Consider the following 62,357-nt stretch of genomic DNA (forward strand, 5'->3'; position numbering starts at 1 on the left):
AGACGAACTGACATCATATACCCCCAATGGATGCACTGAGAAGGACACAATGTCACCCAAGGTAGTATTCCAACCAAAAATGTTGAGGGCACCTGGGTGACTTATCGACTCAGGTCATGATCCCAAGGTCGTGGGACCAAGCCCCACATTGGGCTCCACACTGTGCACGGAGCCTACTTAAGATTCTCTGTATGTCTGTCTGTCTCTCTCTGTCTTCCCCTCTCCCATGTGCACATTCTCTCCCTCTCTCTCTCTCTCTCTCTCAACAAAACAAAACAAAACAAAGTTTAAACTGGATCTGACCACAAAGAAACAAATGGAGGTATATTTCTAAAACAATTGGCCTGTTCTATTCAAAAATATCAATGTTAGATAGAAGGAAAAAAAACAGCTAGTTTTTTTTACAGTTAGATAGAAGGAAAAAAAAACAGCTAGAAACTGTCAGTTTTAAGGAAACTAAAGAGACATAACTAATCTGGAGCCCAGATTTTTTTTTTTTTTTAAGTCCTCAGGATATTGTTGGGACAATTGGGAAATTTTGAAATGGACTACATATTAGATAATATCGTAACAATGTTAAATTTCCTGAGTTTGATAATGTTTTGAGGTTATGGAGAAATGTCTGCTCTTGGTAAGTACGTGATGAAGTATTTAGGAATGAAGTTGACGTCTGCAAGCAAATCTCAGGATGGTTTAGCAAAAACACATAACCAGTGTGGGGAAGTGTTGACTAGCGAGTATAGATGAAATTGGATTATTCTCGCAACTTTAAACCTGCAGAAAGTTTAAAAATCTTCCAAGATAACCATTTGGGGAAACACTACTTCAGAGTTCCCATGCCCAGCGGGAAAATACTCCAAATGAGAAAAGTGACAATGCCCTGTGTTTCCTCTAGGGGCGCCTGGGTGGCTCAGTCGGTTAAGCATCTGACTTCAACTCAGGTCAGGATCTTGTGGTTCACCAGTGTGAGCCCTGCGTGGAGCTCTGGGCTGACAGCTCAGAGCCTGGAGAGTCCTTCAGATTCTGTGTCTCCCTCTCTCTCCCTCTCTGCCCCTCCCCCGCTCACGCTCTGTCTCTCTGTCAAAAATAAATAAACATTTAAAAAAATTTAAATGTTTCCCCCCAGAGGTAGGGTTGGGGGGTGTGCAACAGGGAATATTTACACAATAGGCGTGCTGGGTGCTGGCGGAGCAGGGGCACTGAAAAATATTTATTTAGAGATAAAGTTGGTATTTGTCATTTTCCTCTAAACACGAGATCTGTCATGGAAATTTTCAGAATTTTGTTAGACTTATTTATTTCTTTTTTTTTTTTTTACAGTTGAATTGTTTGTTGACTTGCTTTTCACTGCACAAGGATCGTCACCATCTTTTTCATGCTTAGAGCATCTTAATGTGCCCACACACCCACCAAGGCAAACAGACTGTGAGCTGGGAGGCAGGGAAACCAGGAAGGCATTCAAGGGGACTGAAAATTTGCAGAGAAGTCCTTTGGAATTGGGGAGCAAGATACGCAGAGAGCCCAAGTCTGGGAGTCCAGGGATAAAGCTAGCTGCAATGAGAATGGAAACTTTATACTCCAGTCTCTCCTGGACTGTTTCACAGTTCATGCATTGTCATTGTTTATTTTCTTTTTGTTCCTCCTTAAATAATATTAGGTAAAGTTTTTTGTTTGCTTAAACCAAATGTGAGCCTCTCTCAGTTATGTTGAGAAGAACCAGGGGATTATGTTCCCACTGGCCCCCTTGGCCAATGTGTTCTGTGGAAAATTGATTTGCCCTTACCCTCCTTCTTTCTTCCCTTCACTCTTCCTGCCTTTTCCCTTCTCTGTTTACCGTGCCACCCCCCCACCCCCCACCCCAAGGTGGTGATGAATGAACTCATCAGTTTGGGCTATGTTAAGGAGACCTGGATTCCAATCAATTAGGACGTGACATGGACAAATCTCAAGATGTATTCTTCCTCTCAACAAATATTCATTAACGCCTACTAGGTGGCAGGCACAATTATACATACTGGGGATACAGTGTAAGTCAAGAAGACGCACAAGGTTTCTGCCCTCCAGCAACCTGCGTTCTAATTCAGGGGAGCAGATAGTAAGAGAAAAGAATAAGAAAATTATATATCACGAAAAGGGTGTTGCAGAATCTAGCTGTGTAGTATATGAACCCAACTATGTGACATTCTGGAAAAAGTCCAGAACCCAACTATGTGACATTCTGGAAAACTATGGAGACTGTAAAAAACTCAGTGACTGCCAAGGGTTCGGGGGGAGAGGACAAATAGGCAGAGCACCGAGGATTTTTAAGGCAATGAAACTATTCTGTATGATATTATATGGGTGCACACAAGTCATCATACACGTCAAAACCCACAGAACGTGCAACACCAAAAGTGAATCCTAGTGGAGACTACAGACTTGGGGTGATAATGATGCATCAAAATCAGACTCCATCAATTTTAATAAATGTACCACTCTGGTGGAGGATTTTTTTTTTAACATTTTATTTTCATGTAATCTCTACACCCAACGTGGGGCCTGAACCCACAACCCCGACCTCGAGAGTCACACGCTCCACCAACTGAGCCAGCCAGGGCCCTGTATATATACATATATGTGTACATATATACATATATGTGTACATATATGTACATATACACACATAGGCACATATATGTACACATATGTACACACACACACACATATACACACACATATAGGCAAATACCCATACCTCCATCGTATAGATGAGAAAACTGAGTCTCAGAGAGAGCTTCCTTTTTCACCCTGTCTAAAGTAGTTGCCTCCGGGTACTTTTTATCACAGGTTCATTTCCCACAACGTACTTTTAAAAAAACAGACTTTATTTTTTAGAGCAGTTTGAGGTCTACGGCAAATCAAGCAAATCAAATGGGAAGTACAGAGAGTCCTCATATACCCCTGTCCTTACAAATCTTAAAAAATATATCCTCCACCAGAGTGGTATGTGTGTGTGCGTGTACCTTTTAAATTACTGTGTATCTTCCCGTTCGATAAGGTATGGAACATCATCTATAATTTATGGGTAAGGCAGCTCTGAAATGGCTCCCAATGATCCCTGCCTTCTGGGATTCAACTCTTGTGTAATCCCCACCCTCCGAGCATGGGCTGGATCTAGTGACTTGCTTCTAAGGAATAAAACGCAACAAGAGTGTTGAAAAGCCGCTTCCAAAATTAGGTTACAGGGGCGCCTGGGTGGCTCGGTTGGTTAAACCACCAACTCTTGATTTTGGCTCAGGTCATAATCTGGTGGCTGGTGGGTTTGAGCCGGGCCCTCGTGGGGCTCTGTGCTGACAGTGCGGAGCCTGCTTGGGATTCCCTCTCTGCCCCTCCCCTGCTCGTGCTCTCTCTCTCTCTCTCTCTCTCAAATAAACAGATAAACTTTTTAAAAAGTTAGGTTACAAAAGACTACGATCTCTCTCTCCCTCAGCAGGAAGCTGCCATGATGTGTGGAAGCCCTATGTAGAGGTGTCCAGTTAACAGTCAGCAAGGACCTGAGATGAGATCTTGCAGGATGCAACCACCAGATACAAGGATGTGTGATCCTTGACTGGATGCTGATTAGGAGATATCAGCTACAAAAGACATTTGAGGGGGCCAACTGGGGAGATTTGAATATTGACTGGAATTAGATAAAATGAAAATTAATGAAATGGAAAGGGAAACTGTTGATTGGAAAAATAGCAGGTTCTGGGGCGCCCGGGTGGCTCAGTCAGTTAAGGGTCTGACTTTGGCTCACAGTTCACGGGTTCGAGCCCCGCGTCCAGCTCTGTGCTGACAGCTCAGAACCTGGAGCCTGCTTTGGATTCTGTGTCTCCCTCTCTCTCTGCCCCACCCCTGTTTGCGCTCTGTCCTCTCTCTCTGTCTCTCAAAAAGGAATAAACGTTAAAAAAAATTTTTTTAATAAAAAGAAAAAAAGCAGGCTCAAAACAGCATGTTCATGAGCACTAGATGGCTCAGTCGGTTAAGCACTGAACTCTTGATTTGGGCTCAGGTCGTGATCCCAGGGTTGTGGGACTGAGCCCCAAGTCGGGCTCTGCACTAATGAGCATGGAGCCTCCTTAAGATTCTCTCTCTCTCTCTCTCCCTCTCTCTCTCTCTCTCTCTCTCTGCCCCTCTCCCTAGCTAACATTCTCTCTCTCGATTTCTAAAATAAACTTAAAAATAGATTCTCTCTCTCTTCCTCTCCCCCTCTCCCCCATTCTCTTCTCTAAAAAAAGTTAAAAATTTAACATTTTTAAAAATAGCATGTTCATTATGATCTCATTTTGCTAAACACACAGACATACTACACTTATTTGTGTGTGTGTATGTGTGTGTGTGTTCCATAAAAAAAGATACAGTCTACGCTGGAATCCAGTAATTCCATCTTTAGGTATATATATATCCAAGAGCAATGAATTAATTCACAGTTTGTGAGATTGAGCCCTACATCGGGCTCTGTGCTGATAATGCAGAGCTTGCTTGGAATTCTCTGTCTCTCTCTCTACCTCCCTCTCTCTCTCTCAAAAATAAACAAACATTTCTTTTTTTAAAAAAAAGAAGAAAAAAACCAGAAAGATTACACCAACCAAAAGTATTAATGGTGGTAATTTCGGGGTGCTGGGAATGCCGTTTGGATTTATTTTGTTTTGTTATTTCTCTGTATTTTTTTTTATTTTCTACATACATAAGTCCTGCTTCTGTAATAATAAAAGGCTATTTTTTAACTGCATTCCAAATACACGATAATATTATTCATGCTGCCTCAGGGGAAAGTCAGGAGGCGTACTTGCTGCATTATTCCTAAAAGAGAGAGGGGTGTGGCCGCACAAATCACAAAGGAATGAAGTACTAATCACTGTGGCATCAGGGTGTGGGGGACTTTTCAGGGGAAGTCCCCAGTGCTGAGCACGTGGGAGGTCGGAGTAGATCCCAGTATCCAGCCCACACGGTGTCATGGAAAGAACCCAGGAGGTAGAGTCTGAAAGATCTGGGCCCCAGTCTGGATCAACCATTGACTGATGGTGGCCTATGGAGAGTCATTTAACCTCAGAAGTGGAAAGGCTAAGAGTTAGTCACAGGACATGAACTAAAACCCAGGCCATGACTCCGTGCAGGTCCTATCTCCTTCATGCTGCTTCCCTGCGCATGATATAGTCTTGCCCCAAAATAACAACTAACTTCTATGTAGCAATTCACGTGTTATGAAATACAGTCGTTCCTGTTGAATTCTCACAGAACCTCTTGTTAAGCAAGCACTGTTCTTTCCCCTTCGTAAGGAAAAGAAAACTCCATTTCTGAGATAGTAAGACTTGCCCACAACTAGTGAGAGACAGAGCTAGGACTTGCCCTCTGATTTGCAGACTCCAAGCCCTGTGTTCTTTGCACCATGCCAGACAGCCTATCCAGGACTCTGACACCCAGCTGCACCTGTCCTCAGCCAGCACGTGCACCCGGCGGTGGCTCTGCATTCTCCGTTCTCAGCAGGATGTCATTTCCCAAGGAGGGAGAGAGGGCTCTGCACATAGCGTCCCTGAATGACCTAATACCCTTACTGGCGCTGACTCCAGGTCAAAGAAGGACCCAGACTCTTTCTGGCTCTGCGTTACCCCGAGGCATATAATGCTCCGATGCTGGGCAGCCACTGGGGTCAAGGGTCTTCCAGTCTCACTTCCCAATCTGGCTCCAGGGTGGCTGCCGGCTTCCTCTGCCCTCCTGATTCATGATGAAAGGCCACAACTCTTTGCCAGCCATCTTCCCTCCTTCCCAGGAGGCTTCTCCCCAAGGTCTGAGTCTATACTTCCTCCTCTCTACCCTGTTCCTCGCCTCTCCATAACACCCCCTTCCCTCGTGTCCCTTGGAGCTGGTGAAGAAGCAGTGAGAAGCAGAGAGAGGCAATGGTGGGCCCAAGGGGCAGAGGCTGTGAGCAGCTCACATTATGCTCTCTTCAATAATTCATTCCCAGGGAGGCTGCAGGCACCATGCCCTCATTCTGGGCCGGAGAGGGCTACCACGCTCAGACCCTTAAACTGAAAGTAATGGGAGTCTGGGGTGGGGCAGAGGGCTGGTGAGAGCCAGTGGAAGGGTACTCCAGCCCACAGCTGGCACCTCTCCCCCAACTCTTTGTCAGAGAAGGGGAGAGGGGCTCCGGCAGAGTGGGGAGGCGCCTGGGTGTCTCGGTCAGTTGAGTGTCCGGCTCTTGATTTACACTCAGGTCATGATCTCACAGTTTGTGAGTTAGAGCCCCGTGACGGGCAACAGTGCAGAGCCTGCTTGGGATTCTCTCGCTTCTTCTCATTCTGTTCCTTCCCAGCTGGTGCGCACACTCTCTCTCCCTCAAAATAAATAACTAAACTTGAAAGAAGAAAGAAAGAAAGAAAGAAAGAAAGAAAGAAAGAAAGAAAGGAAAAGAGGAGCATCAGTTGCTCAGTCAGTTAAGCATCCCACTCCAGCTTAGGTCATGATCTCACAGTTTATGAGTTCGAGCCCTGCATCGGGCTCCCTGCTGTCAGCACAGAGCCTGCTTTGGATCCTCTGTCTCCCTCTCTCTCTGCACCTCCCCTGCTCATGCCCTCTCTCTCTAAAATAAAGAAACATTTAAAGAGAGAGAGAGAGAGAGAGAGAGAGAGAGAGAGGCTCTGATCTGCGCTGAGATCAGGGGTCTGGCAAGAGATAAAGGAACCCAGAAGCTTCAGTGGGCCAGAGGGGCAAAGAGAAAGGATCCAAACTCAGTGCTTCATCCCCACTCATTCCAACTCTACGTCCAGGATTAGCCTGTCCTCCCTTCACTCTGAGCCTTCTTCTTAAGGCCACTTTCAGCCTCTTGTCAATAGCCCCACCTCCTAAAGCCCAAGTCCCCTCTGTCCCAGACTTTTGGAAGCCCTGGGATATTTCTGCTGCCCCTGCTTGGGGAACTCTTTCCCCAAAGAGCTCTGGCCACTCAGGCCAGGAATCTGAGTCAAACATCTCAGAACAGCCTCCCAGGGATTCCCACCCCCACTCATCTCTTTCCAACTCCAGCTTCCCTGGCTAACCTCTGATGTTTACAAAGCTCACAAGCACGTGGGAGTGAGGGAAGGACTTGAACTGGCCCCTTGGGCAGTGCTGTGATTCAGAGTCCTAGAGCATTTAGGACTTGGCAAGAGGAGGAGAGAAAGCCAGTGGAGTCTAGACCAGCCCCCTTTCCCCAGGCCACCCTAGGGATCCTGCTGCTAATACCCCTTCCTCCACCTGGGGCAGCCCTACAGTTCTGCTCATGGCCCAGCCTCCTTCCTCCCTCCAGTTCACCCTGGGGAACTGGAATCACCAATCCATGCAATGCACTCAGGGGGAAACTGAGATCTAAAACTAAAATAAACACGTATCAAGCACCATATGCCCGGCCGAGCCAGACTCTGGGCAGCAAGAGAATGAGAGCCGAGCTTCCCAGCCCTGTCACCTTCCCTCCTTCCCAGGTAGCAAAAGGAACCCCCAAATCCACAGCGCAGTCACACTGCCTGCACCAGGGCTGGCAAGAGTCGGGTCTTTATGCCGCAGCCGAGAGCCCAGTCCCTCCCGAGAGGCTCGGTGTGGGAAGGAAGGCACACTCTTGCTGGGCACTATCAGCAAGAAACTCTTCAGACATATTTATAGCAAATGCTGCGTCAGGGGATGGAGAGTAAAAGTGCCTAGACGCATCAAATATCACCATGGGTTCAGAGGCGGAGCCCAGAAAAAGAAGTCAGAGGTTGCAGCAAAAGGGATTGAGGTTTGATGTTGGAGGAACTTCCCCAGAGGAGTAGGCAGAATTGGCAGTGGGGATTCCCTGTGGCAGCTGCTTCCACGGAGCTTTCTCAGAAGAGAGGGGGAGACCCTTTTAGGTCTCAATAGAACAGATACAAAGGGTGGACGTGGTGGGTTTTGTTCTCCGTCCCCATGACACACAGGTTTTCAAATGTCCGGGCCACGTTATGCCTTGCTGAGAGGAGGCAAGCGGTGATGGAAAGCCAGCTCGAGATCCGTAGGGCAAGCCCCTGGTGCAGAACGCGTCTGCACAAACACTAGCCAAAAGGGTTAGCAGAGGCCCTGCCAAATATCCTGAGGTCCTAACGACCTGGGGGTCTGGGAGGTCACAGAATACTAAGCCAACCCCAGAGAGAAGAAATCAAGGCTGCCTGCAGAGCCCTGAGGGCCTGTGTGCTGGAGCTGAGGACCTGAAGGGCCCCTAAGGCATGGCTCCCAGGAGCGCATGCAGTCTAGAGTTCCCCTCTAGCAAGGTGCCAGATACAGTGAGGTCAGAGCCAGAGATGGGGGACCCAAGGAAGGCAGAGTGGGGAGCAAGAGGGTGTGCATCCTGGACAGGGCCCAAAGAGTGAGAAGCCTGCTAGTCATCTCACACAGAGGGGGTGGGAGAGGACAGTTCTCGGAGCCTGCCGCCTGGGCTCCCAGCTCTAATTCTGAGGTTCCTACCTTCTCTCTGTGACAGAAGGGAGAGGGGTGTGGTCCAGCAGCTTGAGTGAAAGTGAGAAAAAGTGCAGAGTGTGGAGCTGTCCCGCTGCACCTCAGATTCCTCCTGATAGGTTCAGAGAGAAGTCATTGGTATTTCTATTTTAAAATAAGGGGAGGAGAGAGAGGTGGTGTTCTAGGCAGTAGGTTCTGGGAGAGTGGGGGGGGGGGTGAGGAATGGGGAAGCCAGGGACAATTGCTTGCCTTGGCCAGCACCCCCACCCCCCTTCTATGGAAACTTAAGCTGCCCCAAGGCCCAGAGGAGCTAGTCCATTAGCTGTGGTCTGGGGGGGAGTGGCGGGGGGGGGGGGGGGCACACGACTTTCTCCCTTCAGGTCTTATTGCCAAATGGAAAGCAAAGCTCTGCTCATCTATTAAAGCCAAAAAACAAAACCTATAAAACCCACCATGCACATTTTAATAACACGCACACAATCTCTTTATCTCCTCTGAATAGTTGAAGCTGAGTGACTTGGGGGTAGGTGGGTGGTAGGAGATCCTTGGACCCATTGGACTAGACCACAGAGGGAGGGGAGAAGGTGCCCTCGCAAAGCACTTTCCAGGTTAAGTCCAGCCTGAGGAGGAGCTAGGGGTGGAAAGAGGAGAATTGGTTCTCCCCAAATTAGCTCCCTCTGAAATGGGGACAAGTAGAGGGTCAGCTGAACAGAGAGAGAGAGAGAGAGGTCTTCCAAGATCCCCAGGGGATGGGAGGATTGGGGGAGGGGCTCCAGGACCCCCCCCCCCCAGGGGAAGGGATGTAAAAGAAAGGCAGAGAAGGACGGTGGAGCCCCCTTGATCTTAACGGTTCTGCTGAGGGGAAGTTAGGGACTCCTGTCATTCAGCATCAGGGTGGGTCTGTCTCGGAGAAGGGGTCGGCCTCCCCCTCCCCTATAGCTGCAGTCTTTGGTGTGGAGAAGAGTCCAGCCTGGGGGTGTTGGGGGTGTGGAGGGACCAATGAGAGACCGATCCGCTTAGAAGGGTGCAAGAAGAGAGCTGGCTGGGGCTACACCCCTGCTCCCCCCCTACCCCGCCAGAACTTGGGCTTGTCCTGTTTGACGTGCCCGCCGAAGGGGGTGGAGGGGGTACTGACCCGAGCAGCAGTCCCGCGACTCTGTACTCCCAGCTGCCCAGGCCTGGCCGGATAGCTGCTGGGCTCAGCGGGGGCGCCCCTGGAGACCAACATGGAGGTAGGAGCTGGGTAGGGCCCCAGAGAAGCCAAGTGTCTCAAAGGAATCCTACGGGGTGAAGATAGAGTGCAGCCTGGAGTCCCATACTGGGGGGTGGGGGGCGGAGGTGGGACCGCAGTTCTTGGAAAGAGGAGAAGGAGAGGGCTTCGTCCTAGGCTTGGGGGGGGGGGGGGTCTGGCTCTGAGCTGCGCCCCCTCCGCTCGGACCTGGACAGCGCCTCCTGCTGGGAGGGCCGGACGGCAGCCGGTCGACAGACAGGACCCCCCGGCGGGTGCCGCCACCTGGAGGGCGTGTGCGGCCACCCCGCGAGCGAGCCTAGGGGGCGCTGCAGCCGGGCGGGGAGGAGCCGCCTAGCCTAGCCCTGCGCCTTCGCGGGCTGAGTTCCGCGACGCCGGAACCCAGGAGAGAGGAGAGACCTTAGACACTCCGGGGCGCGCTGGAGACCCAGGGTCTGGGCCGGGGACGGGTGGCTGGACGTGGCTTTCCCGGACCCCGGGGTAGGGGGGCGCCTTGCCCCGGGGGCTAGCGAGTCGCACACGAGCATTTCTCCCTTGGATCCTGTCCCCTGCTGAGGTCGGGGTGGACGCCGCCGCCGGGAGCGCCGGCGCCTGGTTTGCGCCGGCGCCTGGTTTCCTACGGCGCACGGAGCAGGGGCCGGGAGGGACTAGAACCTTCCGCCTAGACCTCCGGGGTCCGGGCAGCCCCTTCAGCCTACGGCGGTGGGGGCTCCAGAGTCCCTACCTTTTCTGGGGGGCCGGGTTGAGGAGGAAGGAGGAGGCGGAGAAGGGAGGCGAGAAGTGGGGATGGAAGGACAGTGGGAGGCACCCAGATAAACAGAGAACAGGGACCGTAGAGAGGAGGAAGAAGAGACGGAAATGGAGAGAGCAGGACTGAAAGGTGACTGGAGAGGGAGAGTGACAGAGGCGGCGAGAAAGGAAGGGAGAGGGAGGGAGAGGGAGGGAAGGAGGAGGAAAGGGGGAGGGAACCCCGAGAGAGGGACGCGAGCCGGCAGCGAGCCCGGCGGGCGTGGGGCGAGGCCAGGCGTGCAGGCGGGAGCCAGTGTGCAGAGCAGCGCCCGGGTCCTGCTCCCGCCTCGGAGCCCCTGGCCCGGGGGAGGGGGAAAGACCGCTAGCCCGGTCTATGTCTTTTTCTGACTCCAGTGCAACCTTCCTGCTGAATGAGGTAAACGCGGGCCCCCTCCCCAGTGGGTGGGAGGAGAGCCCCACTCCAAGCTAGGAGGAGGGCCCTCATTTGGGGGAGACTGCAGTGATGGGGAGGGAGGAAGATCGAGGAGGTGAGGCTGAGGGTGGAAGAGGCGGGCAAGAAAGGAGGGAGCAGTCAGAGCTGGCAGCTTCTAAGCACTGGGATTGGGACGAGAGGGGAAGACTGCCTGGGGAGCCAAAAAAGGAGCTAGATGAAAGGACGGAGATAAGAGGGATTCACCAAGCTCCCCTGGTGCCCCTTTCCAGGCTCCCTGAGGGCGGCCTAGCAGCTAGAATGCTGGGGGTTTGGGCTTGGTCCATGTTAAAGACTGCTGAGGAGAAGGACTTCCCAGAGGTACTGGCTCCTGCCTCAGTTTCCCCATCCAATGCAGAGGGATTAGCATCTGCCAGCTTCCTGGTGCACTTACAGGAGAAGCTGGAATGTATTCCAGAGGCTCCCAAGTACTCCCACTCCCAAACTTGGTTATTCAGGCTTCTCCCCGGTGTCCTGCTTCCATACCTTGGGTGCCAGGCAGCTACCAGCCTAACAGCTCTCCCCTACAAGGGAGGAGAGCAGAAATCCTCTTCTCCAATCCTCGAAACCGTTTTTTGTTTGTTTGTTTTGGTTTGGGTTGGGTTGGGGGTTTTTTGCCCTCAGCTCTCCTCTTATGCTCACCCCTGGAAAAGACAAGAGGTTAGGGGCCACGTAGATACTGACAGGCACATGTCTTATTTCAGGACAGGAAGTTGGCATGAGAACTGGAGCAGGCAGGTGTGGGTGAGATAAGAGATGCAAGGGGGCATTGAGTAACAACTCAGAGATAAGGGAAAGAGTGCGGCTCTGAAGCTCCTGTAAGACCCAAGGGATGGGCCCAGGTATGAAAGCTTGAAATCGTCTCCCTGGGGGGGGGGGGGGGTGGTTGGCACGGCAACTCATGCTTCAGAAGCAGACTTGGACACCATTGTCCCAGATGGGGATGAAAACAACAAGGTGTGTGAGGAAGGAGTAACGCTGATGGCAGGTCTGCTGTGTAACTACAATCCCCAGGACCCCCTGGTGGCGGAGAGAGTCACAAAAGGAGAGATCAGGAGAGTAGATCCAGGGATGGGAAGAGAAGCAGATGCCCCAGCAGCTGTCGTCATTGGAATTATCACCCAGGAGAGAGCGCCTTGAGAGTCTTATTCTTTCACACCTCATGGCTCCTTTCTGCCCTTCTGGAAAAAAACAGAAGGAACTGAAGAGGCAGAGAATAAAAGAGGAGGAGACAAGGAGTTCTGAGGAACTAGAAAGAGGGGGCACAGAAGTGAAAAGACAGTGTCTGGGAACTGGCACTACCAGAGAATCCAACGTATAACCAATCCCCAAACGGTGCTGGACTCAGGAGAGAACTGTGAAAGCCGACGGCCTCCCCCAGCAGTGCCTGGCCAGCTTGTAGGGCTCCAACAAAGTTGTCTGCCAAATCCAGCCGCAGGAAGATGCTAAGCAGGGCTGGGCTGCACCACTCACAGGGGCAGACAGACTAAAGGCAGGCTAAAGATAGTCTTAAGACGAGGCCCCTTCTCTCCTTCTTTCTTGTCAATGGAACATGAAAAATTGACATAAATGGGGAAGCCAGTTGGGTTATGTGGACTTCCTCTCTCCCATGCGCAATGCTTCTCCCATAGATCTCGTCAAACTGGGTCAGCTTTGTTTTCTGACTCCCCTGTAGCTCAGGAAGGTAAAGCAACGAACAGATTTCCTGATTCACCCTCTTGGGTGTGAGAAACAGGGACTGGAGAAGGAATGAGCCCAGAAAGGCTCCAAGTGTAACCCTCTTTCTAAATCTCACATCCCCCTCATGGTGGAGTTAGGGCAGGTAGACAATCAAAATTCAAAGGAATAATGTTGCTCAGGAGATGGAAGAAAGGAGGGAGCTCCAATGGGTGGATCTTTGGGGAAGTTTATCCAAGATAAGGGCTGCTGCTCTGTCTCTAACCTCACATCTCAGTTCTCCTTGGAAGGAAACTGGTACAAGCGTGGTACTGTGGCTCCAACCAGGATCCCGGCCACCCCACCCCCATCCTTTCTCTAAGGAGGGAATCTGGCCTTACACTAGTGACTCGGTAGTCTTGCCCTTAACCCTCCCAACCCCAGTGTGGCCGGTATCCCACCTTCTGTTCCAGCCCCGCCAATCCCCGTACCTCCACCCTCCGGTTTCTCTCCCCCTCCCTTTAGGCTCACCTAAAACAGCCCCTCCCTCCCCCAGTTTCCACGGATGCCTTGGCAATGCATGGCACAGTCCTTGGCAAGGAGGCGAGCAAGGGAACCCCCCCCCCCCCCAGTCCTGGCCAGACTAGGATGGAATCTAATCGCGCAACAGGTGTGGGGCGGTCGGACCCAAAACCCCAGTTGCATGGGTTGGCGACGTGGCCCTTTGCTCCAGGGTCCCAGCACGGGGGGCCGGGGAGGGGGGGAGGAGCCCGAGCACCTGCTGGGGTAGGGGCTACTTTCACGCATTGGCTTGAGCTCGCCAAACCCATTCCTCCCCAGTACCACTGCAGAGGTTTCTTTCGGAGTCTCTGGGCCGCCAGGGCCTAGACACGCGGCCCTCTCACCTGGGGCCCCTCCCCCTTCTGCCGCTTGTCCCCAGCCCCCGCCCCGCCTCTCCGATCTCCCCCAGTATCTCCAATTTCCTGTCTCCCCCTTTCCTCTCTCTCTGCCTCGATCCCTCCTTTCTCTGTCTCCGGCCTCTAAGCCACCTGCGCCCTCGGCTTTCACGGCTTGGGTCCCATCTCCGCGCCCCCTCCCCTCCCCCGCTCCAGCCCTTTGTTCCCCGGCGGAGTATTTCCTGGGTTGCTGAGCGTCTCTGTCTCCGCATCTCTCCTCGCCCCGCCTCCTCCCAGCCTAGATCCGCCCCGCCCGCAGTCTCTCCTCCCCTTCCTCCCCGCGGCCCCTCTGCCCCATAGGTGCTTGGGGACCCACCTTCTCCCCGGCTGCGGCCGGCCACCCTCTCCAGGCCCGGTCTCGGGCTCCCCGGGTGGCCGGCGCCCCCCGCCGCCGCCCCCGCCTGCTCCCGGGGAGGGGGTCAGGTGGGCGGGCACTATTGTTGTAGGAGCCGGCGCCAGATTCCTCAGCCGCGCTCGGGGTGGGACCGGCAGGGTTTGGGGGGGTGGGGTGGGGGGAGCGGTGATTTGAGCTCCGAGCAGCTGGTCTTCGCGGCTCGCTCTCTCCTTCGCGCTCTCTCGCTCTCCGCCGCCGCCCGCAGGGCTGCGGGGCTCGGTGGCATCTCTCGGGCGCGGCCCGCTGTCCTCGCCCCTGCCTCCGGGCTGCTCCCGCCCCCGGCGCCGCGCGCTCCCCCCAGCCCGGACTCCCCCATGTATGACGACTCCTACGTGCCCGGGTTTGAGGACTCGGAGGCGGTGAGTGCCCACGGTGAGGGTGGGGGTGGGGAAGTTGGGGTGACTCCTCTTCTCCCTTGGACCCTTCCCCCGTTCATTACTTTGAAAAACGCCTCAGTGGAGGGGCAGGGCCAGTAGGGGGGGCGCTCCTGAAAAGTGGGGAGATGAATTTCCATGCCCAAAGCTCCCCAGGACTCCAGTCCTAGACCAAGGGGTATCGGGTGTGCGCATGGCGGGGGGGTAGTGTGGGGGAAAGGCTCGAGCAGGTGGCCCCGAAGCCCAGGACTAAAGGGTAGAGGGAGGAAGGGCTGGAGACTGAGGGCATAGAGGCTGTAGAGAGGGCACACGCAGTGTCTGGAGTTCCCAAAGGAGGATTGACTGGGTCTGAACACAACAGCTACTGGAGAAGCTGAGGCTTTGGGGGAGGAGGACAATTCAGACCTATGCTTCAAGTAAAGGACAAATTTAGAGAGCCTGGGATAACAGAGAATCAGGTACCAGCCTCAAAAGGATCATAAACTTGAGGACCTCCATTATTCCCTTCTGCTGCCCATCCCTGAGCATTGCCTTATTTCCTCACCCTGCCTGCAGCACAGCTTCTCTCCCAGGCTGGAAACTAGGCACCTGGCACATGGGTGGGCCAGCTGACTGAGCGCCATCCATTCCACGCCTCCTGCTGGGGCGTCCTCAGAGCAGTGGGCTTCCTGAGCTCCTGCTCAGCATGGAGGGCCTAGAGGTGAGGCCAGAGGGGCTGAGGGCCTGGGGATGGAGAGGAAGCTCTTTGCTCAGAGAACCAGGCAACTGATAAATATTTAATTCTCCTCTTTGCTTTTATCTCCTGACCCACTGAGACAAATCAGCTCATTAGGCAGTGATTCCCGGAGCTCAGAGAGCAGGGAGAGTGCCTGGAAAGATGGGGCAAGGATGGGCAGCAGCTTCTCTGTCCCTTCTCCGAAACATGCTGCATGAAGGTCTCCTTAGGAGAGGACCACTAGATGGCTTGGAAGGGGTCCCCGATAGGTGTGGAGGGCAGACCACTCTGGTCAAAGGGGGAGTATTTGGGTTTTCTCCCATCTCTTGCTGCCAGGCCCACGATACATGAGTTCTAGGGCTCAGGATAGGCAGCTCTCAGTCCTTTTCTGGGACTGGGCTCCTGCTGGGCCCAATTCCCCATTGGGCCTCTGGGGCTAATTACATTGCAGCTAGAGCAGATGATTTTCAAGGCTCTGGTGGACACCTCTTTCTGACAGTTGAAGGGACAGCTGGCATGGCCCAGGGTGCCAAGGTGAGCTTGAGAATGAACCTCTCGGAGGGGCTGGAGGGCCCTAGAAGGTTCTTCCCGTCCCTGGCAAGAAGGCAAGGGCTGTTGCAAGGTGAAGACTGACATGTGGATGTGTTGGGGGCAGCCTGCTACCCCCTTGCTGGCTCCCCACCCCTCTCTGGTTCCTGGATCACCCTCCCCCCGCTTCCCTTTCTCTTGCCTGGCTCCTTGCTCTCCCTGAGGCCCCCTCTGAAGCAGTAGGAGGGAGATCAGGCTCTAAATAAATCCACCGGCTCATCTCCCTCCTCTTCTTCCCCCGTGCCAGGCAAGAGTGGAGCTGCAGCCTGCCCACACACTCACCAGGCAAGGGGGGCACCACCAGGGCACTGTGCCAACTCCTGGCAGCTCCAAAGTACTGGGCCTCTGGCTGTTTTGGCATAACAGGGGGTGGGGGAGGCAAGACCCCAGAGCACCCTTGGCAGGGCAGCCCTGGCCTCCCAAGTGATACCAGGGCACGAAGGATGCACCCATCCTTGGGTCCTGCTCTGAGGACTTGAGAATAATGGAGAGGGGGTTCCATCGTGAGCACAACTCCTTAAACATTTAGGGGAAGATCCTATGATTCCCATTCTGAGGTGAGAGGCCAGGTGACCCAGATGTTCCAGGCGGGGACATTAAGATTACTAAATTAGGCCAAGAGCCTGTGGAGCAAAGGTCAGAATCCTCTTCCTGCACAGGCCTGGACATCTAGAAGGCATCTGATACCTACTCATCAAAGTGAGTTGTCATCCCGCCTTGCCTCTTCCCTCCTTTCCCATTGGTCCCTGCTCGCATTAGACAGCTGTCTCCTGTGCCTAAGACCCCTGAAAGGAGGTCCCCCCCCCCGCCCCGCCTCTGTTGACAGCACAAAGGTTCTTCCCGAGGCTCAGCCGCTCTTTCTCCTGCTGCCAAGCCAGCCTTATTTTGTTCTCAAGAGAGATGGGGAACAGCAGGCAGACTCTACTCCTCTATAAAATGAAAGACTTTTTCCCTTTGTGCTCTCTTCATGCCTTCTATCTACCACAGACATTGTGTTTCCTTAGGCTCAAGGCTCCGGGCTGATATCAAGCTGACCAGCCCTCTTGCCGATGCTGGGGCTGGGGCCGAGGGGCAGGGTGGTATGTGAGTTTGTCTTCCCCACTGAGACTCTGGCTTCTGCTGCCTTCTGTAAGTGCTCATGCACAGTGAGCTTGAAGGAATGTTCCTCAGCCTGAGAACATTCTAAAACCTACACACACACACACACACACACACACACACACACACACACGCACGCACACACACTCCCACATGGACCCCTTAGCCAGACTCCTACCTTATCTGTGCCACCTGCACTTCAGAACTGATGGAAATGACGCTTCAAGCCTCTGATCATAAAGAGTGGAGACTGAGACAGAAAACAAAAGATTCCCTTTCCCCTAGTCTGACAGGGAAACCCAGACATCCTGACTTCTATCCTCCTGTCCTAAGGTCCAGCTTCCCTTCCTCATTTGTGCGTCTCCCTCTTGGTGAGCTCTACAACCCTCCAAACGTACCCCCTTCCTATTCGCAGGACTCAGAGACTCTCCCGGCTCAGGTTACTAGAGACCCTGTCCCTACATCCCCAGGGTCCTCCGCTGGGTTGCCTGGCACTGACAGCGCCTTCCTTCAGGGCTGATATCCCCTTGGGGAAGGGCTGGGGAGATACAGGCCAGATGGTGTGGCTGAGCCTCACTGGGGCCCAGGGAGACAGCTTTGTGTTGCCTTCTCAGTCTGTCTTGTTTGCTGCCCACACCTGGCCAGTTGCCCCAGCAGGTGTAAGGGGAAAGAAAGTGGGGGTGGGGAGAGAGGAAGTGACTTCCAGGAGTTGGCAGCACCGTGTCTTCCTCTTCACCCTGGAAGGGTAGGCACCTGGGGAGAGGAGATCGAAGGGGGTAGATGGCTCTGTCCTGACACCCGGGAGAGAGTGCCACGCCAACCAGTGTCTCTTGACTGTCCCCAGCTGACTGTACTGCTGCCACGCATTTTAAAGGGATAAGGCCCAGGATGCTTTGCAGGCTGATGTGAACAAGAGGGCTGGGTCTCCTAGATCCAGAATCATCTCCAATATATCATCTGCAGTACGTCTCCCTTCACTCTGCCCCAGAGGCCAGGGTAGAGGAGAGGAAAGGGAGGAAGGAGGAAAGTGAAGGCTCTGTTCAGAGCCGCAGTATTAATGGGCTTGTGGGGAGGGGCCCCAATCCTAGCACGTATGGATTGGGCTGGCTTTCCTGCAGCCCCAGAGGCACTGGGGCCCTTCTCAGGGAGATGAGAGGGACCACCGGGGTCCAGCACGGACATGGCCAGGCTGGGGTCAGTGGAGCCTCTGCTGTAGGGTTTAGAGGATGCCTGTAGTGCCCAGTGGTCACAACCTCTCCCCCATGCCAGGGTTCAGCCGACTCCTATACCAGCCGCCCATCTCTGGACTCAGACGTCTCCCTGGAGGAGGACCGGGAGAGTGCCCGGCGGGAAGTGGAGAGCCAGGCTCAGCAGCAGCTTGAAAGGGCCAAGGTATCAACTTGGGCTGGCAGGCTAGGCTGGGCTGGGTGGAAACTTGGGCTGGGTCCTAAGTCCCCAGGGGTCAGTGGGCAGGATGCTCATGAGTGTGAAAGAGTGTGTGTGTCATGGGCGTCCCGTTGGGGCCTCCGCCCTCTACTGATGGGGCATTGAAACTAGAAGGGGTGCTGTGAGGCTCCCCTCATTTGCACTGATGGCCAAATTCCCTAGCACAAACCTGTGGCATTTGCTGTGAGGACCAATGTCAGCTACTGTGGCGTACTGGACGAGGAGTGCCCAGTCCAGGGCTCTGGAGTCAACTTTGAGGCCAAAGATTTTCTGCATATTAAAGAGGTGACCAACCCCAACCCCCAAAGAGGAGCCACCTAATCCCCCTGCTCGTGCCCTAGCTCCCCTGCCTCTTACTTCAGTCTTAGTCTATAAACAGGTCCCCAGACTCCTCAGCTCTTACCCAGAACACATACCCATACGCCCCTCATATCTACAACCCAGTCCCCAGGGCCTCCATCCTCCTGAGACCTGGCTTGGGCCTCAGTCTCCATACGTGTAAAGTGAGCAGTTAGATGAGTTGCCTCTTAGGTTACCTGTGACATCGGTGATGCCTTGCACTGAAATCTTGGGTGGCTCAAACCTGGCTGCCCTTCCCTCTGGCACCTTCTCCTGCCCTCCTCCTTTTGTGCTGCCTTCCTCAGACCGCTCTCTGAATGCCTCCTTGGCTCCTTCACATTGAAGAGCCAGGACTGAGGCCCGGGCGCCTCCTCTCACCGCCCCTTCCCCCAGAAGTACAGCAATGACTGGTGGATCGGGAGGCTAGTGAAAGAGGGTGGGGACATTGCCTTCATCCCCAGCCCCCAGCGCCTGGAGAGCATCCGGCTCAAGCAGGAGCAGAAGGCCAGGTGAGAGCAGGGTTTGTGACTCAATAAACGTACCCCCAGACACATGTACTTTACCCGCAGCACGCATTAACACCGCACAAATATTAAAGCCAACACGCATAAATACACCTGTGCGCCTCCCTCGCTAGTTAAGATGTAAGGAAATGTATACGACAGTGAAATAATGTGTAGAAAATGCATCCACACAGAAGCTTATTGACCTCCCTTTCTGCTCTCAGGAGATCTGGGAACCCCTCCAGCCTGAGTGACATTGGCAACCGACGCTCCCCTCCGCCATCTCTAGGTAGCCTCCCCCCAACCCACCCATCTTGGGTAGGTGGGTAACTAAGACACAGGGAGAAAGGGAGCTTGTTCCCAGGTGAGCTGTGTGGGAGGGGGTTGGTGGAGGGACCAAAAGAGCTCGGAGAAACCCAGTGTCTCCCTTGGGGAAGGGAATAAATACCGTGCCCCCAGGGCTTTTCCCCCTTCACCAACTTTAATCTTTTATTTCCTTTTCCAAAAAGCCAAGCAGAAGCAAAAGCAGGTGAGTCAAGGAAGGGACCTGGGCTGGGGGGGCTCATGGCTTATGGCTGTGGGGACAGGTTTCTGGGCAGTCCTTATTGGAAGGGCAAGAGAACAGAGAGGGGAGGGAGCCCAGAACTTCTGGATCTGCCCTGCACCAGTCAGGCATAGGGCAGGCGACAGGGCCATGGCTTTGCCTGACCTTGGGTCCATTCTGCAGGCAGAACACGTTCCCCCATATGATGTGGTGCCCTCCATGCGGCCTGTGGTGTTGGTGGGACCCTCTCTGAAAGGTTATGAGGTGAGAGAAGGCCCCTGACCCCAAAGGGTTGCCTCTACCCAGCCTGCCGTGGGAAGACCACAGGGACAGTGGGAGGGGTGTTCTACCCCCACCAGGTCTGTGTGTGGAGGGGGCGGGCTCCAGGGCCATGCCCAGGGAAGCTGCCCCTGCGCAAGAGGGCCCCAGTCAATCCCATGCCTTTCCCCTCACCCCTGCCACCCAGGTCACGGACATGATGCAGAAGGCTCTGTTCGACTTCCTCAAACATAGATTTGATGGCAGGTAAGTTGTTCTGGCCTCAGGTGGCATGAGAACCAGGGAGAAGATCATTATCTCCTTCCAGGTGCCTGTAGCAAGGTCTTTTCTAAAGAGAAACTCAGTGGGACCTGGGTAAGGAGAAGCCTAAGGCTTGGAATTTAGAGGTGGGCTGTGATTCTCCACCACCACCCCAGGATCTCCATCACCCGCGTCACAGCTGACCTCTCACTGGCAAAGCGATCTGTGCTCAACAATCCTGGCAAGAGGACCATCATTGAGCGTTCCTCCGCCCGCTCCAGCATTGGTGAGAAGTCCCGGTCTCCTGCTTCTCCACCCACTCAAGCCTTAGTGAGACCCTTTCTCCTACCTCTCCCTTCCCCGGCACCTGCAGTCTTGCCCAGCTTCTCTACCCGCCCCAGGACTGGCAAGAACCGCCCCAGTCTCCCCGGTTCTCCGTTTCACTGCTTGCCTGCACCTTGATGAATATACCCTCTCCCTCCGATTCCTTCCCGTCCACCACCGCGGAGCGCTCCCACGGCCCCACAGGACTAAGAAGTAGGTGGAGCCCCGCGGTGAGCGTCATGGCCCACTTGCCCCCTCCCGCAGCGGAAGTACAGAGTGAGATCGAGCGCATATTCGAGCTGGCAAAATCGCTGCAGCTGGTAGTGCTGGATGCCGACACCATCAACCACCCGGCACAGCTGGCCAAGACCTCCTTGGCCCCCATCATCGTTTTTGTCAAAGTATCCTCACCAAAGGTACCTCACCGGCGATGGAGGAGGCCCACGGGGCTGCCCTCCCAGAACGCGGTACACCTCTGCCTGATCCCTGCCCGAGGGCTCCTGAGTTCCCTTTTCCTGCTGCCCCCTTCTGAATCATCCTCACCTGCTGCTGATGCTGTGGCACAAGTGGGGGACATGCCGGGTTCTCTCTAGGCCCAGCCCTGCCCTTCCTCCTCAGGTCCTCCAGCGTCTCATCCGCTCCCGGGGGAAGTCACAGATGAAGCACCTGACTGTACAGATGATGGCATATGACAAGCTGGTTCAGTGCCCACCAGTGAGTGCCTGGGTCAGCTACTCCTGTGCCCACTCTAGCTTTTCCAGGGCGGGGGAGTGAGGGAGACGGGTGGGGGGGGGGGGGGTGCTGCTACCAAGAGGCAGCCAACGTTCCCCCTCTCCCTCTCTTCCCCAGGAGTCATTTGATGTGATTCTGGATGAGAACCAGCTGGAGGATGCGTGTGAGCACCTGGCCGAATACCTAGAGGTTTACTGGAGGGCCACCCACCACCCGGCCCCCGGCCCTGGACTTTTGGGCCCTCCCAGTGCCATCCCCGGACTTCAGGTACCCGTTTGCAGTGGGCACAGGTGCTCAGGCTGAACCCGCCAAAGTACTGCCTGCTCCTGGCCCAGGCGATTGTCCTTGGCCTCCAGCTTGAAGGCCAAAGGATCGGAGAACTCAGCTGTGCTATACAGAGCCAGGGCAGATGGGGGAAGGAACTTCCTGATGAGAGAGGGAATAAATCAGTGAGGTGGGTAATCAGAGGTTACTTTTCTGGGTTCAAAAGAAACACTCTCTTTACCTTAGTCTGTCTTGACAGCAGAGCCTGAATTTTGCAGGAGTCAAAAGCTCCCGTTTTCCATGTCTCACGTGGAAGATGCCTCTCCCTCCCTCCTTGCAACTGTTTCTTGTATCCAGGAACTGAGAGTCGAGGGGGCAGAACGGCCCCCACCCAGTTAGAGGTGGGAGGGAGGCCAAGGCAAGGTCTGCCCTGCCTACTTAGAGCTGTCCTGTTGCCCCCAGAACCAGCAGCTGCTGGGGGAGCGCGGCGAGGAGCACTCGCCGCTGGAGCGGGACAGCTTGATGCCCTCAGATGAGGCCAGCGAGAGCTCCCGCCAAGCCTGGACAGGGTCTTCGCAGCGTAGCTCCCGCCACCTGGAGGAGGACTATGCAGATGCCTACCAGGACCTGTACCAGCCTCACCGCCAACACACCTCGGGGCTGCCTAGTGCTAACGGGCACGACCCCCAAGACCGGCTCCTAGCCCAGGACTCGGAGCACAACCACAATGACCGGAACTGGCAGCGCAACCGGCCCTGGCCCAAGGACAGCTACTGACAGCCTCCTGCCGCCCTACCCTGGCAGGCACAGGCACAGCTGGCTGGGGTGCCCACTCCAGGCAGGTTGGAGTTAGACTGGCGTTAGGCTGGCACTAGGCTCAGCCCCCACAACCCCCTGCCCGGCCCCAGCTCCAGGGCTGCCTGTGGTCCCAAGGTTCTGGGAGAAGCAGGGAGCCAGCCCCCTTACCTCCTGGGCACAGTGACCCCCGTAGGCTCCCATTCCAGGTACTAGCTGCGTGTGCTGCACCCCCGGCACCTTCCTCTCCTGCACAAGAAGCTGCCCCACCGGCAGTGCCCTCAGGCCAGGATCCCCTTAGCAGGGGCCTTCCCACCAGACTCAGGGAAGGGATGCCCCCTCAGAGTGACAAGAGGGTGGGTGTGGGCAGCATGGCATGAGGAAGAAACGAGGCCCCTGACCAGGCCCAGGTCCCGACAGTCAAGGCACTCAGGGGTTGTGCTTGGGGTCCGAGGTCCTCCACTCGCCTCACTGCCACACATTAGAAGTGAGACAATCAGAGCCCGACAGGGTGGCACTCCCGTCCATCAGCTGGAGTGGGGCATCCAGACACAAGGCTGGAGCAGCAGGCAGGCTAGGTCGGGGCCAGAGGCCTCACAGCCGAAGCTCCTGCAGGGAAGGGTTCTCCTCGCCTGTCGGGAAAGCTTCTCAACATGTGACGGGACCAGAGACCAGGAACACGGTCACCCCGAATGGCAGACAGGAGCCAACCTGGACTGGGGGGTTGGGAAGGGAGAGTGTGTATAGCAGAGGACGTATGGAACAGCTACAGGGGCCTCCTCGCCCCGCTCATTTTTTGCTCTTGCCTCCTGGCATTTCTGTTCTTGGCCCTCATGCCTCCTGGGGAACGTGGCCCCGACTTTATTTGCTGATTCATAGCTGCTGCTTGTTAAGTTAGGGTTAGGTGGGGAGAGATAGGACACAGTGGACAGCCCCCAGCGGCCCTGTCTACCCGACTACCCTTGCCTTATGGCTCTAACGTGTGACCTACAGAGCATGTTCCACAAGACCCCCACCTCACTGTCATCTCTAATAAACACCATGCACAGTCCTTCAGACTCCTGTTCTGTGTCTGCCGGCTCAGGTGGCCAGGTTCCTCACGGCGCAGGCCAAGTCTAGAAGAGAGAAGTATCCCGGCCTCCTTTCTCTCACAAAGGACCCGCTGAGTGGGAAGGGCACGAGGACAGAGCTGCGGGAAGGACTGCACTCCCGGGCAGCCCCCTCATGCCCAGGTACCAGGAGGAAAACATTCAGCAGCACAGAAGGGACCTATTCCGGGAGGTGAGGAAGAAAAGGCTTAGTCACAGCCTTACACCATCCCTGCCTCGGGTCGAAAAGACCCAAGAGTATTTGTAATTTGAACTCCAGGCACTTGCCCAGCTCTGCAGCCCCCTCCCCACAGCCTCGCTCCGTGGGCCCCAGCTCATCGCTCTTTGATGCCCCTAGTTCCCGTCTCCACCCCTCTCGTGAGCAGCGGGCTCAGCCACCAGGGACCCACCAGCAAAGCTGCTGAAGACTGAGTGCCATCCAGCCGCTGGCACACCACAACAGGCCACAACTGGGCCCCACCTGCCGGTGTGGCACAACCGCTCTCCATTGTCACCCTTGTGCAAAGCTCCCCAGAGGGCGTGCGGGCAGGCAGGACTACAAGTTAAGGGAGGCTACAGCAGGCAGGCAAGATGCACTCCAACCCTGCGGCCCTTCCATCTCCCCTCAACTGGCCGCCTGTAGATTCAGGCTCTCAGCTGAGGCCCCAGTAGCTTCTCTGGATGCGATTTTCTTTCATCTCCCAAGTCAGCCCACCGCGCCCAATGCTGTCCTCCTATCTCCCGTGGCAGCAGGGAAAACCCAGGAGATGCTTGTAGCTGGAATCAGACACAGCCTTCATCTTCATGTGTTTATTCTCAGAACATACAAACTCATCTTCTCAGAGAATAAAAAACAGAAATTTCACTCAGTGACTTCAAGATGGACACAGCCAGCTCACCCTGTCCCCACAGCTACTAAAAAAATTCCCTGGGTGAGGGATGCCCAGAGTGCACAGCACCCCTTGGCACAGGGGCCGTGCACAGCTCTAAAGGCTCTCAACTTGTTTTATAATCCAAAAGGGCAAACGGCTGTCAAAATGACAGAGTCCAAGGTCCATAATCCTCACAGTGCCAGATCCCCTGGGGTCACCTAGGGCAATGACACTGCTGCAGCTTCTGCAGTCAAGTCCGAGCCGAAGAGGTACCGTCGTGGCGGCCAGGTTTTTGTTCAGTCTGTGAGGCAGTGCCAACCGGCTGCCCCCACGACTGGCAAGAGCTGATGGCCCAGTGCAATCCCAAAGCCCTCCAGAGGGGCAGAGCCAGGCCAGAATCTGCGTCCTTTGTTCTCCCTGCCGCCTATAGCAGTTTCCTCTCCTTCTGCAGCCCCACGCTCGGGCCTTCAGACCTGAGGGTTTGGGCCGAGGAGTCTGATTGTTTCCTAAGGCCCCATAAGAGTGAGGACCTGGAAAGAGACGTAAGGGTCCCGAAGAAAAGGCTTCAAGAACATGCCCTTAAACTGACGGCAAGGGTGCCGTGTCAGGCAAAGATGGTCTCTTCCCGGCGCTTCTTGGTGAGGATGGTGCCTGGCTTGTGCTGGGCATCTGGGTGGTTGGCTAGCTCTGGGGGGCAGGAGGACACCGGGCTCTCCAGGATGGCTTGCTTCAGCTCATAGAACACAGCGGAGTCCTCTTTGGTGAGGAAGGTGATGGCCACACCGCTCTTGCCAGCTCGTCCCGTGCGACCAATGCGGTGGATGTAATCTGGGGAAGGGGAGGAGTGCCACCGAGGGTACCAGGCCTCACTTCTAAAGGCGCCCCCCACCCCAACACACCTCCGAGGGCAGTCAATACCCCGCCGCCCCCCCCACGCGGCCTGACCCCCGCGGCGCCCACAGTGCCCTCTCCACCACTAACGATGGGGATCAACCTGCCACACCCAGACTGAAAGCGGCCCACACCCCGGAGACAGAGCTGTCCTGGGTGCTGGGACAAAACCCATGGGAGATAAAAAGCAGAGCTCTTCCCACCGGGACAAGCAATCCCAGACTTGGAGCTGTGAGGAATGGCAGCAAGAGCCTCCGGCTTCAAGTGGAATGAGACAAGGAGGCCCCCTTTACCTGGATGGAAGCTGCTTCCGCCCGCACTTACCTTCAATGTTTTTGGCCATATCATAGTTGACAACCATAGACACATCTTGAATGTCGATACCACGACCCGCCACATCTGTAGCCACCAAAATATCCTTGGCACCAGCCTTGAGGTTGGACAGTGCAAACTCTCGCTGCTCCTGGCCTTTTCCACCATGCAGCGTGCAAGCATTGTACTGTTGGAACAATGGCAAGGTGAGAAGAGAGCAGTGGGGTCATGGAAAGACACAGAAGGGAGTGGAGACCGTGAGGGAGGGCTGCAGAGCAGCAGGGCAGACGCGGAAGGAGGAGGGGGAGAGAACGAGTGCTACTGGAAGCAAGCAGAGAACAGGTGAGCTGAAGAAAGGGACGGGAGAGAACAGGGTGTGGTGCGGCAGGGGCAGACAGAGTGAGGTCAAAGGTAAAGCCCTGGGGTGAGAGGGGAAAGAGAGTAAAAATAAAGTGATAGTACTAACGGTAAAGCGACTGGGGGGCAGGTGGCGCGGAGCCAGACAGACGGGAAGTCATCAAAGAGAGAATGAGGCTGAGATGAGGGCGGCAAGCAGGGACCAAGACATTTAAGGACCCTTGAAACACCAGTAGCAGGAGTAAAGGACACCAATCCCCCATGTCCCTCGTGATGCACCACCCACTTTCCCATACATCTATAAACACAAAGAACTCTGATCTACTATTCTACAGCCTCCTGTCCGGCCAGGATGTGTGTCTCAAAACCTGTCCCTGGCCCGGCCCCCTTGGAGGAAGACCCAAGGCAGCTCTGGCTGCCCTTGCAGGACTAGACAGGGGATCACACAACAGACCCAGTTCCCTCATCCCTGTCACACCACCCTTTTCCCTCTGGCCCTGACTTGAACCCTAGGTTAAAGAATGGGACAGAACTGAAAGGAGGAGCCTCAGAGGGGCCCTCTATTTTCAGAAAGTCCCACCAAAGAGAGCGGACTTGGCTCTCTCTCGCCAGACATACCCCCATCTTCTCCAGAGATTTGGCCAAAACATCGCAGCCCTTCTTCTGGTTGACAAAAATGATAATGGGTGGATCAAAGCCTTGTTCCAAGATTGCCAGCAGCTTTTTCCTGGGGAGAAGAGGCAGAGGAGAAAAATGAGAGGCAGACCTTTGAGACGCACGCTCTGATCTACCAACACCAATTCCAGGACCTTCGATCCCATGGCGTCCCGAACAAGCAAACCGCAGCTCTTTAGAACGGCAGAACATTCACCCTCCATCATCCCGCATACAGAAAAAAGCGCCTTCTCCATCATGTTTTGCCAGGCTCAGCCGCCCCCATACCTCTTTTCCGACTCTGACATGAGGAAGACCTTCTGTTCCACACGTTCATGAGGCTTGCCTGCAGAGCCAATGTACACCACAGCAGGTCGCCGCAGATAGCTCCGGGCCAGACGCTCCACCGCTGGGGGCATGGTGGCCGTGAACATGACTGTCTGTGAAAACAGGAAGCTCAGCCCTGGGCCCAGGCAGGCACCGCCATATCCTCCATCACCACAGGAAGTGTAGCCTGGGCTAAAGAACCTAAAACGAGCCATGGAGTAGGCTTTAACAGCCATAGGAAATCGTGTCCTTTGCTTTCCCACTTCTTTCCTCACTACCTGCTCACCAAGGTATTTTGCATCTTATGATGACACGAAGGGCTGAGAGCATTTGCTGGCACCCATGGTGGGGAGTAGCATGATGCCTTGGAACCATTTTCGAGGGCAAAGCCAATAATGGCTCCGCTGCCAGGACTGTCAGAGGACATGCTGGTAAATGTACCGTGGGCCCCCCCCAGGGCAAGAAGGGCCTCAGAGCAGGTTTGGCAACTTGCCCCTTGTTCCCAGCTTAGGGAAGCGGCCTTACTTGGCGGTACTTATGTTTTCCTGACTCAAAGTTGGCCAACATCTTCTCAGGGTCCTCAGCTTCATCCGTGTCCGGCTTCTGGTTGCTGACAGGCATGTGCTCCAGGATCTTCTGGACATCTGGCTCAAAGCCCATGTCAATCATCCTATCTGCCTCATCCAGAACCACATAGGTACAGCGGCTCAGCACAAGGTAACGGTTCTCCAGCACATCAATCAGACGTCCTGGGGTAGCTATCACAATCTGGAGGGCACAGTGGAAACATATGCAGCCACAGCACGTACCCCTTTCTTCTCCCTCCTGTGAACTATCCACCCGCTCAGACAACAGACCTCCAATGCTAAGGAACTTGGACCCCAACCTGCAGTTATGACTGACGGCAAAGGTTCCTAAGAACTGGCACAGAATCGCTTGTTGCCACCTTGGATTTTTTTAAGGCGTGAACAGGGTCTCTGAGTAAGGCTCAGGAGTCAAACAGAAGAGGCAAAATCAGGAACTTTCTGAGATGGAAGAGAGACTAAGGGAAACCATGGAGAGAATTATACAAAGGGATTATGCCAGGAAGTTGCAAAAGACTCAATTCCTCCATCAAATTTCTTATCGAAAGCTCTCTTCCTCTACCTTGAGGAGCCAATACGTGAAGTCACTGACATGGTCTGGCAGGGTGAGTGACAACAAAGGCTGTGGTATGAGTCTCAGCTCTGCTCATTGCCAGCTGTGACTTTGGGCAAGTTAGTGACCTGAGCCTCAGCTTCACCTGCACAACGGAGATCCACCACCTCTCTCATTTGGTTGTTGGTAAAATTAATGATGCGCACAGTACGATACCTGGTTCTTAAGTTCTCGACAAGTAACAGCACATATATATAAACCAGTCCTTTTCTTCACTTTACTGTACGTCTATGGCAGAAACCAGAGACACGGCCCCCAAACTGAGAACCCTCAAACAGTGGGCTGGCTGCCCGCTAGGTGAACGAACCTCACAGCCCATGCGCAGCCTGAAGCCCTGGTCCTCTCTGGAGATGCCGCCAATGACAGCCACAGTGCGGATGCCCAGTGGCTTCCCAAACTTGATGGTCTCTTCCTCAATCTGCTGAGCCAACTCACGAGTGGGGGCCAGGATGATGGCATAAGGGCCTTGGTCTGACTCTTCGATCCTGTGGTAAACGGGGCATCCCACAGTTCCGTGAGCTTTCGTTCTTATCCAACCACAAACAGGAGCAAGACAAAGTCACTCTTAAGGGCAGCTATGGAGATGGGGAGGGTGGTGGGAAAAGGATGCAAAGATCTCATTTAAAAATCAGAGACTCCAGGGCAGCCAAGTTCTTCAGGGAGTGGTCCTTGCCAACAAAATCATACACCTCTTTGATACCGTGATCCAATTATTCCCTAGTATCTGACCCAGACTAAAGAAGGGGGCTTCTGACTGTAGACTTAAAAAGAAAACCAAACGCTCAGTTGCCACTGTGACCTTTCCCACCCAGCCAAACCCACCCCAACTGGGACCTGCCGACCCCACCTGTCAATTTTGGGGAGAGTGGTGATCCAGACGAGCAATGGGATGAGGAAGGCTGCTGTCTTGCCACTGCCGGTCTCAGCCACACCAATGATGTCACGATTCTGTAGCCCAATGGGAATTGCTTGACGCTGGATAGGTGTTGGTTCCTGCAGTGACCCAGAGACAATAATGGGTACAGATGGAGTCCGGCTACCCAAGCCACTGCTGACAGAGTGGGCACATGGGCCAGCACAAGAGGAGGACAGCAGTTCACAGTGAGGAAACACAGTCACCAAAGGCCAATACTTCCACCAGAAAGTGAGAGCATCACCTTAGTGCTCCCTGGCAGAAGAGGAACAAAACAGACGAACAAAGGAACAAAGCTCTCTGTTCCCAAATTAAGTGTGTATCCCCTAGAACATGGGAACACATCAGGTCTTCTGGGCCAAGCTGTCCCTCCTTACCTTGTACCCGCACTTATCGATGACCTCCAAGATGTGCGGGGGCAGAGAAGAGTCTTTCCAGGACCGGATGGGATTGGGGATCTTGCCACCTTTGGTGGTGATGCTGTAGTCCTCTCGGAAGATCCGCCAGTCCCGGTCCGTCATCTCATCTAACTTCTTCTGGGACCAGTGCCGATCATCCCAGCGCTGCTTGGCTTCCTTCTTACGGAGCTTGCGGAGTCTGGCCCTGGAGCGGGACGTGAGGAACAAGTGGGATCAGTATCCTTCCTCCAGCTCCTTTCTGTAGGTTCTGGGCTCTGCCCAACCACCCCCAGCCCTGCCACTCACTCCTCCTGCTCCTTTTCTTCCAGCGTCCGCCTCTTCTCCATCAGGTCTCCGTAGAAACGTGACTGCTCTCGTTTCTGCTGCTTCAGGTCAATGCCTGCAATGAAGCCTCGCCCCAACAACTGCACCTGGTGCCGTTCCTTGTATCTGAGGTGGAGACAGGGGTTTGTTATAGCAGCAGGAGGGAAGGGCGGACTACTGACATGAACCAATATGTACACCTTCGTAACTGGGGTCTTTCCTCACCCAGAGAGCTGGCTGACTATGCGCTCACCGATTTCCCCACCCCGGAATCTTACTGCTCTTTCTGTAGCACCAGTTGTTTCCAGGAACTGCCTTAAAAGACCTAGCACACAGGCCTGAAGCCACTCACAGGGGGTTGTAGTCGATGGACGTGTCCTCCGATGCGTCCCACTCGAAGACAAACTTGCGGTCATTGAGATGCCTTGTTCGGCGCCGCTTCTTGATACCACCCAGATAACGCTCCTGCCCAGGGACGGAACGCAAAGCCCATGAAGCTCCAGGCCCACCCAGATCTCACATGCAGAGATCGGAATGGCCAAATAACTAAATCTCATTCTTGTGTGTGGCGGGGGAAACGAGCACAGAACCAAGGCCTGCACCTTAATGGCATGCAGCTCCTTGCTCTTATCCTTCTCTTCCCGGATCTTCTGTCGCCCTTCCTCATCCTCATTTCCATTGGTCTCCCGCTCCATCCTCTCCCTGCGTTCCCGACGTTCCCGTTCCTGAGGGTCTTCTGCAGACCAAGGAAAGCAAAGCTGCAGAAGAACTCAGTGCAAGACAAAAGAGGGCACGGACAGGATCTGGACGACAGACATCAAATGAGAAGGGGGAGATTTGCAATACAAGGGAAATGGAGACGTAACCCAGAGATATGCTCATCAACTCCCCCAGCCCTCCCTCTTCCAAACTCCAGAGCAAACAGGTTTCTGGCTCTCCTGAGTGACACTACAATTCAAACCCATCCTCTCCTACTCCTTCTAAGGGCTACACAGGGGAGGAAAACGAACCCAACATTTTCCTGCCCAAGTCTTGGAACTGTTTCCTTTTCTTGCGCTCTTCTTCGAGCATCCTCTGTCGCTCCTCCACCTCCTGCTGTCGTCGCTTTAGGGCTTCAGCCTCTCGTTCCGCTTTGGAGAGGAACTTGGGCTACAAAATAGATTGGAACTGTAAACAAAGGATCTAGGAGCAGGGTATGATCACATCATTGATAAGGAGACAGCAGAGGGCCCGACAATATTTGCTCAGGCATTACACCTCTTCAGGAAAATACAGATAGGTCTAGGATCCCGCTATGGCCCGAACTGTGTCCCCCTCAAAATTTATATGTCGAAGCCCTAACTCCCAGTACCTCAGAATATGACTGTATTTGGATAGAACCTGTAAAGAGGTGATTAAGGTAGGGGCGCCTGGGTGGCTCAGTCAGTTAAGCGTCCGACTTCGGCTCAGGTCATGATCTTGCGGTTTGTGGGTTCGAGCTCTGGGTCAGGCTCTATGCTGACAGATCAGAGCCTGGAGCCTGCTTCCGATTCTGTGTCTCCCTCTCTCTCTGCTCCTCCCCTGCTTACGCTCTGTCTCTCAATAATAAATAAACATTAAACAAAAATTTATAATAAATAAATAAATAAATAAATAAATAAAAGAGGTGATAAGGTAAAATGAAGTTCTCTGAGTGGACCCTAAACCATTCCTCTCTTGTAAGAGAAAACCTGGGCACAGAGAGACACCAGGGGCATGTCCGCACAGAGGGAAGATCATGTGAGGACACAGAAGACATCCACCCACGAGCCAAGGAGAGAGGCCTCAGAAGAAAACCACCCTACTGACACCTTGATCCCAGCTTCTAGCCTCGAGAACTGTGACAAAATTAATTTCTGTTGTTTATGTCGCTCAGCCTGCAACGTTCTATTATAGCAGCCCGGCCAGCTAACACAGACCCTCGAGTTCTCACCTTAGCCTCAGCTTCTTCCTCAGCCTTCTTCTTGGCCAGAAGTTCCTCCAGGGATAATGGCTGAGCCTAAAGATAAAAAAAAAAATAGGACTTCAGTCCATAAAGGCTCTCTCCCTTTGAAGATTTATAATGTAGAACTTGAACTGAAGAGGAAGATGAGAGAAATCCTTCCTCTCCTTTACCTTAGGTTTCTTATCACCATGTTCATCGTCTTCATCCTTCTTAGAGTCTCTGTCTTTCCGAGATTTAAAATCTTTTCCTCGGCCAGGAGACAAACTTTAAGGAAAAGAAACGGGAAAGATCCATATCGCTATCTTGCCCTCATCCAGGCTGAGCCACAGAGAGGATAGAAGTTTTCCCATGACTCAACAAGACTGGCTTATGGCCATCCATCACGCCCTGAAGCTCCCTTTGCAGGCCTGGTCACTCTGCCTGCTCTGAAACCTAATGATGGGCCTGTCTTGGCCCCATTCTACCTGAATCTCCCTTTCCAAGACTAATCTCTTCTCACCAGATTGCCTTCACTACTGAGGGCAAAAATCTCTCTTCCAAATAGCAGGTGCGCATCAGAAAAAAAGAATCCTGCTTCATTTATAATACACAATGAATTTCGTCGACAAGGTCCCCCACCATCCACCCTTTCCGGGTACTGTTCTGTGTGTTCCCTCCCCCTGCTTCCTTCCTACCTGTGCAGAGATCCTTTCCCCACAACTATTACAAGCCCAATCTACAAGAGGTCTCAAACACCCCCACCCCCGTATTTGCTATGGGAATTATGTTCTTTGCCCTGAATCCTAACCTGCATACTCAGAGCCTAATAAAAACTTTGCATACAGAGTTTCCAGAGGAAAGAGGTCAAGATACTGGGGCATTAAGCTATCCCAACAAATACATGTTGTTTATCTTGGGTGGACACCTGAATGGTCCAATGGAACTAAGGGACTGTTTTGTAGGCTGGTAACCCTCTCCAACTAATTTCTAACTTTTAAGAACAAACTGACCCTCAAACTGTTGCAGCTTCAGTAACTGGTTATAGTTTCTAAGGATACGTGCTTTCTAAAAATGACAGCTCTGCAGTAACTACCACAACAACTGACTTCGCTATGGGCCTGCGCCAGCTCAGAGGCAGAGAGGAAGGCTTTCTCCTAAGGCCCGCTCCCATTCCCTCAGGTACCTGGATCGTTTCCGGTCCTTGTCCCGTCGGTGCCCATCCTTATCCCGGTCTCGGTCCTTCTTATTCCGATCACGCTCCTTATCCCGTTCTCGTTCTTTGTGCCTTCGCTCTCTAAAGACGGCAAATTTAAGAAATCGTGTGAGATTTCCAGAGTATCCAGGTTCACTGCAGTCCTAAGAACGTTCTCATGATCTTTTTTTTTTTAAAATGTTTATTTACTTATTTTTGAGAGAGAGCAAGCAGAAGAGGAGGAGGGGCAGAGAGAAAGACACAATCTGAAGCAGGCTCCAAGCTGTCAGCAGAGCCCAATGTGGGGCTTGAACCCACGAACCATGAGATCATGACCTGAGCCAAAGTCGGACGCTTGACCGACTGAGCCACCCAGGTGTCCCTCTCATGCTCTTTTCTCCACAAAGCAGCATTTTATAAATCGGGGAATGTGTCTCTAGGAGAAGCTATGAGGGGATTCTAAGAAAGTCGTCTAGATCGGAGTTGTACTGCTAAGCATTAATGGAATGACAGGCCATAGTCTATGTGAACAGAGAAACTATCTTCCTCGATCACTTGGACCTTCATCCTACAAGTTCCCTCTTAACTTTTAAGAGCTGCTGGGTCACTAGGTGTAGAGAAATATGTGAAAGACTAGTGGCCTAATAGTGCAGGCATCAGAGGAACCAAGAATGAAGAAGTGTGAAATGTACTCTCCCTTCCCATATAGACATACAAAGTTACTTTACCTTTCTGTAGACTTGGAACGGGACCGGGAGCGAGAACGGCTACCTCCTCGACGCCTATCCCTTGAACGATGCCGCTTCCTGTCTTTGGATGGGGAAGACTTCCGGTCCCGGTCTCTATCCCGTTCTCTGTCAGGAGTCCGAGATCGCTTTCTTTCCTCCTTGGAAGGTGATGCATCACGGTCCTTTTTGTCAGCCAGCTCTCCTGCCATCTGTCACGGATAAGAGAAATCCTTGTTATGTACTATGTACTACTCTAAACTGTTTATATAATCACAAAACAACCCTATGAGGTAGATATACTGGAATGCCTACTTTATAGATGAGAGAATGGAAGCTCAGGTATATAAAGTAACTTGCCTGAGGACACACAGGTGGTAGGTGACAGAGTGCCAGGCACTCTGGCTCCAGAGACCCATTCTTATTTGTTATACTATACCATCCCTCTGTGATCCCTTTTTGTATACATATACGTTCATTTCTAAAAGTATATAACGGATGTTATCTTATTTTTATAATTAGACTGTAAGAGTATGAAAAGAAATGTTAGTGAATGCATAGTGTACTAGCTACCTCTGGAAACATCCTGTATCGCTTATCTTAGCAGTCTGCCAGCCCACTGGGATCAGTCAACGCATAAATGGCTAAGGGAGGTAAGTTCCCTTGAGCTCATAAAGAAAACTCAAAAGAGGAAAAAGAGTTACCTTTGAGATTTGGGATTACACTCTTAAATTGTAAGTGGAGAAAAGAGAACTTAAATTTAAATGGACAACTTAAATTTAAATGGAGAGAACTTAAATTTAAATGGAGAAACAAACTCACTTTCACTCAGATTAAAAGAAATGTACTTCTCATTATACAATGGGAAAAACTTTGGTAAAGGGTACACAGAACCTCTATGTATTTTTTTTTTTTTTGCAACTTACTGTGAATCTATAATTATTTCAGAAAAGAAAGAAAGGTAGGTACCAAAAAATAAAGGTCACAGACTGCTGACTGACATTCCCTACTCAGATTCTCATAGAGCCTTGACCACTACCCAGTCCTATGAAAGGTTTGAGCAGGAATTTGTTCCATTCCCCTCCTGCCTGGGGCGGGGGGGGGGGGGGGGGGGGGGGGACACTGAACACCATGTCACACTGTCAACTGTCCTTCTAACTACAAAATCCACCTCAGCCAGGAGCTAAAATGACAGTAAGTCTGAATCCACCTCTACCCCATCACTATCATCATCATCCATTCCTAACACTCAGGATACATTTCTCAGAACTTATTTTACCCCCAAATGGTTCCGTTGGAATATCGGTTCCCCAGACTTTCACGTACAATCTCCCTTCCATGTAATTTCCTGCCATATGCCTTTAAGAAAGGAGAATGTGTAAAGAAAAGAAAAATGAACAAGTCGCACTTTCATCTTATCTCACAATTGTCTGAGAAATGACTATAGCAGTACATAATGCAATTATACTTATGTCTCTTCTACTCAGAACCCTAAGAAAACAACCCAGAAGAGAGGTATCTTCTCTGAACATCACTCATTCTCTCAGCAAATATTCAGTAAGCACCAGAAACTGTTCTACCTGCTAGAGATATAGCAGTAAACAAAACAAAGTCTCTGATCTCATAACACTGAAATTCCAATGAAGCGCATAATGGGCAGAATAAGAGAATTTCAAATAGTAATGAGAAGTAATAGAATAAAACAGGGTGGATATGATGGGGAGAGGTAGGAACAAGTGAGAGAGGGCTCAGGAAAGAGTGTTTTAGGTAACATGTAAGCTGAGACTTGAATGATGGGAAAGAGAGAGGCTGCAAAGATCAGGGAAAAGATCTTATGGGGTAGAAAGTTCAACGAGTACGAAGGCATTGGGGTAAGAACTAGCGCAGCATATCTGCCAATTAAAAATAGACTTATGTGGCTGAGTGACAGTGACCCAGGGGAAAGACTGATTTAAGGTGAGTTCAGGGAGAGAGGCTGGAGTGAGATGGTGGAAATGTGTTTTGGGCCCGGGTAAAGGAACCTGGATTTCAACCTAACAACAACAGGAACCTTAAAGGGTGTTAAACAGGAAGTGATGTGATCTAATTTTACATTTTTAAAGAATTTGGTGACTTGAAAGAAAATAATAGGGAGGCAAGAGTAGAAACAGAACCAGCAGTCTAGGCAACAGATGACAGTCGCTTGTTCTAGGAAAGTGGCAATGGAGATGGAAAGTAGTGAGCTTCAGGATATACTTGGAGGCAAAGCAGACAGGACTTACTGATGAAGGGAGAAAGGAAAAGAGGAGACACAAAGATAGCTCCTAAATGTATGGTGTGACTGACCTAATGGTTCACGATGCCATTAGTGACCAGCAGTGACTGGGGAAGGAAGAGACTTAAGAGAAAATCAAAAGTTTCATTTTGAAAATGCAATTCTGGAACTCAGAAGAACCTGGAGACAAAAATTTGAGCCATCACTGTATACATGGCTTTTAAAGCTATGGGACACTAAATAGTATTACCTAAATAGGCACTATAGTTAAAGAAAGAAATAAAAGAGAACCAGGATTGAGCTCTGGAACACTGTAACATTTAGAGGTCAGGCAAAGGAGCCAGAGAAGAAGACTGGAAAAAAGCAACAGCATTAAGAAAGAGGGAAAAAAGTTAAGGATGACATCACAGAAGCCAAAAGTGTGTCTCACGGAGGGAGTGATTAACTGTGCCAGTGGAAAAAGGCTAGGAGATAGAGTGACCCTTGTGTTGGGAAAAATGGAGATGATTGGTGACCTTGACAAGAGCTGTTCAGATGGCATGGAGAAGTAGAAGCCTGAGTGGAGTGAGTTTAGAAGAGAATGAGAAGTGAGGATAAGGAAACAATATAGACAACTTTTATTACAGGTTCTACTTATCACAAGGGCCAGATAACCAGGCCCACCCTACTCATCGCTTCTCAGCAGCCTTCCTTGCAAACCTCCAGGTCTTTGAGTTCCTCAGTTCTTGTAGGGTAGGGGCAGATTTTCTTTTTCATCCAATTAAGTATTTATCAAGCATCTACTATATGCAAAGCACCATGCTAGACTCCGTATTGAATTACAAAAGGAAATTAGGAAGATCCTGTCCAAAAAAAGGTTACAGAACAATAGAGGGTATGTGGCACTTACCAAGATGAAGGCTCAGATGAAGTATTATAGGAATTCAAAGAAGTTTCCTTTCATTTGCAAAGAAGATTTGGAAAGATCTGTAGAGGAAGTGGCTCTTGAGCATTTAAGTATAGGTAGAATTTGAAGATGTGTAATTGAGGGTGCGGAAAAGTCATTCCTAGCAAAAGAAATAATACAGGAGGCGCAGAGGCGGGAAAGCATGACTGGTTCTGGGAGAAAAGCCAGAGTTCCAGTTTGGCTGGAGCAAGGCTTACTCAAAACATGAAGGAATAAAGTCGGATGGAGGGTATCACAGGTGCTATGCTCATGGGCAAAGGTCTGGCCCGTAAGATCGTCCAGGGACCTGGCCTGTGTCTCCAGGAGTCAACACTCCGCCCTGGGGCCCGCGCCCCTTCACTCCAGCCCGCCAGAGCTCTCTGGGCTCATGCCCCTACCCTGAGGCATTCTTCCCCGCCTCGTCCCGGGGACAGGGGCCATCGCCGTGCCCCCACTCTTGCCCTCTCTGCAAGCTCCTGGGAACCGCCTCCATCGTTCGGGACTCACCACTCTGAGTCTGAACCGCCCAACGCGGCCTCAACGTCGCCGAACAGTCGCCATCTTTCCCGTTTCCTGGTCGCCGAGATGCATCCGCGGCCGCGCGGCATGCTGGGAAGGTGAGTTCCTGGTACCTGGCGGCGCGGGCCGACATTAAAGGCCTGGGAACTACTAATCCCATAACGCACCGCGCGAAGGCCAACCCCGGCCGCGGGGTCTACTGGGCAATGTGGTTCGCCAAACATCTGAGTTTGTGGGAGAAAGAGTTTTCCGTGGGTTTGCTTCCAGCGAAAGGTTCTCTCGCCACGCAGTCTTCCTGGAATATGTTGGTTTTACTAGACTATCGTGGCTTACGACGAAGGAATTTAAGGGCTTCCTTAGATATCAATAGCGCTTAATTATCACAAGCAACTGCAGTAACAAATACTGGACCGTTTGTGGAAAAGCGTTTTTACAAAAAAAATAAAATAAAAATCTGTGAGATAGATTAGCCCCATTTTACAGGTAGACAAACTAAAGGTTAGGTTACAGGAGTAGCCTAGTATTTCAGATTGAGGGTAGGACAATTCATTGTGTGGGACTATCCGGTATTTAGAAGGACATTTTAGCAACCTTGTCCGGGCAGCACAATACCCAGTTGTTGTGGCAACTCAAAATGAGTCCATACTTGGATTACAGAGCCCTCCCGGAAGGACAGTATTGCCTGGGCTGTGGCATCTGTTTTCTCAACATTCTTAATAGGACCCTGGCTTCCTCCTTTTCTTGCCCTTTAGAATCTGGCCAGCGGGACTAGCTTCATATTTTGCTTCTTTCTTCCACCTAGCGCCCCCACCCCCGCCCTGACTCAGAGCCACAGAGTTTTCTTTACCCCAAATTGTATGTTTACTTCGTTTCTCTTTGCTCTTGTGGTTCTTAATTCACCAGCCCCACTTTTCCCCACCCCCAAAAGAAACCCCAAACCTTGCCACTTCTATAGAGGACGGTTTAGATAGGTATCAGTGTCTAATGTCCTCTTCCTTCCCACTTTCCCATCATCAGCCTTTTGGTTTCAGTACCACGTGGCTGTAGGTCTGGCTTTTCCCTCTGAATGTATGTTCAGTTCTCTTCAAACAGAGCCTCAGGATAGACTCAAACAATTCTAAAACCCTGAACATCACCCACAATGGCCCAAAGTAACCCCGGAAGAAAAGCGTTTCTGCTCTTAGAACTCTGCAGCCTTGCACTTAACCACTTTTACCCTAAAGAAAGATCGGAAGGGAAAGGAGGTCTGAGATCTAGTAGATGTAATGCATGCAGTGAACACTGGAGGGCTCTCCACTCACAGAATGGAACTTAAACTAACAGACCAAAGGTGTAGACTTTAAGAGCAGCAGCTACTAGTGTTTACTGAGAATACTCAATAGAGTGCCCAACTCTGTGCTGGTCACTTAACTTATATTACTTATTTTACTTATTTCTCATAACAGTATGAGGCGGGTATTACCATCATTTTACTGATTAATTATGCCTTCAATGGCAACACAGTTAAAAGAATGAAGCCAGCATTCAACTCCAGGTTCATTTAACTTCAGAATCCATGGTCTTCCCCTAACTTCTAGGCTACTGCTCTTCTTTAAAGACGAGTAAATTGAGACCCAGAAAGATGATGAAGTTTGTTCAAGTTCATAGTGCCAGAGTTCCCCTAGTGCTTGTGCACAACTTTCTCATGACACATGTAAGACATTGCACTTAGGGGTGCCTGGGTGGCTCAGTTGGTTAAGTGTCTGGAGTCTTCATTTCGTCACAGGTCGTGATCTCACAGTTCATAAGATCGAGCCCCACGTTGGACTTTGTATTGACAGCGCAGAACCTGCTTGGGATTCTCTCTCTCCCTCTCTCTCTCTCAAAATAAATAAATAAACATTAAAAAAAAAAAGACATTCGCTTAAAGGATGCTCATATGCTTTGTCCTGCCTTGCTAGTTCTTTCACAAACATGTATCTTTGGAGATACAGACAGAGGGACTACGTTGTAGTAAGGACCACAGGTAGAGTCTCCTATTTAGGTACAACATGGCTAGCAATAAGGAGCCCATGGGATTATAGTTGACATTGAGACCCAGTTTGAATACTGACTCCATTACGTACTAGCCGTATGGCCTTGTGCAAGTTATATAACACTCTGACTTTTCTATTTCCTCATTTACAAAATAGGGATCATGATATTTCTTGCCTCAAAGGATAGGATAGCAGTTTAAAAAAAAAAAAGTGCATGTTCTGGAGTCTGGCTACCTGGATTTGTTTCCAGATTCTATCGCTTTCTAGCTGTGTGACCTTGGGCACGTTAACTAACTTCTCTGAACTCAGTTTCCTTGTCTGTAAAATGAGGTAGATAATATCCCATAGGGTTGTCACAGGAATAAGTAACATAGAAAGAACTCATAAGTGGGCGCCTGGGTGGCTAAGTCAGTTAAGCGACTGACTTTGGCTCAGAGCCTGGAGCCTGCTTCGGTTTCTGTGTCTCCCACTCTCTGCCCCTCCCCCACCCCTCAAAAATAAATAAACATTAAAAAAATTTAAAAAAAAAAAGAAAGAGCTCATAAGTGCCCCTGACCCATAGTAAACATTTAACAAATGTTAGCTATTATCATTTATGAGGTTAAATGTGATAATGCAGGTAAGCTCTCAGCACAGTCCTGAGTACATAGTAAGTGCTCAATACATACTTTTTATTTCCAGCACACTATGAAACTTGGAAAAACATGTCTGAGAGGGATGTTAAGGCTCCTGAGCCGTCATCGACAGGCAAATGGAACCGGGAGGTGAAGAAAGCAGAAGACGTTACCTCTCCTTGAACTAGGAGACCACAACCCCAGGAACCTCCCCTCAACCTGGGCTTCAGTCTGTCCCACCTTCTGCAGGGGTTGGAATTTCAGCAGCTTGGATCCTCTACTGATGATTTCACCGAACCTTGTCTTTGTTCTCTAGCCTTTCTAGGGCAATGGTTCTCAACCAGGAGTGATTTTGCCTCAAGGGCCACTTAGCAATATCTGGAGACACTTTGGTTGTGAAAACTAAGTGGGGGAGGGTGGGGCGGGAGGTGGGGGAGGGCAAGGTCCTACTGCCTTCTAGCAGGTGGAGGCCAGGGATGCTGCTAAACATCCTTGGATGCATGAGACAGGCCCCAGCATCAAAGTATTATCTAGTCTAAAATGTCATTAGTTCCAGGGCGCCTGGGTGGCTGTCAGTTGAGCATCTGACTTCAGCTCAGGTCGTGATCTCACGATTCGGGGGTTCGAGCCCTGCATCAGGCCCTGTGCTGACCGCTCAGAGCCTGGAGCCTGTTTTAATTCTGTCTCTCTCTCTCTCTCCCCCCTCCCCCACTCATGTCCTGTCTCTCAAAAATGAATAAATGTTAAAAAAAAATTTAAATGTCATTAGTTCTAGGGTGCCTGGGTGGCTCAGTCAGTTAAATGTCTGACTCTTGGTTTCAGCTCAGGTCATGAACTCACGGTTTGTGGGTTCGAGCCCTGCATCAGGCTCTGCACTAATGGCATGGAGACTGGAATTCTCTCTCCCTCTCTCTGCACCTCCCTGCTCTCTCTCTCTCTTTCTCTCTCAAAATAAACATTAAAAAAAAAAAAAGTGTCATTAGTTCCAAGGTGGAGAAACCCTGCCCTAGGGCTAAGGAGATCTTCATAAGCTTATTGGACTTGGGTAAGGTTTGGGTCAGGTAGTGCTTTGGGGGGAAGGGAGATCCTTGTTGGAAATGCCAGGGAACAGCAGAGCCAGTCACTCTGCAACCCACAGAAAGGGCCGCAGGATAGCTCCTTCCTCGGTATCAAAGACCAAACAAAGGGGAACAGAGAAAGAAACAAAGAAAACGGAGCCAGCTTCTTTATATGTGTTATATTTTTCATTAATAAATAGGTTTTCTTCTTTAAACACAGAACATATAACAGATTGAAACACTCCCCCCTCCCCCCAATTCCAAAGACAAGAGTCTATAAAACAAATGCCAGCTGTACTGCCCTAAGGGCAGAAAAAGTCTGGTGACCCCCACCCAGCCCTGCCCCCTGCAGCACCACCACCCCCACACTGCAAGAGAAGGGGGTCTGGGGCTTCTCCCTTGGACCCTGGGGACTTAGGTGAGAAGCATATGAATGTATGATGTCACCTCTCCATGAGGCATGGGCTATGCAAAGATGAGGTTTCCTTCTCATTGGCTCTGACCAGCTCCTGCCCTTCTCATTTCAGTTATGAAGCACCTGGGCACAGCTCCCAAGGGAGCTGCCTCTTGGCTTCCCCGCTCCACTCCTCTGTGGCCTCCTCAGAGGGGACGGGAAGGGCTCAGGGACCCCTCCCATCCCCTGGCCCGCATGGAAGCGCTGTGGAAGAGGCATGATGCTGAAGGTGAGGCTCCTATAGGCCCCCAAGCTCATGAGGCCAGCATGCCCCCCACACCCCCACACCTTTCCTTCCTCTGGAGCGGGGGACACTGGGGCAGCCGCCCCCACCACAACCTAGTGCCTGGCTTGGGGTGTGATGGTTCTTTCTCAGTGTCAGGTCCTCAAGCCGGGCCTGGCTCTTTCCTCGTCCCATTCCTGTCTCCTTCCAAGCCCTCACCGTGGCTGTCTGAAAAACTCGTGTCCAGTGTCCTAAATTGTCCCGTCCTCCCTCTCCCCGTGCCTCTGCAACCCAAGGGAGGAAGTGGGAGGTTGCCTCCCCTCTCCAACCCCCACTTCACATAATGGAACAGCTTTTGGCCTTTTCCTTCTTGAAGGTAGAAGAGATGAGTTCGGAACGACTGGGGAGGTGAAGCAGTCGCTTGGAGAGGCTTCGGACAGGGCTCTTGGGGGGCACTGGGCTGGGCTTGTTCAGACACACCATGGATGCTGTCCGGAAGATGCTGTGGATACTCTTTTCTGAGGTAAAAGCCGAGCCTTCCAGGTAGATTTCTGCACCCAGCTGCTTGGCTATTGCACAGCCCTGCAGAGGGGGTGAGGTCATGAATGCAATCGTCCAAAATGGCTCTGAAACCCTGCCTTCTGTGCTTAGTGGTACTCCCCAGGGCTACTCCGGACGGGACCCAACAGCCAGTCTCCCATCACCACCCTCTGCTGATTATTTTCCACAGGTACCTGTAACACTTTTAAAACCATATGGATACCGGACCAAGTAAATCTTGCCGAAGGGCCTAGGCATTGATATATTTTTTTAAATATATGTATATTTTTTAACGTTTTATTTATTTTTGAGACAGGGAGAGACAGAACATGAACAGGGGAGGGTCAGAGAGAGGGAGACACAGAATCCGAAACAGGCTCCAGGCTCTGAGCTGTCAGCACAGAGCCCGACGCGGGGCTCGAACTCACGGACCGCGAGATCATGACCTGAGCCGAAGTCGGCCGCTTAACCGACTGAGCCACCCAGGCGCCCCGGCATTGATATTTTTAAGAGCTCCCCAGATGATTCTAATGTGAACCACTGGTTTGAAAGAAATGGTCCTGTGCTCCCATGTGCAAAAGAAATTATCCAGGGGCGACTGGGCGGCTCAGTCAGTTAAGTCTCCGACTCTTGATCTTTGCTCAGGTCATGACTTCATGGCTCGTGAGATCAAGCCCTGTTTCGGGCTCTGTGCAGAGCCTGCTTGCGATTCTCTCTCTCTCTCTCTCTCTCTCTCTCTCTCCCCCTCTGTCCCTACCCTCCTCTCTCTCTCTCTCTCAAAATAAATAAAATAAACTTAGAAAAGAAAATATCAAGGAATATCATTAAAAACACAATTTCTTCTTTTTTAAGATTTTTTTTTTAAGTAATCTCTACACCCAACGTGGGGCTTGAACCCACAACCTTGAGATCAAGAGTCGTGTGCTGGGGTGCCTGGGTGGCTCAGTCAGTTAAGCGGCCGACTTCAGCTCAGGTCATGATCTCGCAGTTTGTGAATTCGAGCCCCGTGTCGGGCTCTGTGCTGACAGCTCGGAGCCTGGCGCCTGCTTCGGATTCTGTGTTTCCTTTTTCCTCTGCCCCTCCCCCACTTATGCTCTGTCTCCCTCTATCAAAAATAAATAAAATACAAAAAAAAAAAAATTAAAAAAAAAAGAGTCGAATGCTCCACTGACCGAGCCAGGCAGGTGCTCCCCAAACACAGTTTCTGTATCTTTCTCCCAGAGTGACTGTATAGATATGGAGTCAGGAATTCTAACAGGCACCTCTAGTGATTCTAATGTAGATGGTCAACAAAAAAAAAATCTGAGAAATACTAGCACACACAGGAATGACTCATCTGCCAACCTATAGCATAAACCGGGGTAAGTAGTTACCTGCCACCTCTATTTAGGTGACTGATTTGCTGATTACAGATGGCCCCCCAGGATACCAATCTCCCTTGCCGTAGGGAGAGTTTGAGCAAGGGCCGTATTTCAAGTCCTTCGCCTATAGCTTTCTCCACCCCACCTTTAACACATGCGTGTGTGCGCACACGCACGCACATGCGTGCACATAGACACACACACACACACACACACACACCTGCTCGTAGGAGATAGGTGCCTGTTTCTGGTGGGACAGCTCCATCAGTGTGCTCAGGTCTGTTCGCAGGTCTGTCTTGCAGCCAATAAGCAAAACGCGGGTGCTAGGACAATAGTCCAGGATTTCTGTCCTCCACTGAAGAGCCATGTAAGAAGGGAAGGGGGAAGGAGGAAGGAAGAGTCAGTGGCTAACCTGCAGAAACCCAGTTGGCAACATCACACACACCATCCAGCTTATCGGCAGCCCAACCCTCCCTGAGTCACAGCATCACCAATGCACTAATTACATCATCTTCCTGTGAGGCCTTTGGGGCCACAGGAGTGCTGACCCGAGAGCCTGTCACAGGGGCAGAATCTCCTCCCACTTTCTGCCAAGCATCTGGGTCCTGGATCTGGCCCCTCAACCCAGTCAAAGAGCTTCACGAGACCAGAAAGCCAGGAGGGATCAGGAGGAAACCAACCAGTCTCTTCCCAAGGAAAGGAAATAATCCCAAAGTATCCTGGGAAATAGTCCCACAGGATATTCTGAGACGCTTCGGTATGGGCAGACTCTGCCACTCAAACCAGGTGTTTCCTACCAGCATTTCTGCTCACACCTGCCTGCCTTGCCCAGTCCCACTGGGCCTGGGATCAAGGTCTACAGACGCTGCCTCCAAAAGACCCCACCTCCAACCCTCAAACCCTATCACTGAAAGGTTCTGACTCTCAGTCCTTCACCTCCTGAGTCTTTAATACCAACCTCCCTTGCTGGGCCCTTGGCAGAGCAGTATAGGATATGGCAAAGCCAGGAGGCAGAGTGGGGAGAGATCTGGGTTCCAGTCCCAGAGCTGTAGCAAATGGTTATGGTTTCGGGGAAATCCCTTCCTTCCCTGGCCTCAGTTTCTTCCTGCTCCAGAAGAGGGGATTGGACAACGAGGTCCCCAAGATTCTTTCTTGTTCTCAAGCTGAGTTAGAGATTGCACAGTTATCCAGACTTACCTTCTTGAGTGCACTATCCACTGTCTCCGGTCGGCTGATATCAAAGCACAGTAATACTGCATCTGAGTCGCTATAGCAGAGTGGACGGACGTTGTCATAGTAGGGAGATCCTGGTATGGAGGAGAAAGAGCTGATGGTGACATTTCCCCTTCCCTACAGGCCTAGGCCCAGAGAGACCCGGGAATACCATTCTTGGCCCTTAGGTTAGTTGGCCCCACCCATCTCCCAGGGGAACATGCTACAGCCTGGAAGCTTGGGACCTGACCACCTGCCAGAAAGCAGTACAAAAAAAAATCATTTCCTTAGCCCTGAAAAGGGGAAAGAGGGAAATAAAAGGGAGGAGGGGTGGGTAGAATAGAATTTGGATCTCCTACAGGGCGCTTAATTTAAGGTCTACCATTTTTCTGAATCCCAGAGGAGGATACTCCCACCCCTGCAGAGACCAGGGCTTGTGTAAGGTCTCTTTTTAGAGTCTGCCTGCTGCCCTACGTCTGCTCCTTGCTTCTGCTCCAGGGTCTCCCCAAAGGAAAAACAAACCTGCCTGTTACATAACTGGCTGCCCTGCTTCTTTGCCATGGGGTCAGAACTCTAGGAGGCTGGCAGGAGAGGAAGAATATCACGAATTCAGTGCCCTACTCCTCCTGCGAAAAGCTGCAGCCCCTATCCCCCAAGATCTCAGGGAGGCAGTTTCAAAGATAGTAGCACCAAAGGCTAGGGATTTCGAGGCTCGAGGAAGGGTCCTTCACTGGGAGGGCAGCAGGCAATGCAGACCCAGGTGGTCCAGTATGGGAGAATGCTAGGGGCTCAGCCTGCCCCCCTCCACCCTGGGGAAGGAACAGTAGCAGATTTGGAACTCAGACAACCCGTGCTCAGAATAGCAAGCAGCCCCTCTCCCTGCACCACAATCGCCATGGAAACTGGGGGGAATCCAAGCTGGGGTAGGGGGTTGGTCGTTTAAAAAAAAAAAAAAGAGTAAAGAGGAGTTGCAATAACTGTGGCCCTTCAGCAATCTGCCCCCATCCCCGGTCTGAGGTGGGGTCTTAGCACCGCAGGACTGAGCAAAGGGAGCACTGCAGCAGTGGGGAAGGGGGAGGGGAGGGGAGGAGGCCTCCATTCTGGCTCCAGGCAACCCCCCTCCCCTAAAACCAGCAAGTGAGTAATGGGAACAGGTTCGACCCTGGACCCTGGCCCCTCGGTTGGGAGGGCCCATCCCACACACCCCTACCGCTTCCTCCTTCTTTGTGGGCACCTAATTTGAAAAAAAGGAGTTTGAGGATGACTGATAGTCTGCATCCTTTCTGAAACTGGAGGGTGGGCATGCGACACAGGGAACTGACACCACTTTGCTGACTTTCCATTATCCGGACTGGGATTCAAGAGCTGCATTCCACCAGGGCGGGGGGGGGGGGCATTTGGGGGCAGTGGTAGTAAAAAAGAGATGAGCCGCAGTGAGATTCTGTGAAGACTGAGAGGTGGACAGGGGACAGCAGACGAAATCCCATATATCACGTAGCCAAGCTGCATTCTAGTCGGATCCAGCCAGCATAGCACAGTCCACGATAACCAGAACCCTGCCTCCCAACCCCTGGTGCTGCAACGGAGGAAAGCATACCAGGTGGAGGAATTTTTGTCTTGCTCTGTTTTGGGGAGGGGGGGGAGGCATGAGGAGATCTCATTTTCTGTTTATCCGTCCCCTACCCCCAATCTTTTCAGACCTCAAAACTGTATCATGGGAACAACAGCTCTTTGAGGAGTAGGATGGCATATTTATTATATGTAACAGGAAAGCCCTAGTGGCTTACACAGTTCCTCTTTAAACTCAGCCTGAATATCCATTTTTAGAGAGTGGATTTTATTTTCTTTCTGTTATTCCTGGCTTTTAGTCCTTAATTAGGACTCTGAGCCCAGTCTATTAAAAAAGCATTGGGGTAAAGGAGATAATGAGCAGGGATCAGAATCAAAGCAAAGGACAGCCTAGCACCGAGGGGTTAGGGTTGGGAGGCTGGAAAAATATTGTTTTCTATATTCCAGAAAGACCGGGCATCTTCTACCTCAGCCCAGTATGGGGGTGGGGGCGGGCGGGGGGGGGACTGTCACAGCCACCCCTCCTCCCTGCCACTATCTACAACCTGACTGTGCCCCGTATTAAAGCCATCTCCCCCACCCTCCAAAACATCGATGATGCATCGCTTCATCCCTGAGCCGCAGCAGTATGACAAGTGGAACGGAGCTGCGGCAGGCGGACAGCAGTGACCCAAGATGGAATGCAGGAGAGAAAACCAAGTCAGGAGCAATATTCCCCCAAAGCAGGCTTGTCTCCGGGCCTCAACCACCACTGCCTCCAGCAGCACTGACTCCTGTCTCTCATTTGGCTTTGCTCTGGGGCAGTAAAGGCAGTGGGGGGGGGGGGGGGGGGGGGGGAGGGCGGTGGGGGGGAGGGGTAGAGAACAGGGAGTGGAAATGGAGAAGCCCTATCTGACAGCCCCCCAGGTATAGTCAAGGTTCATTCATCTCGCCATCCCGGCCCTCTGAAGGAAGGAGCTAGACCCAGAGAAGTGGCTTCTGGGGCTCATCCACTCTGCACCCCTGGACCAGCCAACCAAGCAATCTTCAGGTCCCCTTCTGTCAGTTTCCTGGCCAGTATCATACATACTCCTTCTCCCCACCAAAGAGGGAAACAATTTCCTAAGAGAGCAGCTGTAGCAGACCAGTGGAGGTGGGAAGGGGGCATTTAGGGTTGGCAGTCTTACCTGAGGTGTCCCAGAGACTGAGCTCCACCCTCTGTTCCTCTGTCTCCAAGCAGGCTGTGTAATTCTCAAACACGGTGGGCACATATGTCTGTGAAAAGAGAGGAACCAGTCACACCCTGGGTGCCCCTACCCTCATAAGCCTCTGATCAGTGCTGGCTACACAAGAAGCCACTCACCCTAGTGAGACACTAAAGTGGCAGGGGATAAGGGGCAGGGATACCTGGGGCAGGAGGGACCACATGGGACAGGAAGGAGAGGAGCCTAGAGGCACAGGCACTTTGCTCCATGGAAGAAACAAAGCTGAATGACTTCCAGCCAGGGACAAGCCCCCCATATCCCACATGGTCAGGGAGGCAGACACACAGATTTCTCACAGCTCCAGACTTGTCTGTCTCCCAATTTTAGAGACACAAGCCAATTCGAGCTCTGTATCTTCTCCCACAAGCCCCTCGGACCAGCAGGGCAGCCGAAGCCCGCCTGCGGACATGCTCGCAGAACCTCTGAGGATGGGATGAGGAGACCGGCAGGTATTACGTCAAGGAGAAACCCCAGACTCTGAAATGCCTCCAGTTCCCTCTCCCGAGCGAGCCGACTCCAGGTCGAAGGGAGGTAGGAAGGCATCTGATCGGGGCCTGTGGGTGAAGAGGTGAGGAGGGGCCAGCCAGCGCGGCGGCAGAAGTGGAACAGGTCTCAGGGGAAGCTAAGACAGCGCGGTCCTCCGGCCGGGCGCCTGAGGATGGGGCAGGCTGGGGTGGCGTAAGCGGCGGGCGGCTAGCTCCCCCGGGCAGGTGGGAGCCTGGCCGCGGGGAAGACAGGCGGGCAAGGAGAAACGCTGGCCAGCAGGCGGGCAGCTCACCTCGGGATAGCAGTCCTTCGCTAACACCTGTAACATCGCTGTCTTCCCGCACTGCACATCCCCCACCAGAACCAGCTTACATCTGGCCACGACTGGCTGGGGGGGCCGTCTCTCCTTCATGACCGTAGCCTCCGCGGGACTTGGACTCCGATTCAGAGAGGAGAGGGTTGCGCCAGGGGCCTCTCAGCACAAAAACTCGGCCGGCTTCCTCGCCTCCCTCCGAATGGAAACGAGGCCGGCACAGCCACCTTATATCTCCCAGGCTGAGCCAATCGCAAGAGGAGGCGGGCTCTGTCAAGGCCAATCCCTGAGGTGGGATCCCCTCCAGCAGCCAATGGTGGGGAAATCTGAGTCAGTGCCCTCTTCTTCCCTTCCCTTTCCCTTAAAGCTGCACCGTTGCTTCCTCTGCAAGGGGATTCCCACGCTGTTTGCATTTGTATTAGGAAGGGGGAGGGGACGTGAAACAAAATTAATGGTCTTGAGTGTCCATCAATTAGTGTCAAAAGCAAACTGGCCATGAAGGCAGAAAATGAGGTCAGGCTGGCATTGTCCCAAGAGAAAAGCAGGATCTGCCCCAACTATAGACAGGTGGCACCCGGGGTAGGGGGTGGGACGGTGGCCCCCCAGATCTCTGACCTCTTTGTTCCATCTAATCCCCGTCCAAACCACTTCTGGCTTCCTCTCCCAGAGGCTCCTGCTATACTTCTTTATCAGCTCCTGCTGTACCCCTTTCAATGCCCAAGTCTAGAATCACCTTCAAATAAATAAATAGATAGATAGATAGATAGATAGATAGGTCTTCTTGCATCATCTGGAAAAAAACCACACAGTTCCTGACCCAGAGATGGACAGAGAGAAAGGAATGAGGGAGCCTGGCAAGTGGGGATGAGAAAGAGGAGGAGACTAAAGCAAACAAAGTCTCTGTCTGTTGGGCCAGATAACCTCTCACCCCATGCCAGGCAGGAGCTGCTTAAGGGTGTTTGTTCTGCCGCCTGGGTTCAGCTTCCTGGATGAATCAGGCACAGGTCCAGTTCTAGGTTGACACTTACTAATGCCGACATGCTGTGTGTCACCTGGTTAAAGTTCAGACTGGAAGACTTGGCCTGGGACTTTGGATCAGCAGGCTGGAGGGCAACCCAAGGTTGTGATGAGCTAATGACTGCCTTTGGGCCCTGCCCCTCGCTAGACAGGACCATGGGGTATGCACAGCTCAAACTGCCCACTGATCATTCAGGAACCAAGATGGCCTAAAGAAGTCCTTCTGGGGATCAGGGTTTGGAGCAAAGCTGATCTTGGGCAAAAATGAGAGCACCCCAGAGTTTATCTTTAGATCTCTTACCCTTGTCAAGCTCAGCACCTCTGGAGCATGCCTGGATCTTGTTCTGTCTGAGCTTTACCTTCATTGGTGCCCGACCCAGGATTATTTTCCCTGTTCTAAAGGATGTTTAAAAACACTTCCCAGACCCAAAGGGACAGATTTTTAAGAGTGAAATCCCCAGTGCTCACTATAGACAGGGGATGGATGGTATTTTGAGAAGGCAGCCTACCCAGTGTGCCCCTCATCAAATCCTGTGCCATCCAGGCCCAAATTATTTGTCTGAGGGCTCTGGGGCTAAGGCCTGCACTGTCCTCTACCCATCTCCTAGGGCTCCCCCTTCCAGGGGCCAAGGATCACCTAAAGGAATCTCCAGAGTAGTAAGAGTTACCTAGGTGCCACCATAGCCTCCTCTCCCAGGCACTCTGGAATTTTTTCCCTGAGACCTCATGCTCAGCCCTCAGATAATCCGTCTGTAGAGTGTGTCCTCTTCTCGCCCTTTTCGGCCACCTGACAGCTTCTCTGAACTGCTCATAAGTACGGTTTGGGAGAGTTCCAGGAACAGCTGTAAGATCCCAGACTGCCTCAACCTGGAGTCCTTTCCCTCAACCTGACCTTTTCCTCCTCTTCCCACCGTCAGGCTCATCTGGACTCAGCTCTGGAGGCCTCCGTGGGGTTCCTATACATCCTCTTAACCCTTAACTTGGTTCCCTCCAATGGTAGTCCCAAAGGCTTTAGCCCTCTCTCTCCATGTTCTCTACCAGCCTCCCCGCTATATACCCTCTCCACCAGCCACTCCAAAGAGCCATTCAGTGTAAGTAAAAACTGTTCCTGCCATGCAAACAGCTTTCTCTGGCTTCTAACAAGATTGCTATTCTCGAGCTCCTCTGAGAGAGAAACTCCGGGAGCTGGCGCTAACACTGATTCTTCCCTGGGTGACTGACTGCATGTCAGGGTAGGGCAGCGGAAAGCCTGAGCTGTGAGACCAAGCAGCCGCCATTGTGGTGGATTCTCAAGATGTGTATGAAGATATTTTGTGGGTCACTTGGTTATGAGCTGTGGTGGGAAAAGTGACGTGTGTGTGCGTGTGCGTGTGTGTGTGTGTGTGTGTTAGGTCAGAAGGCAGCGTGGCAACATGAACAGAGGATGGAGCCAAAGTTCAGCAGGTCTGGGTTTTGGACCCTGCTCTGCCCTTAACAAGCTGTTAGGACATTTGCGTAAGTCACTTCCTCTCTGGGCCCCTGTTTCTTTAAATGTAATGTGAGTGATTTGGACTGGAGAAAGGGTCTTTAGTCTCCTTCCTTCCTTCCTTCCTCCTTCCTTCCTTCCTTCCTCCTTCCTTCCTTTCCTTCCTTCCTTCCTTCATCCTTTTCTTTCTTTCTTCTTTCTTTCTTTCTTTCTTTCTTTCTTTCTTTCTTTCTTTCTTTCCAGCAGTTAGATTCCTTCCCCTAAGTTTGTTTAAACCTCTTCCGAGTGTCTTCATGTAAAAATCCATAGCCAGAGTAATAAACTTACAAGGTGGTTCTTTCCTATCAAGACCAGAAAATTTTAAAACAAGGCTATACTTGAAAACCTTATCCTAACGTGGAAGAAGCCAGGTGCAAAAGACCGCGTATTGTCTGATTCCATTTGTGTGAAATGTCCAGAATAGATGGACCAAAGAAACAGAAAATAGTTGAGCAGCTGCCTGGGGCTGTCAGGATTGGGGGAATGGGGAGTGACTGCTAATGGATACAAGGTGGTGATGGGGATGATGGGGGGTAATACGAGGAGGAGATTGGGGATGGTGGGCGTTGATATGAGGTGGTGATGGGGGTGATGGGGAGGTGACATGAGGGGTGATGGAGGTGATGGGGATAATATGAGGAGGTGATTGAGGGTGATATGAGGTGGTGACAGGGGGGTGACATGGTGATTGGGGGTGATATGAAGTAGTGATGGGGGTGATGGGGATGATAGGGGGTGATATGAGGTGGTGATGGGGGGTGACGGGAGTTGATACGAGGTGGTGATTGGGGGTGATGAAAAGCTTCTAAATTTGATTGGGTGATAGTTGTACAATTCTGTGAATATACTAAAAACCACTGAATTATACGGTTTAAATTGGTGACTTGTATGGTGTTTGAATTATATCTTGATACATCTGTGACTTTAAAAAATAAGGTTATAATTCCAAATCTTATTTATGTAGTCTCCTTTGACGTTTTTTAAAGCTTTTTTGTGAGTGTGGAAATATTCAAACCTGTAAAAAGGGAGAAAGAATAATACAACAAGCTCCTATGCATCTGTCACTAAACTTCAATAATTATCAACATAATCTTATTTATCTATGCCCTCCACCCACTTCTCCCACTACAACTTCTGTACTGGATGATTTCCAAACACATGATATCATGTCATTTAAAAAAATTTTTTTTACGGGGCGCCTGGGTGGCGCAGTCGGTTAAGCGTCCGACTTCAGCCAGGTCACGATCTCGCGCTCCGTGAGTTCGAGTCCCGCGTCGGGCTCTGTGCTGACAGCTCAGAGCCTGGAGCCTGTTTCAGATTCTGTGTCTCCCTCTCTCTGACCCTCCCCCGTTCATCTCTGTCTCTCTCTGTCTCAAAAATAAATAAACGTTAAAAAAAAAATTTAAAAAAAAAATTTTTTTTTACATTTATTTATTTTTGAGAAACAGAGTGAGACAAATCGTGAGCAGGGGAGGGGCAGAGAGAGAAGGAGACACAGAATCTGAAGCAGGCTCCAGGCCCTGAGCAAGCGGTCAGCACAGAGCCTGATATGGGGCTCAAACCCACGAACTGTGAGATCATGACGTGAGCCAAAGTCGGACGCTCAACCGACTGAGCCACCCAGGCGCCCCGACATCATATCATTTAATCCATAGATTTTTTTCAGTACTCATCTCTAAAAGGAGTTTGGTTTTTGTTTTTAAAGATTTTGTTTTGGGGGCACCTGGGTGGCTTAGTCCATTAAGCATCTGACTTCAGCTCAGATCATGATCTCACAGTTCATGGGCTCGAGCCCCATGTTGGGCTCTGTGCTGACAGCTTGGAGCCTGAAGCCTGTTTCAGATTCTGTGTCTCCCTCTCTCTCTCTGCCCCTCCCCTGCTCATGCTCACTTTCTCTCTCTCTCTCAAAAATAAATAAAATATTAAAAAAATTTTTAAGATTGTATTTAAAGGAATCTCTATACCCAACATGGGGCTTGAATCCACAACCCCAAGATCAAGAGTTGCATGCTTCACTGACAAGCCAGCCAGGTGCCCCAGGAATTTGTTAACATAACCATAATATCATTATCACAACTAAAAATAAATAAATAGCTCCTTAATATCATCAAATATCCAGTCAGTGTTAATATTTTCCCAACTATGTAATACATTGATTTAATGTGAAGCAAGGTCCACATGTTGGACTTGGTTGATATGGCTCTTAAATGTCTTTCATTTCATAGGTTCTACCTCCCTTTTTTTTCTTGACGTTTATTTGTTGAAGAAACCAAGTTGTGTATTCTATACTGTCTTCCATATTTTGGATTTTGCTGATTGCATCTCCATGGTGTTGTTTACATGTAGTAAGCTTCTTTACAAATTAAATCTTATCCGGAATCCCAAATGCAAAAAAAGATGAAAAACCAAATTGCTCTGGTTGAATCAGAATGAGGGACTTGGAGCGGGGCCTGGGTGGCTCAGTCGGTTAAGCATCCGGCTTCGGTTCAGGTCGTGATCTCACAGTTTGTGGGTTCAAGGCCCACATCAGGCTCTGTGCTGGCAGCTCGGAGCCTGGAGCCAGCTTCAGATTGTGTTTCCCTCTCTGCCCCTCCCCTGCTTGTGCTCTGTCTCTGTCTCTCTCACACAAATAAACATTACAAAAAAAAAAAAAGAACGAGGGACTTGGAATGGGGCTCAGTCAAGTACCTCCCCTCCTGGGGTACTTCTAAGGAACAAACTACAGGGGACACAGTTTCAAAACCACTAGCCCATGGGGCGTCTGGGTGGCTCAATCAGTTGGGGTCCGACTCTTGGTTTTGGCTCAGGTCATGATCTCACGGCTCATGGGTTCAAGCCCCGTGTCAGGCTCTGCACTGACAGAGCCTACTTGGGATTTTTTCTCTCTCACTCTCAAAATAAACAAACAGACAGACAGACAAACTTTTAATAAAATAAAAAATAAAAATCACTAGCCTGTATAGTGTGTGTGTGTGTGTGTGTGTGTGTGTGTGTGTATACCACATGTTCAAAGCTCAGGACTGTCTTATCTTCTTTTGACTCTGATTACTCTGATAAATTCCTTATCTGGGTCAGTGACATAATACATAAAGATGTTCCGGGTGATGGCAAATTCAAATTCACTCTGATTCTTACCAGAGGGTATCCAGGCTCTTTTTCTGCCCTAGGGATCCTTACAAAGAGCTCCCAGGAACCTGCCACTGGCATCCCCAAGGAGTCTGTAGGACGAGGCCCTTTCTCCCCATCCCTTAACAGGACTCAGGCACCCCGTTCCTTGGTCTAAAGCCACAGTTTCTCATGATCTCAAGGATCTCTGGCCCCAAGCACTTGGGAACTCCTGACCTTTTGACGGGGCATTTTAGCTGGAGCAGCCCCTGGAGTGCTAACCAAGTTTTTAAGACTCAGTGCTTGCCTTCAGAGAACCTACAGCTCTGAGGGGAAACAAGGCAAGAGCCCTCTAGCTCATTAAAACTGAGTGCAATAGGAGGGATGAGGAGGGAGGGATCAGATCTGGCTATGTGACCTGGAAGGTGATAGAAGAGGATTTCAATTGTGATGTAAGATTAGTGAGGGAAGAATGCAGATGCAGGAAAATGGTAAGCATGCCCAAGGACTGAAGAATCAACCCAATTCACTGGAAGGGTGATTCAGGGTCGGGGGTGGGACATTTTGCCTTGAGAATAATTAGGAAAGGAAATCCTGTGCTAAAATATCATAAAATGCACTTACAACCCCAAATATAGTAGTCTGTAGTTCAAACATTACATAAAGCACACCTGCATGTTGTCCTTGATTGTCAACGCCCTCCAGCCAAAGACCACCAACAGTGACCGCTGAGCAAAACTGGGTGTAGGGATTCACTGCAACAAGGAGAACATAGCACCATGGGATGGAACGGTGGGCATCCAGGAAAAGGACATTAGAAAGGACTTAGGATTTGGACTTACATTTGCTGATTTAGGGAGAGGTCAAGGAAGTGGGGGTTTGCTCTGTTGTCAGAAAGCTGGGGAATTCTGTGATTGGGAAACTTCATAAATCTTGTTAGGAGTTAGGAGGAAGCAGCTGGGTGAACAGTGTGATTGGTGAAGAAACAGCAGCCACTCCCACTAGCCGGGATAGGGGGTGTTTGGTCATATTTGTGGCTTGGACACGTTCTTGTTTTTGTCTGCGTTCGGACGTGACTGCAGTGAAGTCTTGTTCTTACTCCTTCACGGTCACAGAGTGGCCTGGCTTGATGTTGGTGTTCTGTGATATTGTTTATGTTCCCCAGGAGGAAACCAAAGCCTCACTGTGAGTGCCAGGCCCATTCCCGGGGCTTTTCTCCTGCTGGTGCTCTTCTCCACCCCTCTTCCTGGGAGCTGGGTGTTGCTTCATGAGTCTGGTGAGAGATTAGAAGGAGAAACAAGAGGAAAGAGGAGAATTTCCCAAGAAAACCTCCTGGAGGACGTAGCACTGAGCTATGACGTAAAACAAGAACAGGAGGCTGAGAGGGGGCCAGAGTACAGGGAATGTTCTGGCAGGATGAGATGGCTTGGAAGCAAGAGATGGAGGCCTGGACAGAGGACCAGTGAATGCACGCCTATGTGTGTGTGAGTAAAGATGTACATAGGAGGAGGGGCCTGGGTGGCTCAGTCGGTTAAGTGACCGACTTCGGCTCAGGTCATGAACTCACGGTTCCGTGAGTTTGAGCCTTTGCATCGGGCTCTGTGCTGACCGCTCAGGGCCTGGAGCCTGCTTCAGATTCTGTGTCTCCCTGTCTCTCTGCCCCTCCCCAGCTCCCTCTCTCTCTCCATCTCTCTCTCTCTCAAAAATAAAGAAAATATTAAAAAAAAAAAAGATGTACATAGGAGGAGAAAAGACACATGCACACATATACACCCAGAGCTACATGAGCTGGACTGAGAATTAGGAGGGAAGTACAGGAATGGCTGAGGAATGGGTGGGAGGTGAAACAGGGAAAGAAGCCCGTGTTCTGTCCTGTTCGGGCCGAGCTGGAGGAACAGAAGAGCAGAAGGCAGTCAGAGGAAGTTCAGCGCAGCCACACAGGGAGCGGGCACTGGAGTCGGGAGACGGGTGAGGCCACAGCTGGCTTCCCCTGCCACCACCAGGGCTTGGTCAGGACCAAGGTGGCCACTTGCTGGGTGAGTAGTAGGGAGGCCTCATGCTAAGGGGGGGGGGCGGGGTCAGAAGGGAGGGAAACACCTCAGAAACATGGGAGTGAGCTGGACAACGATGTGGACCCTCCGCCAGACCTACCCCCAAGTGCAGTCACTTGCTCCTCCTGCCGTGTAGCAATTCCCCCGCCCTCCTCTGCCCTCTCTAGCTCTGGTCTGACAGCGTGGAGCCTGCTTGGGATTCTCTCTCCCTCTCTCTCTGCCCCCTCCCTATCTCTCTCTCTGTCTCTGTGTCTCTCTCTCTCTCTCTCTCTGTGTCTCTCTGTCTCTCTCTCAAAAATAAATAAGCTTAAAAAATTTTTTTTTAATAAATAGATGGCTAGAATAAAAACAAAACCAAGAAACTACATAGATCCTGTCCATCCTCCACTTAAGTCTTCGGAGGGGGTCAGGCCCACTTTGAATAAAATCCCAGTTCTCATCCCGGCGTCTGGAGCCACACATGACCGGCTGCCCTTGCCCCCGGCTGACCTCATCTCCTCGGGTCTTACTCTCTCCCACTCTGCTCCAGCCACACTGAACTTGTTTTGATTCCTTCAGTAATAGCTTTCCAACTTTCTGTCCACAAGTCACAGTCAGAAATGACATGTGAATCACACGCTAAAATGTACACACACTCACACTTTATATACATATACATTTACTTATATATACACATAGGCAGCACACAGACACGTTTACGTCTATATTGATGTTAAAGTTTCTCGAAGCATCTTCTTTCCGTGAGTGCGAGCAAATTCGGGGCCTTTCACTGCTCTCCCTCTGGCAGGAATGCCTTTCTCCTTGACTGTCCCGGCTGGCACCTTTCATGTCAGGTTTAGTGTCATCTACCCAGAGAGGTCACTGAGGCTACAGTGGCCACCCACTCATTCTCTTTCATGTTCTCTGGCATTTGTCACTGTGCTATTTTTCTGGTTTATGTTTTTTGCTGCCTGATTTTGTTGTTGATTATCTTTCTCCTCCACTCTGCTAAGGTGGACCCTGTGGGGGCAGAACCAGAGTATGGTTCCCTGCTGTTTTCCTGGGGCCTAGAACAGTGGCAGGGGCACAAAAGGGGGTCAGTAACTGTTTGTGGACCTAAAGGAAGGAATGACCCTACTCAAGACTCTTTCTCCCTTTGAGCCCCCCAGTGTCGTCATCTACAAAATTCAAACTTGGACTTGCTCTCTGAGAGCCCTTTCGGCTGTATCTAGAGTCAGTTTTCTTAAAAAAATTTTTTTTCAACGTTTATTTATTTTTGGGACAGAGAGAGACAGAGCATGAACGGGGGAGGGGCAGAGAGAGAGGGAGACACAGAATCGGAAACAGGCTCCAGGCTCTGAGCCATCAGCCCAGAGCCTGACGCGGGGCTCGAACTCACGGACCGCGAGATCGTGACCTGGCTGAAGTCGGACGCTTAACCGACTGCGCCACCCAGGCGCCCCTAGAGTCAGTTTTCAAGGACACATCAGGGGATGCACTCCAGACAGCCAGAGTCCAGCAGTAGGCAGGACAGAGTCAGGTGGTTACCTGTTTACCCACAATCCTGTGTACTGCTGAGGACGGGGCCTTGCTTCCAGGCTGGTGAAAGCCAAGGGTATAAACCCAGGCGCGGAGCAAATAATGAAAAGGCGGAACCAGGGGCAGCCAGACCTAATGAAAACAGCCACGTTGGCTGCTTTCTGTAGGCTATGTTGCACCAGCATGGTCCCCCTCAGTCCTCAGTCCTCTGAGGGTACAGAGCATCGTTAGCATTTTGGCTCAGGAGGCAGCCAGGCCAGATTCAAAACCTGACTCCAACACTTCTAGAGGCAGCAAAAGTTGAGAGTACAGACATGGCTGGCCGGAGTCTGAGTCCTGACCCTCATAATCACTAGGGGTGTGACCTTGGGTGGGTTCCTCAACCTCTCACTGAGCTTTCTTTAGTAACGCAAGACATCACTTGTCTTACCTCGAGTTCTTTCCAGCCCTTCCTAGGGGCTGTGAATCTTAAGCAAACCGGGAGCCCCCACTCATTCTGCCATCCCCCTAACCCCAAGGCGGTGCCGGCCTCCAGGGGCACAGCCTGTGAGTTGAAAGCCTTGCCTCTCTGCACTCAGGAGGCCGAGGGCTGCGTCCGGGGCATGGCACACACTAACTCGTGACCTTGGACCAGCCACGACCTCTGTGAGCCTCAGCTTCCTCAGCAAGGACTTTGGATTTCCTGAGCCAGAGGCTTCATCCACAGCTAGGACATTCCTCTGCTGACCAGCCCCAGTCTCTCTGACCCAACACTTGCTCTGTCCTGAGGGAGAGTGAGAAGAGGTGCCACCAAGAGCCCTGCACGCCGTTCTTAGGAAATCTATCCTTCCCTCTTCCGGTTCTCTGCGGATTGAGTAAGTCCTTTTCTCTGCCGCCCTGGGGCTAATTCTCAGCCCTTCCCACATCTCTCCCCGCCTCCGGGATCACCTGCGTCTCCTGACACTGGCAGTGCCCAGTCCTGCTCCAGGACTCTGGCTGCTGTGTGAACCGAACTGAGGGAAACAGGGCTGTGAAACAGCCCCGCGTCCTGGCGGGGGGTGGGGGGCCCTCAGGTCTGAGGAGTAACGGCTCCAGCACTGAGGCCTTTGCTGCTGCCGGGCACGGAGCTCAGGGCTCCCCTCATCACAGTATTGCACCAAAATCTCTCCCCAGCTGCAGTCGGTAAACACTGCTTTATTGATGATGAAGCCGAAACATAAGTGGTGGGGTCCCCGGATCCTCAGACTCCCCGGTCCCTCCTTTGGATCTGGATGCTATCACAACGGAACAAGCCAAGAGCTGCCTGGATAGAGTTGCCTCTTCCGAAGAGAGGGACAAAACATGCCACAGTGGGGGAATTTTCCAAGAGGGAAACAAGATAAAAATATAACAAGGATAAAAGACCCAGAGACACGTACAGTTCAGAATTGTGTTACAATCTGCATTTATCGACGCTAAAGGGATGGGAGAGGCAGTGTGGGGCAAGATGGGTGGGGTAAGTCTGGGAATTTTCAACAGAAGGTAAGGATGTATGGGGAGGGAAGAGCTGAAGACCCGTCACAGGGGAAAGAAGTGCCCCCACCCTCCTGTCTGTGAGGAACCAAACAATCAGAAAGGTGCTAGTGTGTGAATTGTGTTTATTTTCTCCTAAGTCTAAAAATACTGCGAAAAGGAAACACACATACACACACACACACACACACACATAGTAACCTAACCAGAAATGGGGAAAAGTGGTCACAGGCCACAGCTGAGAAACCGGAGGCAGGAATTTCAGGAATTGGGATCTCAGTGACCAGAGCATGGAAATTCCACCTCATGACGAGGCTCTTGAAAGCTGCCAGCTTCCGATCAGAGTCCGGGAGCACTTTCCAGCAGCCTGGGTGGGGCTGAGAGGGAATTGGGGGGGGGGGGGAATGCCTCCCACTGAGAGGGCAGAATGGTTATAAGATGTAAGTGTAGAGCGGATAAGCTTCAGGATCTTCCACTTCACCCTCTCTCATAGTAACAGAAACGATCACAACCACCCCTTACTAAGTTCTCACCAGACATCAACGATCTTGTGAAGTATTATCATCCCCCTTTACAGATGAGGACTGGGAGGCCCAGGGAGGTGAAGGAATTTGCCTAAGGTCTCACAGCGGGCAAATGGCAGAGGAGCTAGGGACCGTTTTGAGATCACAGATCCCTTTTGTGGCTCGGATGAAAACTGTGTACCCAGTACCCAAGAGAACGCTTGTAATGAACTTTTATATACAGCATTTGACATTCCATTTCAGGGAGTTCAAGGAGTCCGGAACCCATTCCACGGTAAAGAATTGGATAGCAGGGCCAGTGTGGAAGTCTCACCCACCCCAGTAAACAAAGCAACAGTCAGTGTATATGGGTGAGGGTGCCTACCACCCCTCAAAACCCCTGCTATCCTGGGACCCGGGGTTTGCCCTCACTGGTTTGAGAGGTCTCCCCAGCCGGCTCTGGTGTGGGGTGGGGATGGGCCTGGCAGGTGGGAGGGGGCGGGCTGGGAAAGCTATAATGGGCTCAGCCCCGAAGCCAGAATTGTGCTGTACTGGAGGAAAATGCTTCTTCCTCACCCCCTCAGGGTATCCTTTTCGGGTAGAGATTTGGAACTGCCTGGACTAGAAGAGATGAAGGCCTCCTCCCTTAATTAAATGCCCAGGGGTTGCTATGGAAACCAGAGCTTCCAAATCCTGGCCAGACAATGGGGAGAGGAGCTGCCTCCAGCCTAGACAAGTGAAGCTTTAGGGGCCTCTTTGGGGACAAGAATGGGGGCTACGGGGTGAGAAAAAGGGGGTGCCAGCCACGAGCTCAGTCTCTCCCTTCCCTGGAACTGTGGGAAGGGGCCTCTCAGAACCAAGGGGTCTGCCTGAGACAAGGAGGGGCAGTGCTCCTGGAAAGGGAAGGGAGTGGGGGTGGGGTAGCTGGAGCCCCGCACTGCCCAGAACTGAACACCTCCTTTGTTCCCAGAGGAGAAAGCCAGCCAAGTTGGTAAACAAAAGGAAGAGGCCAGAGGGCAGACAGCTAAGCGATAAGGCCTGGAACTGCAGAAAGCTGAGTAATGGAGCCTGACAGAGGGAAGGTAATCTTGAGTCCCACTGACTGGTAGAAGGTTTGCACACATTGTCATACTGACGCACACAGTCAGCAGAGCCTCACAGGACCCACACGGACACACACTCTACAGAAACAGTGGGTGATGAAGCACCGTCTTTGGCCGCTCTCGGAGCCCCTACCCTTTTGTCCCCCTAACTCCCCTCTGGAGCCCCCTTTTCGAAGCCATCCTTCGGAATGTCTCTTTAGGACCATCTTCACCTTAATCAGCTTGGGCTCCCACTTGTTGGCTTCAGGGACGTTAGCCTTGTTCCCTCAGTGGAAGGGAAAAGAAAAACCCGTTTTGCAAACCTTACAATACCCACCACTCCTCAGCATTCATGTGCCAGGCACTGTACTGAAGGCAACAACCTCTCTTTAAAAGCCCCCTCTAATTCTGTCAGGGAAAAACTATTGTCTTCCTTACAGAGAGGAACCTGAGGGGAAGTTAGATAAAGTCAGCAGGTCTCACAACCATGAAGTGCAGAGCTGAGACTGAAACCCAGGTTTGCTGACTGAAGCCTGTGTGCCTTACCACTTTCCCCATCTTTGCTCCAAAAACCTCTTGGAAACTTCTCCGAGCAAGCCCACTCTGTTCTCATCCCTTCACTCTCCCACTCGGTGTTACCTAAATACTTCTAGAAGCAGTTCCCAATTTGTAAGCTGGTTATCTAAAGGGTTTATATATAACTTGCCTGTTTGGAACCCAAACACATTTTTCCCAGAGAAAAGGTATTAAATGGGTCCAGAAAGACCGTTTGACCCAGAACGGAGCTGACAATGGTACATCTAGTTCAGAACTAGCCCGGGGCCCCAGCCATCACTAATAACATTGTTTCCTGGAGAAAGACATCCCCAGTTAACCGTTGGTGAGAAAGAAACTGCTCTCTTTTCTCACTTTCTCCTCCCTGTCCTCCCTTATCCTGCTGGACTTTATGCCAGTTGGGGGTGGCTGGGGAGGATGATAATAATTCATAAACTAGGCTACATTCTGTGTGCTGACCAAAGGGGGTGTTTCTTGAGAAAAGGGACCAGGGTAGAGAAGGGCTAAGAAACCAAGCCTTCCAAAACTGTAAGAACTGTTTAGGTGACACAGACAAGGAGTGAGGGCAGAGGTGGTGAGCATGCTGGCTCTCTGCAGCTGTTTAAAAGACTATCTTGGGGCGCCTTGGTTGATTAGGCATCCGACTTCAGCCTAAGTCATGATCTCACCGGTCCCGAGTTCGAGCCCCGCATCGGGCTCTGTGCTGATAGCTCAGAGCTTAAAGTCTGCTTCAGATTCAGAGTCTCCCTCTCTCTCTCTCTGCTCCTCCCCATTCACATTCTGTCTCTTTCTCTCAAAAATAAATAAACACTAAAACAAAAAAAGGCTATCTTGATTACATGTAGTTCCAGAGGGCCGAACTAGGACCAAGAAGTAACAGGGAGTCCAATTTTTCTTTGATAGTAAATCTCTTCAAAAGTGGAATGGGCCTCTTGATGAAATAGTGAGTTCTCTGTCACTGGGAGTATCCAAGGAGAAGGTAGATGATCACCTACTGGGCATATGGTAGAGGGAAAGAAGCATTGGACAAGTAGATCTCTGAGAGCCTTCTAAACTCATAAACTCATTAAACAAAATGTTATGGAGTATGTTTATGCCCAGCACTAGGTGAGGAACAAGGTTTACAGTGGAGAATAAGATGGGGTCCTTGCCCTCAAGGAGTTTGCAGTCTAATGGGAAAGACAGGCATTAAACAGACAATCGAGTCTGTAATTTCAAATTATGATATAGGTGATCAAAGAAAAGAATAGGATTACTACTATAAGAGAATAACAGAAGAAATCTAATTCAGATATTGAAGGTCAGAGGGTCTCTCTGAAGAACCCACAGTGAGGCTGAGATCTGAAGGATGAGTGGACGTCAGCTTAGGAAAAGGGA

At 51.6% G+C, this 62,357-nt stretch overlaps 3 protein-coding genes across 5 annotated transcripts; 1 reads left to right on the forward strand and 2 right to left on the reverse strand.

The window, feature by feature from the left end:
- Positions 1–10,766: 10,766 nt before the first annotated feature.
- On the forward strand, positions 10,767–23,226 carry CACNB3 (calcium voltage-gated channel auxiliary subunit beta 3). 2 transcript variants are annotated; one of them, XM_047868091.1, is made up of 13 exons: positions 10,767–10,874; positions 17,979–18,101; positions 18,318–18,440; positions 18,888–19,003; positions 19,222–19,286; positions 19,507–19,526; positions 19,725–19,805; positions 20,008–20,066; positions 20,237–20,346; positions 20,649–20,800; positions 21,003–21,098; positions 21,234–21,383; positions 21,843–23,226. In XM_047868091.1, the coding sequence occupies exons 1-13, from the start codon at positions 10,833–10,835 to the stop codon at positions 22,155–22,157; spliced, it is 1,452 nt and encodes a 483-aa protein (XP_047724047.1). In that variant the 5' UTR covers positions 10,767–10,832; the 3' UTR covers positions 22,158–23,226. The 2 variants fall into 2 exon arrangements, with proteins under 2 accessions (XP_047724047.1, XP_047724046.1); XM_047868090.1 differs by lacking the exon at positions 10,767–10,874 and adding an exon at positions 12,237–14,293.
- Positions 23,227–24,058: 832 nt separating this feature from the next.
- On the reverse strand, positions 24,059–37,173 carry DDX23 (DEAD-box helicase 23). Its single transcript, XM_047868108.1, has 17 exons — positions 37,054–37,173; positions 33,371–33,579; positions 32,634–32,744; positions 31,642–31,735; positions 31,460–31,525; positions 30,519–30,657; positions 30,111–30,244; positions 29,861–29,973; positions 29,491–29,634; positions 29,164–29,389; positions 28,721–28,866; positions 28,181–28,358; positions 27,202–27,444; positions 26,638–26,789; positions 26,314–26,422; positions 25,351–25,525; positions 24,059–24,963 (listed from the first exon to the last, which is right to left on the reverse strand). The coding sequence occupies exons 2-17, from the start codon at positions 33,577–33,579 to the stop codon at positions 24,740–24,742; spliced, it is 2,463 nt and encodes an 820-aa protein (XP_047724064.1). The 5' UTR covers positions 37,054–37,173; the 3' UTR covers positions 24,059–24,739.
- A 3,925-nt stretch (positions 37,174–41,098) lies between these two features.
- RND1 (Rho family GTPase 1) lies at positions 41,099–55,353 on the reverse strand. Of its 2 annotated transcripts, XM_047868359.1 has the most exons (6): positions 54,623–55,353; positions 54,452–54,535; positions 47,278–47,365; positions 44,528–44,637; positions 43,551–43,685; positions 41,099–42,011 (listed from the first exon to the last, which is right to left on the reverse strand). In XM_047868359.1, exons 2-6 carry the CDS (start codon positions 54,455–54,457, stop codon positions 41,766–41,768), a joined length of 585 nt encoding a protein of 194 aa, XP_047724315.1. In that variant the 5' UTR covers positions 54,458–54,535; positions 54,623–55,353; the 3' UTR covers positions 41,099–41,765. The 2 variants fall into 2 exon arrangements, with proteins under 2 accessions (XP_047724315.1, XP_047724314.1); XM_047868358.1 differs by lacking the exons at positions 54,452–54,535; positions 54,623–55,353 and adding an exon at positions 48,134–50,786.
- Positions 55,354–62,357: the final 7,004 nt, after the last annotated feature.

The sequence above is a fragment of the Prionailurus viverrinus genome, chromosome B4, assembly GCF_022837055.1.
Source record: "Prionailurus viverrinus isolate Anna chromosome B4, UM_Priviv_1.0, whole genome shotgun sequence".
NCBI classification, from domain to species: domain Eukaryota; kingdom Metazoa; phylum Chordata; class Mammalia; order Carnivora; family Felidae; genus Prionailurus; species Prionailurus viverrinus.

Excerpts from the sequence above, each read along its gene's own strand:
- CACNB3 (XM_047868090.1), top strand. The coding sequence starts at position 14,249 with ATGTATGACGACTCCTACGTGCCCGGGTTTGAGGACTCGGAGGCG. Across the intron at positions 20,801-21,002 it reads TCAAAGTATCCTCACCAAAG|GTCCTCCAGCGTCTCATCCG; the intron begins GTACCTCACCGG and ends CTTCCTCCTCAG. Across the intron at positions 21,384-21,842 it reads GTGCCATCCCCGGACTTCAG|AACCAGCAGCTGCTGGGGGA; the intron begins GTACCCGTTTGC and ends TGTTGCCCCCAG.
- DDX23 (XM_047868108.1), bottom strand. The coding sequence starts at position 33,579 with ATGGCAGGAGAGCTGGCTGACAAAAAGGACCGTGATGCATCACCTTCC. Across the intron at positions 29,390-29,490 it reads GAAGAAAAGGAGCAGGAGGA|GGCCAGACTCCGCAAGCTCC; the intron begins GTGAGTGGCAGG and ends GTCCCGCTCCAG. Across the intron at positions 28,359-28,720 it reads ACTCTCCCCAAAATTGACAG|GATCGAAGAGTCAGACCAAG; the intron begins GTGGGGTCGGCA and ends CGTTTACCACAG.
- RND1 (XM_047868358.1), bottom strand. The coding sequence starts at position 48,253 with ATGAAGGAGAGACGGCCCCCCCAGCCAGTCGTGGCCAGATGTAAGCTG. Across the intron at positions 47,366-48,133 it reads CGAAGGACTGCTATCCCGAG|ACATATGTGCCCACCGTGTT; the intron begins GTGAGCTGCCCG and ends CTCTTTTCACAG. Across the intron at positions 42,012-43,550 it reads CACCTATCTCCTACGAGCAG|GGCTGTGCAATAGCCAAGCA; the intron begins GTGTGTGTGTGT and ends CCCCCTCTGCAG.